General features: G+C 50.1%; 5 protein-coding genes across 8 annotated transcripts in view; 2 read left to right on the top strand and 3 right to left on the bottom strand.

The window, feature by feature from the left end:
* The window catches only part of LOC138388173 (tubulin alpha-4A chain), a 4,607-nt gene extending 2,350 nt beyond the window's left edge, over nt 1–2,257 (bottom strand). The window contains exon 1 of one of the 2 annotated variants that reach the window (XM_069475758.1): nt 1,611–2,257. In XM_069475758.1, coding sequence (XP_069331859.1) covers nt 1,611–1,664 — 54 coding nt within the window. In that variant the 5' untranslated portion in view covers nt 1,665–2,257. Of the gene's footprint in view, nt 1–1,384; nt 1,448–1,610 lie in introns of those variants that run through there. The other variant, XM_069475848.1, reaches the window with a different exon arrangement.
* A 6,446-nt stretch (nt 2,258–8,703) lies between these two features.
* On the top strand, nt 8,704–14,389 carry TUBA4A (tubulin alpha 4a). The gene is given in 9 exon segments (XM_069474122.1): nt 8,704–8,716; nt 9,049–9,218; nt 11,389–11,407; nt 11,410–11,482; nt 11,484–11,558; nt 11,560–11,591; nt 12,820–13,048; nt 13,050–13,171; nt 14,280–14,389. Coding segments are annotated over 9 exon segments (843 nt in total).
* A 5,503-nt stretch (nt 14,390–19,892) lies between these two features.
* On the top strand, nt 19,893–26,985 carry DNAJB2 (DnaJ heat shock protein family (Hsp40) member B2). 2 transcript variants are annotated; one of them, XM_069475628.1, is made up of 10 exons: nt 19,893–20,058; nt 20,325–20,423; nt 21,089–21,198; nt 22,190–22,243; nt 22,369–22,491; nt 23,281–23,373; nt 23,591–23,693; nt 23,880–23,950; nt 24,722–24,925; nt 26,072–26,985. In XM_069475628.1, exons 2-10 carry the CDS (start codon nt 20,359–20,361, stop codon nt 26,080–26,082), a joined length of 834 nt encoding a protein of 277 aa, XP_069331729.1. In that variant the 5' UTR covers nt 19,893–20,058; nt 20,325–20,358; the 3' UTR covers nt 26,083–26,985. The 2 variants fall into 2 exon arrangements, with proteins under 2 accessions (XP_069331729.1, XP_069331646.1); XM_069475545.1 differs by having other exon boundaries at nt 24,722–26,983.
* A 2,154-nt stretch (nt 26,986–29,139) lies between these two features.
* PTPRN (protein tyrosine phosphatase receptor type N) lies at nt 29,140–47,480 on the bottom strand. Of its 2 annotated transcripts, XM_069466926.1 has the most exons (23): nt 47,366–47,480; nt 45,882–45,932; nt 45,535–45,648; nt 42,543–42,639; nt 41,419–41,680; nt 40,980–41,334; nt 40,443–40,574; nt 39,828–39,862; nt 38,874–39,148; nt 38,591–38,677; nt 37,868–37,947; nt 37,604–37,668; nt 36,763–36,981; nt 36,119–36,319; nt 35,871–36,018; nt 35,661–35,734; nt 35,367–35,444; nt 35,143–35,262; nt 33,345–33,511; nt 30,426–30,479; nt 29,730–29,794; nt 29,439–29,512; nt 29,140–29,211 (listed from the first exon to the last, which is right to left on the bottom strand). In XM_069466926.1, exons 1-23 carry the CDS (start codon nt 47,478–47,480, stop codon nt 29,140–29,142), a joined length of 2,940 nt encoding a protein of 979 aa, XP_069323027.1. The 2 variants fall into 2 exon arrangements, with proteins under 2 accessions (XP_069323027.1, XP_069323030.1); XM_069466929.1 differs by lacking the exon at nt 38,591–38,677.
* Nucleotides 47,481–50,241: 2,761 nt separating this feature from the next.
* RESP18 (regulated endocrine specific protein 18) lies at nt 50,242–65,024 on the bottom strand. Its single transcript, XM_069474113.1, has 4 exons — nt 65,006–65,024; nt 58,111–58,229; nt 57,622–57,711; nt 50,242–50,307 (listed from the first exon to the last, which is right to left on the bottom strand). The coding sequence occupies exons 1-4, from the start codon at nt 65,022–65,024 to the stop codon at nt 50,242–50,244; spliced, it is 294 nt and encodes a 97-aa protein (XP_069330214.1).
* Between the last annotated feature and the right edge of the window lie 3,713 nt (nt 65,025–68,737).

The following is a 68,737-nucleotide window of genomic DNA, read 5'->3' as shown; positions in this document are numbered from 1 at the left end:
ATCCCTACTGCCCATAAACCCAGCTTCTCAAGAGCCAGGGTAGAGGCAGAAGGTTTTCCAGAGCTGCGAGTTTACAACTAGAGTTTAGAGGGCCCCCCCACTTGATTAATTCTTTGCTTTGAAGATGAACAGCTAGAATTTCACACAACCCCTTCCCCCGTTTTTCCTGCGGGCTGCAGAGGTGTGGCCTTCCAATCTGGCATCAACTGACCACACTGGCCATGAGGATGCCCTCTTCCCTCACCTTTAAATCCCATCTGGCTCTGGGGATCAGTCCCATCTGGCTCCTCTCCCCACCTCCACCCCCGCACCCTGGGTGTCTTCATCACCTTCACCCACCGCACGGAAATAGCAGCGGTAATGCTGGTAAGCGCAGACGGCAGGGGCGGGCAATAAGGGTTGTGGGTACTGTGGCACTCGCTACCTTAGGCTCCGTCCCTGCCAGTCCGAAATTAACCCCTGAAGCACCTGAGTCCGCAGGGCCCGCGCGCCTCCCTCCCCACACCTACAGGGCGGGGTGACGGTTTCCAAATACTCAGCAAAGGAAGCGGAACCTGCGGTGAGGCCCCAGTAGCAACCCGCCTTGCCCTAGGCAGGGTGAGCGCCATCCTGCACCCCAGCCCTCCATCCGCTCTCCCGCTGAAGTCTTTCCAGTTACATCCCAGCCGACAGAGGGGATTGGGTTTCGGCCTCCGCTCCTGGGCTATAAATACCACCCTACACACACCTCTATCCCCTCCCCCCAACCTGGCCTCGGCCCGCGCTGCCGCTGGGCGCCAGCTGTCTCTGCCCGTCCGCGCACTCGCCCTCTGGCTGGAGAGGGGCCAGCTCGCCTCACGAGGCCGAACCCCATTCCTGCCACCCCTGTAGGCTCAGAAGCGGGGTGCTGAGTCACTGGCGGGGGCGGGGGATGAGGGTAGAAGGGATGCATACACAGAGGAAAAGGGGATGCAAGTAACTTGACCCCCTTCCACCTTCTTGTGCCAAGCACGTGCTCGGTCAGTTCCGGGGACTGGGGTGTAGGACTGGGGGGCAGCCAAGCAGGTCTTCCTTCGCCCGCGGAAAGGACTGGGCGCGGGACCGCGTGACTTTCCTCAGGAGGCTCGGGGTGCAAATGCTTGGTGAGGCAGGAGGGGACCGCCAAGAAGCTCCTCTCTGCTGGTGAAAAATCCCACCCCAGCCCACCCAATCCCCAGCCTCCGAGGGGGACAATATCCCCCGGACAAAGTCACCAGGAGGGGATTGGGGAGGGGAGATGCAAAACCCTTGCACCTCCTCTAGACCCGGAACGCCCGGTGGAGGTCCCCGAGCATCTCTGGAGGGAGAGTCCCCCGAAGGAGAGGGGCAATTAGGGGACGGGCGCGACCGGCGGGGTCGCACTCACCATGGTGAGTCCGGGCGGTGGGTCTCACGTAGAGTCAGGGTGACGGGTCTCAGTGAGAACTGCGCTAGCTGCAGTGCCGCACCGCTCTTATAGGCGGGGGCGGGCCTCGCACGCCTGCTTGCCCACTGGGGGCCGGCGGCCCGGAGGCCACGCCCCCCAAGGTAGGCAGCCCAGAGGGGTGGGGCCAGGCCGGGTCCCCTCCTCCTGCCGCGTCCACGTCCCTCACCTGTCCCGCTTGGGTTAGGAGCGGCGACCCGGGCTTTAACCCTTCGTTCCCCATTTTGAGACGATACTCTGGGCTCCTGAGGTCTGCAGCAGAGACGTAGGGTGCGGTGACAGGGCGCGTTCCGCCCGTATCTGCGTCATCGGGGCGCCCGTCGTCCAGGTATCCTGACTTAGGCCGGGTGCGGTCGGGGCCGTCCTTCCGAGGGGGCTGCAGCTGGCCTTCGCCAGTGCTCTCCCCGCCCCGCCTCCCGGGAGGCTTCGGCCGGCTGTGAGGCTCCGGCGGGTCCCGGGGAAACCCGTCCAGCGGCACGCCTCCTGCTGGTCCCCGGGCCGGGGCGGCTGGCCTTCGCCGACGCCCGTGGGCGGCCGAGGACCTGGAGCTGCACAGCCTGAGCCCAGGATGCCGATCCCTTAGACTCTCCTGCAGAGCCGAGCCCCGCGGCTCGTCTGCGAGGGCAGACTCCGAGAATCTGCCGCGGCTCGATGGCCTCCAGCGGTCAGTGGCCCGGTCATCAGCGCGGTCACTATTAGTGAACCCTCGCTGTGGCCACCTTCCCGCTCTCCTGCTGCCAGAACTGTGGGAGCGCTGGACCTGGAGCCCCCAGGACTGGGATTCGCATCCAGACTGCTCTGTGCGACCCTGGGCAAATGACTTAACTTCACTGAGTTTTTGACATTTTCATCGGTGAAAAGGAGACAATGATTCCATCCTGGAAGCATTGTTGCCAGGAGTCAAAATGTTTGTTGACTCTGAAGAGGAAAAAAAAGAAAATCAAGATTCTGGTATCATGGCTGATTTTGACTTTCCCATCTTCTTCTGTCTGTGAGCCACAGCCAGGATCAGCCACCTGCTTCTTAATGGCCTCAGTGCTCAGCCCCAGACCTCAGCAGAAGCCATTCCTTCTTTCTACAGTTCATTCCCATTTCTTGCAAGAACAGGCCTTTTTGAGCTACTTCTGCTTTTCCTTACTTGCCTTACATTTTCTAGTTCCTCCCTTCACTGAGGAAATTGGTTGGGCAGTGCCCCATGTGCTGGTTGGCACATCCTTAGGAAGCCCGTCTTCCAGGCTAGTCATTACTTGGAAAGATTCACCTGCCTCTCCTCCCATTGTGTTTCCCCATTGCCAGGGCTGTCTGACAAAGCAACACGGTGCCATAAAATAACTAATGATGGCAACTTTCTGTCAACAAAATAGCTAATTGGCGCTTGACTTAGGCAAGGCACAGGAAGGCTTAGGGTGAAATATGGCAAGGTCTCTCTTCCCAGTAGACTTGCCATCTGGTTAGAAGAACAAAACTCGTTGATATAAAGGAAAACTGACAAGAGTGTATAGTGAGGCTGCTTTAGGGAATGGGGTTGTGGTCTCTATAAAGGAAAGAGCCTTGGTGATTGCAGGACACATGGCCTCTTGCAGACCATCTCTGACCCTCTTTTTTCCTTGTGCACCCCCACCCTAGCAGAATGGATATGGTAAGAGACCTGAGCTATCTTAGCTAAAACCTTAAACCTCTTTGTCACGTGCAGATTCTTCATCTGTAAAACTGGGTAGCAACTTCAGATCGTGCGTATCAGATGAATTTAGGGATGCGTGTATTCACAGCAAATCCCTGTGTAAGTAGCTGTCTGGGTTCTTAGAGCACTTTGTTTACATTTATTTTAGTGCATATAGCACATCATGCTGTAGTTATTTGTGTGCATGTCCATCTTACTAGACGGCAAACTGTTGAAGGTAAGGACTGTGTCTTTGTGTCTCTAGTTCCTGACATGGTACTCAGGACACATGGTATGCATTTGCTAGGTGCATGTCAGATGAATTGTTTCACTTCAGAGATGGGACTAAAATTAGGGTAGAACTCTAAGAAGTCAGAAGTTGCAAATTGGCAACTAGGCCAAATAGCCTCTCAGAAATGGTTTTTTGGTCTAAACAGTGTGTTAGCCCCCATAGCATTTAGAATATGAAAAAAGTCAGCACTTGTCATGGTGTTGGGCATCCCCAATCCACCCCTTTGTTTTTTTATTTATTTATTTTATTTTTATTTATTTATTTTGAGACAGAGTCTCACTCTGTTGCCCGGGCTAGAGTGCCGTGGCATCAGCCTAGCTCACAGCAACCTCAGACTCTTGGGCTCAAGCAATCCTCCTGCCTCAGCCTCCAGAGTAGCTGGGACTACAGGCATGCGCCACCATGCCTGGATAATTTTATATATATATTTTTTAGCTGTCCATATAATTTCTTTCTATTTTTAGTAGAGATGGGATCTCACTCTTGCTCAGGCTCGTCTGGAACTCCTGAGCTCAAACAATCCACCCGCCTTGGCCTCCCAGAGTGCTAGGATTACAGGCGTGAGCCACCACGCCCAGCCCACCCCTTTGCTAAGAGATTCTCTAGAAGGACTCACAGGACCCAGCATACAGCTGCACTTACAGCTAAGGTTTATTACAAGGTCGCAAGATTATACAGCTGGATCACAAGGGGGAACGATGCAGGAGTGGTCTTGGAGGATCTGTGCCCTCTCCCTCCCACAAGGGCTCACACAGAGTATACTCTTCCTCTAAAATAAAAATGCAACAACATTTCCCTGCATTATTTCTGCCCAAGGAAGCTCAATGAAGACTTAACACCCAAAATTTTATTGGGGGCTTGTCATCTTTTCCTGGCACATACCAAAATTCCAGGCTTCCAGAAGAAAAGCAGTTGTTTGGCATAAACCATATTGTTTACACAAGCAATCTAAGCACAGTGAACCATGCTTATCCACTAGCTGTTGACTGGGAACACTCTGAGAACTAAGTTCCCAGATGCCAGCCAAAGGCCAACCTTGCAAGCTGGCCTTTCTAAGGACAGCAACCTCAGACCTGCCATAGTAACTCTTCTTTACAGTCATATGAAAATTCAGGTTTCTAGTTTATCTTGAAAAGAACTGGAATATCTGGCCATACTGGGTCTGCATTCCCATTTAGCAAGCATAGTAGGCAGAATGCCACCATCCCCCCAAGATGTCCACATCCTAATCCCTGGAACCTGTGATTATATTACCTTATATGGCAAAAGACTTTGCAGATGTGATTAAGGTAAGGATCTTGAGATCAGGAGATTATCCTGGATTATCCAGATGGACCCAATGTAATCACCAGGGTCCTTATAAGTGGAAGAAGGAGGCAGGAATATCAGAGTCAAACAAGAGGTCCGAAGAAAAGATCAATGTGATGTGATTGTTCGCTTTTTTTTTTTTTTTTGGACAGAGTCTTGCTCTGTTGCCCGGGCTAGAGTGCCATGGCATCAGCCCAGCTCACAGCAACCTCAGACTTCTGGGCTCAAGCAATCCTTCTGCCTCAGCCTCCAGAGTAGCTGGGACTACAGGCATGCACCATCATGCCCAACTAATTTTTTCTATATAGATTTTTAGTTGTCCTGCTAATTTCTTTCTATTTTAGTAGAGATGGGGTCTCGCTCTTCCTCAGGCTGGTCTTGAACTCCTGACCTTGAGCAATCCTCCCACCTTGGCCTCCCAGAGTGCTAGGACTATAGGCGTGAGCCACTGCACCCAGCCATGATTGTTGGCTAGGAAGATGGGTGGGAGCCGTGACTCCAGGAATGTGGGTAGCCTCTAGAAGATGGACAAGGCAAGGAACAGATTCTCCCCTAGAATTTCCAGAAGGAAGGTAACCCTACCAACACGTTGGTTTTAGCTCTTGGGGCACTTGGGGAGCTCTGCCATGGCCAGCATTAGCATGTCCTCTGCTTTACTGCTGACCCAGATACTTCTCACCACCATCCCCTCATTCCTGGATGCCTGCAGTAGCCTCCTACCCAGCTTCCTCCTTCTACACTTGAACCCCTAGAATGCATTCTCCAAAGCAGCTGCAGTCATCTCTCTAAAACACATACTAGGCATCAATGCTTGCTTGAAAACCTCCATTGCACTTATAATAAAGCCATCTGCCTCTATGATCTCATCTTGTACAGCTCTCTCTCTCTTTCTCTTCACTCTGTTTCTTTGGACACACTGGGCTTGCTTCTACCTGTGAAATTTTGAACTGGAATTTTCTCTGCCGGGAGCACTAATTTCCAGATATTGCCTGGCTGAGTCCTCATCATTCAGGTCTCAGTTCAAATATCACCCCCATAAAGAGCTGCCCCTTCTCTGTTCAGTCTAAAATAGTAGCTCTCCCCTCCCTCCAACTTTCTGTCCTATTATCTAGGGGTTTTTTGTTTGTTTGTTTTGTTTTTGTTTTTTAGAGGTAGAGGTCTCACCCTGTCACGCAGACTGGAGTGCAGTGGCAAGATCATAGCTCACAGCAGCCTCAAACTCCTGGGCTCAAGTGATCTTCCTGCCTCAGCCTCCCAAGTAGCTGGGACTACAGATACTTACCACCATACCCAACTCCAGCTAATATTTAAAATTTTTTGTAGAGATGGGATCTCACTATGTTGCCCAGGCTGGTCTCGTACTCTTGGCCTCAAGCGATCCTCCTGCCTCAGCCTCCCAAAGTGCTGGGATTACAGACAGGAGCCACTGTGCCTGTCCTGGTTTGTTTCCTTCATGTGCTTATTGCTATCTGAAATTTTCCTGTTTGTTTATTCTCTGTCTTCCCCACATAAATGTAAGCTTCTTAAGAGCACAGACTTTTTTGTCCACGACTGTGTCCCTGGCACCCGGAATAGTGCTTGGCATATAGCAGGCACTCAAAAAATAATTGTTGGAGGAATTAAGAGTATTGACTGTCTGTTATTTTATAACTTAGATACGTTAATATGCTCTTAAAATTTCAGCCTCTTTACTCTGCTTTACATAAGATATCTGCCTGCCATTAGGACAGTTTTCTTTTCAGAGTTGGGGATGCCTAGGCTGACTGAGACGTCCAGCTCCAAAGGCCAATTGGGAGACATGTATGTACTACACAAGACAGTTTGGGGCACAGTGGTCCATCTAAGCCTCAAGTTCTCCATTTGGGCAATAATTCCTGAGGTCTATGGCTTCATGGACCCACCCACTGGGAGACTGAACTTCCTTATCTTAGATGTGTTGGTTGGCTGTGTCCTCTCTCTGGGCCTCTTTGTTCCAGGTGGGAGAGAGAAAAGTTCTAACTTTGGAGACTTTAGTCCATAGCCAAAGCCACAGTTAGCCATCTTGAGATTCTGGGTCATTTCCTGGCACACATATCAGAGGGGCTCTGAAAAACCCCTGTCTCAAGATAACTCCCCCACCATGCACCACATTAGCAACTACCTCCTGGATAGGGTTGCTAGATAAAGTACTTTATTTATTAAATCTGGCACCTTTATTCTCTGGGAGAGCGGCTGATGAAATGTATGGTAGTCCCGCCTTATCCATACATTCCATGACCCCCAGTGGATGCCTGAAACCTTGGATAGTACCAAACCCTACATACACTATTTTCTTCCTATACATACGTACCTATGGTAAAGTTTAATTTATCAATTAGGCACAGTAAGAGGTTAACAACAGTAACTAATAACAAAAGAGAATAATTTTAACAATATGCCAGCATTGCTACTCTTGTATTTTGGGGCCACTATTAAGTAAAATAAGGGTTCCTTATTTTACTGTGATACTGCCACAGTTGATCTGATAACTGACATTGCTACTATTAATAAGTGGCCAGCAGGCGGGGAGCATCTACAGCATGGATATGCTGGACAAAGGCATGTCCCAGGTGGAACGGAGTGGGATGGCATCACACTACTCAGAACAGCATGCAATTTAAAACTTATAAGTTGTGAATTTCTGGGATTTTCCTTTTAATCTTATATTTTTGGACCGTGGTTGACCCAGGGTAACTGAAACCATGGAACAAGAAACTGTGGGTAGGAAGGGACTACTGTAGCATAGTTTCCAGCTGCATTAGGCTCCATTTGAGGTTTAGTGGGCATGCATTTGAAAGATCAGTCAGCATAGTTCTGGGTTTTTCTACAGCCACTGTTTAGCTGGATGAGTGCAGGCACAGAGCTGATGAAGAAATGGATTTAACCAGGATTGTGGTTTGGTCACACAAGGATGCTGAAGCTAGGGAGGCAGGAGAGCTGAGGGGTATGCCAGGCAGTGACCCTGACTGGCCATGGAATTGAAGATCGGGAGAAAGGTCATCAAGACACAGTAGGGGCTACAGGGCAGTGAACACCGTGTGGAAGGATGAGCCCCGGATGAATCTTAATTCCATCACCAATTAACCCCCATGTGACGTTGGGCAGCACACCAGAAACTTCAATTTCCTTTTCTCCATCATGGGAAAGGAAGGCCTTGCCTTGCCTACCTCACAGTCGTGGAGGGACTCACAGCAAATAAGGAGTGGAGGTGCCTCAAAAACCACAAAGCAGGATACAGATGCTACAGATTCACATTTTCATTGCAGAATTTTGCCTAAGGCTGGGGTGGAGCAGCAATGACTTGCAGTGGGCTAGGGGAGACATTTAAGAATGGCCTTGAGACCCTGCTCATCCTCTTGCTTTTCCCATAGAGAGCAACAGCAATTCTGGACTAAGCACTTAAGAAAGTTTACTTTGTTTGATCCTCACAATACTATCTCTCCCCATTGTACAGATGAGATAACTGAGGCAAAAAGAAGTGCAGTGCTAGTAGGTATTAGAGGTGCGGCTAAATCCTATGTTCGATGACGGTCAGAGTTTCCAGCCAGAATACACTTAGGCTTGATCTCTGGCCCCAGACTCATTCTTTCTGGATCACTGCAGACATCTTCTTAGTCCCACCCACACTCCACTTCCAGCCTTCACCAAGCCCAGGGGGTGGCAGCAGTGCTGGCACACAGGAGGCTTGATTTCTAAATCCTCTCCCACCTGTGAAGTCCAGGCTGTGCCACCAGGAGATGGGACGTGTGACTGCCAACAGACCCCATGTGCACAGGGGCTTGGGTACCTGTGTGGGGTTACTAGCCCTGGCCACTCCTCTGCCTGCCCCACCTGGCTTCCACTTCCTGCTGCTCTGTAACTGAGTCACCAGGCCTGCCCTCCCGGGCTGTGAGCTGACCAGAGAGTATAAGGAGGCTGGCCAGGCGGCTGTGGGAGCAGCGGATATACAGACAGAGGACCCCAGCCTGCCACCATCCAGGCAGCATGGTGAGCGGAGGTGGGAGAATGAGCAGGCAAGGAGGGTCCCAGTGGACCCAAGATGTCTGGTGTGGGGGGGGGGGCCTCGGGAGCCCAGGTCCTCATGGGGCTACAGTGTGTGGTGAGGTGAGGTGGGGAGAGGGAAAGGAACTTCCTGATGTGAGCATGGCCCCCAAGTGTGCTGGCACGGGGGGCACAAACCCACCGAGGAGGGGAAGGGAAGGTCAATGGTAACCAGGGTGTGAGGCTGGGCTCTGAGTTTAGGGGTGGGGAGTGTGGGGTAAGCAGGACTTGAGCAGGAAGTGTAGGCACTTTACTGGCTAAATCTCCAAACGCTGGGTTCTGCCGCAGGTTCACGGTTGGGCTCTGGGGACACATCGTCCATGGAGGCTGCTGGCCCTGGTTTCTGCCCCCTGCCCATCTGCCGCACCTTCGTCTCACCCCTTGTTCCAGTTACAGATCGGTGGAGAGATCGAGGGGAGGAGGGGGAGGGAGGCGCTCCCATCCAGGGAGAGCTGGCTGTGTGCGGGCTCATTTGATACCATTTACCTGGCTCCCCACCCAGCCTGACAGAAGGGCTGTTAGGAGCATGGTCGGTGCAAGGCTGTCCCTGCTCTGAATATTCCTGGTTTTGTTCATGACCTTAAGCAAGCTGCTTAACCTCTCTGGGGGTCAGTTTCCTCATCTATGAAATGAGGGAAGTAAAAGCACCTGCCTAAGGGGATTGTAGTAAAGATTAAATCAGATAGTGTAAGTGAAGCGCCCTAGCACAGTGTCTGACACCTAATTGTGCTTAATAAATGGGAACTACACAATGTAACAACCAAGTCTGCCACGTATGAGATTATTCTAGTTCTACCTTCAAGAAAAAGGCACTAGGGAAGCTGAGGTACAGTAACTCGTTCCAGGTCACAGAGGGACAGGGATTTGAGGCCAGGTCTGTGTGACTCCAGAGGCTGAGCTCTTTGCTGCAAACCTGCTGCCCTACAGTGTGTGGCGTTGTTCCCCAAGAGGCCAGAGACCCCTTGCATAGACCAGCAGTTCTGGGGTCCAGGACAATGTCTGGCTCTGGGCAGCTCAGAAGAGCAGGAGCTGGCGCTGGCCTTGCTGGGTAACTGGCAAGTCGAGTCAGCCTTCCCTCCTGGACCTGGGATTTCTCGAGTCCTTGAGTCCTTAAATCTCTCCCAGCTCAACTCGTTACCTTCTCTTACCATCACACCAGGGATTGGGGCTGGGAAGTTGGTAGAGACCCAACACGTGTGGCGCACCCTAGTGTGTGTCAGGCAGTGTGCCAGGCACTTCCATGGGTTCTTTCATAGCCATTCCAGGAGGAGCTCTTACTATATTATTGCCCATGTGTCACAGGGGAGAACATCGACAAAGAGGTTAAGACTCGTGATCAAGACAAGTAGAGAAGTAATGGGACTGGAATGCAGATTATTTAATACATTAATCCTAGTCATCTAAAAGTTGTAAGAAGGCTAGTCTGAGTGTCGTGTCTACAACTAATTGATCACAACCAGTTACAGATTCCTTTGTTCCTTCTCCACTCCCACTGCTTCACTTGAATAGTCTTAAAAATAAATAAAGAAATAAAAATAAAAATCATAAGAAGTCAAGGCACTTGTGTCATATAAAAAAGTCTGTGAAGTGTAACATTTATGGAGAAAGTATCCTCATTAAAGAATTACAAAATATTTCAGACATGCAAAAAGGTATAAAGAACAATGTAACAAATAGTAACTACCAACTTGAGAAATACAATCCCTCTCCAGCTGCCCCCACCTCTCTCTCCTGCCAGAGAGAACCACTATTACAATTCCAATGATAATGTTTTCCCATGCTTTATCTTTTTTGCTTGTTTTTGTTTCTGTTTTAGAGACACGAGTCTTGCTCTGTTGCCCAGGCTGGAGTATAGCAGCAGCATCATAGCTCACCGCAACCTCCATTTCCTGGTCTCAAGCCATCCTCCCACCTCAGCCTTCTGAGTAGCTGGGACTACAGGTATGTGCCACCATGCCCAGCTGATTTTTCTATTTTTCATAGAGAAGAGGGTCTTGCAATGTTGCTCAGGTTGGTCTTGAACGCCTAGCTTCAAGCCATCCTCCCACCTCAGCCTTCTGAGTAGCTGAGACTACAGATATGTGCCACCATGCCCGGCTGATTTTTCTATTTTTTGTAGAGAAGAGGGTCTTGCAATGTTGCTCAGGTTGGTCTTGAATGCCTAGCTTCAAGCGATCCTCCCACCTCAGCTACCCAAAGTGCTAGGATTACAGGTGTGAACCACCACATCCAGCCATATCTTTGTAATATTTTTCTTTGCTTCCCCCACCAATGGCTCCTAATTTCTTTCTGAGCACAGATGGGTTGATTATTGTGCTCTGCTAGATTCATTCGATCCCCTCAATGCTCCTCATTGATACACTTAGTCACTGAGCAAGACTGTATAATCTTAGAACTGCCTACATTTTCTGCTGCCCGGGAGGGTTTCTGCCCAGCCCCTAGAGCCAATGCCTGTTGGTCCTCAATGCCACCAGTAAATGTTTAGACACAGAGGTGGGGCAAGAAGAGCAGAGTCCAGGAACCTTGGCCCTCAGCCAGAGAACCACTAGAGGAAGGCAGGCAGGAACTGTGGCCAGGCATGATATGCTTCTTTCTGTTAAGGCTGTTCTCTGCCCTTTGCCCGCTCAGCATGAATGCCTCTCAGTCCATGTGGGCAGGCTGGAGTGAAGACTGGCAATGCCTACTGGGAACTCTACTGCTTGGAACATGGGACCCAACCAGATGCCCAGAGACAAGACCACTGGGGGAGGGGATGACTCCTTCAACATCTTCTTTAGTGAAACTGGGAGTAGAAAACATGGCCATGTGACGTTTGGAGCCCACCCTGATTGGTGAGTGATGATCAGTCCCTGCCATGGCTGTGTCCCCAGGTACCACAGCAAGTCCCACTCTGGAGAGCACTGGAGCCTGTGGTTATGGCCTCCCAGTTGCTGCAGTCAATTAGAACTCCAGATCTACAGGAGCTCTGTCACTCTGCCCCTGAGTCCCCAGGCCACCCCACATCCCTTTCCTTGTCATTGAAAACACATCCAGGCAGGATAATGGCAATGGCCTGAATGCAGCTCCTCCGGGGTAGATGCTGGGGCCTGGTGACCCACTCCCTCCGGGTACAATGGGCTCCGAGAGAGAGCCAGACTCCAAGGGCAGGTGGGGCCCAAAACTCTGCCCATTGCAGATGAAGTTCAGATGGGCACGTACCGTCAGCTCTTCCACCCGAGCCGCTCATCCCTGGCAAGGAAGATGCTGCTAATAAGTATGCCCGAGGCCACTACAGCCCTGGGAAGGAGCTCGCTGACCTGGTGCTGGACCAGATCCGGAAGCTGGTGAGGGAAGGGCTGATGTGGGGGAATCTGGATTCCTCTCCTGAAGTGGTCTGGAGACGAGACTGGGGAAGGACAGCTTTAGCTCATGGGAGAGGCTCCTGGACGAGTCTTCAACACATAGGACCAGGACTGTGAGGTCGGGCCCTGATCTCTGATCAGAGGAGGCCAACTGACCTTTATCTCACTTTTATCTCCTATAGTGACTGGCCTGGTGCTAGGCAGAGTGACCACTCATTCAAACATGACAGCGGGCTGCCTGGCCAAGTTATGGCCAGGGTCCATAAGCACCCCTAGAATATTACCTTGTATTACAGGATGTGGGCAGCAGGCCCTGTGAAAAACAAGGATCCAAATAATGCTGGCTCAAGGCTCTGTGATTGACTTTGGCTTCCACACGGCATGGGGTCAGGTTCCTGGCTTGTTGGTCTCAGTAGAGGAGTCCTCCAGAAACACATGTGGGCATCGGTGTGCAGCTGGGGGAGTTGGCAAGTTATGAGGACAAGGTCGACTATGTCACAAGACTCAAGAGAGCATGTTAAAGCCCTCAGGAGATTTTAGAGAGAAAGAGTGAGGAGGAGGAGAAAGAGTGGACTCCCTTCCCCCACCCAGGGATGTCAATACTGCCATCACCGCCATCAAGACCAAATGCAGCTGGGCAACAGAGCGAGACTCTGTCTCTAGAAAAATAAAAATTAAAAAAAAAAAAAAAAGACCAAGTACAGCATTCACTTTGTAGCCTGGTGCTCCACAGGCTTCAGGGTTGGTATCAACTACCAGCTGCCCACTGTGGCGCCTGGGGGTGACCTGGCCAAGGTGCAACGTGCCATGTGCATGCTGAGCAACACCACTGCCATCACGGAGGCCTGGGCCCTCCTGGACCACAAGTTTGACCTGATGCATGCCAAGAAGACGTCTGTGCACTGGTATGTGGGTGAGGGCATGGAAGAGGGGGAGTTCTCTGAGGCAAGAGGATACGGCCATCCTGGAGAGGGATTACAGGGAGGTGGGCATGGATAGTGTGGAGGGGAGGGAGAGGAAGAGGAGGGGGGATGAATACTGGGAAATGCTGTGTGTCTCCCCTAAACAAAGTGCTGTGGCTTCATCGTCTCATGCGTGTCTTTTTCTCTTGGGAAAAGCCAGGGAGGGAGGGCTTCTCCTCCGTGAGAGACAGGAAGGCTGCTGTTGAGATTCACCAGAAAGCAGACATGACTTCAGATTTCATTGCAGAGTGCATTCCAGGGAGCAGAATGGGGGCCCAGGGGAGAAAGCAGGCAAGGAGGGAAAGTTCCCCCTAGAGGATGCAGCTGAATACATGCCATCTCAGAGCCATCCCTGGTGAGTGGACAGGCGAGGGAGTGAGGGTGAGGGGCTTATGCTCTGGCTCCCTTCTTCCATTGGCTAAGCCTTCACCCCATTAAGCAGCAACTCTGTCGCTGGGCATGGTGGCTTGTGCTCGTAATCCCAGCTACTCGGGAGACTGATGTGGGAGGATCGCTTGAACCCAGGAGGTGGAGACCATCCTGGGCGATATATCGAGATCCCCATTTCAAAACATCTCAGACAGCAACAGCAACAAGAAGAACAAGAAGCATCAACTCCCCTGCACTTCTGGGTGCTGTAGAGTCACCAGGAAACCCTGCAGGAGTGGGGAGGAGGACGCAGCGCTGTTGAGTTGTGCATGTGTGAAGTCAGGGGAGCCCCCACGGAGCTGCAGCAGGAGCCTGGTGAGGCTGGGAGGATCTAAGTGAAGCATCAGAGTAATCTGGGGCTCACTAGCCCACCCTACAATCTGGAGCCTTGTCTCCTCCAGGCAGGAGGCTGGGGTATAGACAGTCCTGAAGCTGGCGTTGAGGCAGAACAGTGGTACAGTGGCAGCAACAAAGGGGGACTGGCTGGGGGCTGGAGGCTTACATCCCAGTGATCTCCATCAACACTCACCACTTTTTGATAAAGATAATTGACCTTTATTCAATCTTATGGTGTTATGCAAACACAGCTTCACGATGCCACTTCCAAATGTTGGTGGCCCTTAAATCCTTTCCTATGGACTTTCTCTAACCCCTGCTGGGCTGGGGGGATGGTTTAACCATCAGAGGTATTGGAACGAGGGCAATCCCCATCCCACCCCACCCCAGAAGAGATTAAGTTCTCAGTGTCACCCTCAGCTCTGTCCCTCTTGCACTGTCCTTTCCCCAGACTTGGTGTCACTTCTCAAGATTGGATTCATGGAAGGCAACCCAAAATTTAGGAACAGCAGGAAGCTGCTGTCACCCCCAGGGCTGGGGGAGCCAAAGGATGAGATGTGATGCCAGAGCCTTGGAGCTGGGACCATCAAATGGGAGCTGGAACCGCAGCAGGGCTACCCAGAAGGAGCCTGAGGGACCAAGGAAGGAGGGACATTTGGCAGGATCCAGAGCCATGGAGGAGACACAACTGCAGCCTGAGAAGCCACTTGATTTAGAAGGGGGAGAGATACCCTGGCTTTTCTCTCCCTCACACCCTCAATCTCTAGCCAGTGGTTCCAATCTGCTGACCCTAGACAGCAGTGAGATAGCAGGTGACACAGGGCAAAGGGTGAGCAGCCCTGCGGGACACAGAGCAGGGAAGGTGGGGAAAAGATCTCAGAGAACAGGCAGGTCACTGCACATACCTGCACTGGGCCTCATGCTGGGGGCCACTCAGGGCCTGTGGGGGGTAAAGATGGAAATGGAGGGACCCCTTCCCTTCCTTGTCTGGCCCCATTGGCTGTCCCTGCCACTCGTCTCAGCAATTACTTTGTAGTAAGTAGAGGATGGAGTAGAAGTAACAGGGCGCTGGGGAGTTTAGAGAAGACAGGATGGGCGTACCCAGCTCGGCAACTTCCTCCGCTCTCCCGGAATTGTTTTCCTCTACTCCTCTTTGAGGATTTAAGCTTCCAGGGGAGGCTCTGTCCTAGGGAAGGAGAGGCCTGCAGGTGTGTGTGTGTGTGTGTGTGTGTATGTGCACGAGTGCTTACGCGGTGGGGTGGGGGTAATGTAATTCAGAGGGTGTATTTAGAAGCCCATTTTGATTGAATAGCTCAGCTATATCCTCCAATTCTTTTTTTTTTTTTTTTCTCTTAAAGAGCTGACTTTTAAACCTCCATCTGTCTGACTTCTGTCTCTCAACTGGTTTCAAATTTGGGAAGGGAAGAGGGGTTCCTTTGGAAGCCCTTCAAACCCCCAGAAGTAGTTATCATTTACTGAGCACCTGTTATGTGCCTGGCCCTGTATCCAATGGCCTTGTTTAATCCTGAGGGAAGTACAGTTACTATTTTGTACAATTCCGCATTATTCTGGAATGGAAGCTCATAGGAACAAGGCCTTGGTCTGTTTTCACTGTTCGACTCTCAGCGCCCCAGATGTTGCTTGACATACCATATGCTCAATACGTATCTGTTGAATGAACTTGTTAAATGAATGCCTATTTATAGACGTGGAGACTGAGTGTCAAAGAGGTGATGTGACTTGCCAAGGGTTACCCAGCTAGTAAATGGAGGGGTCGGGGTCAAAACGCAGGCCGCCCGGCCGGGGCTCAGGCTGCTGACCGCCCTTTTCCTCAGGGGCCTTCACTTCTTGCCCACAGCGGTTCCAGACACCACCCAGACGCCACCTCTTCTGGGCCTGCCAGGTCTCCAGTGCCCAGACAGTGACTCAGGTGCCTCGAGGGCAGGGAGGGGGTGACGCTTGACAGTGCCCTGCCCAGACTCTGGGTGGAGGGCATCAAGGTGGGGCGTGGGGTCCCAGCTTCTGGGTCTGAATGGGGGCAGAGGTTTCTTTGGGGCCAGGTTTGGGGGCTGTCAGTGTCCCTTGGAAAGCATCCTTCAGCAACTCACAGGAGGTGGGGCGAAGGCCTGTGAGAGGCCAGGAGGGAGGACCGAGAGGGAGGTGGGGCCTTCGCCTGCCAGGATGGCTGGGTATCCAGAGAGGCGGCCCGTGTCCCCTCCTGTCTGCTGTGCCAGCCAGCCCCTCCCACCCCGGGCAGCTGTGTGGCCATCTCCTGTGGGACCTTGTGAGGCCTTCCAGCTAGTAACCCTGCTGGCAGGCCCTGGCAGGCCTGGGTTGGACTGGGTGTGGGTGTGGGGAGGTGGCAAGCCAGATCTCCTGGGGCAGCTGGGAGCACCACCCAGCCTGGCTCCTGGGGACTCCTCGGTGCAGGGGAATACTTTTATCCCTGACGCTCCTGAAGCCAGGGTCCAATTACCTCAGGCAGACACAAGAGATAGGTTCCCAACCTTAAGTTCCACCCAATAAATTTATTCCCTGGTCTCTGATGTGTCAGGAACATGCCTGCCTCCAAAGGTGTTTTCTCACCATTCCCTCCTCCTGGAACACCACCTCCCCTGCTTCTCGGAATGTTGACATTCCTTCCAGCTTAGGTCACAGCCATCCAGAACCTATTCAGGCTGGGGAGCTCTCCCCTCCTCTGGAGTCCTTCAGCACCTCCTGTCTGTCTCTGTTACTCACTTGGCACTCAGCATGGGCTGCCTTGGTACAACAGCACTTGGCTTCTTATTGATGTCCTATTTCCTCAACTAGATTTTTAAAAATTATGTGTGTGAACAGTTATTATGTGCACATATTTCAGAATTCAAAAGGTATCAAAGAGATTTATGAACAAGGAAAACATCTCTTTCATCTTGTTCCCCTCTTGATAGCCACCACTGTTAACTTTTTTGTTAATGTTTCCTTCCAGAGACATCTACATATATACAGGTTGAGTATCCCTTATCTGAAATGCTTTGGACCAGAAGTATTTTGGACTTCAGAATTTTTTGGATTTTGGAATATTTGCATACACATAATGAGATATCTTAGGGACGGGACCCTCCAAGTCTAAACATGACATTCATTTATGTTTCATATATACCTTATACACACAGTCTGAAGGTAATTTTATACAATATTTCAAATAACTTTTTGCTTGAAACAAAGTTTGGGTATATGAGATCAGGTGTGGAATTTTCCACTTGTGGTGTCATGTCAGTGCTCAAAAACTTTCAAACTTTGGAGCATTTCAGATTGTGGATTTCTGGATTAAGGATGCTCTACCTGTACGACTGTGTGTATACCCATTTAGAATATACTTTGTTCTACACCTTGTTTTTTCACTTAACAATAGATCTGGAAGATGGCCCATATCAGTACCTATAGCTATGCCTCATTCTTTTTGATGATAAGATAATACTCCATTATATGGTGTACCATTATTTATTTAACCAGTCTGCTCTTAATGGGTATTTAGACTGTTTCCAATCTTTTGCTATTAAAAAGAATGCTGCAACCCTTGTATATACTTCTTGGCATATATATATGACCATAACTTCTTAGAATTGGAATTGCTGGGTCAAAGGTTACGCACCTTTCATTTTGATGTACCCCATCTTGCTCTGTTTAGAGGTTACAACAAATTAAATAGCTTACCACTACCAATTTATGAGAATGCCTGTGCCCACAGTCTTGCCCATAGAATGTATTAAACTTTTTGATCTTTGTCAATCATCCAATAAGTGACACAAAGTATTTTGTTGCAGCTCTTGTTCATAATTCTCGTTATGAATGAGATTGAGATTTTCATGTGTTTAAAAGCCAGTACTTCCTCTTCTGTGAGCTGTCTGTGCCTTTACCCATTTAAAAATTGCTTTGTCTTTTACTAATTTGTTGGATTTTTTTGTGTGTGAACAAAGGAAATTAACCCTTTGTCTGCTAGATGTGTTCCATATAATTTCCCTCAGTTGTCATTTGTCTGTGTCCCAACTAGATTTTCATCTCCTTGAACACAGGGACTGAAATTTAAACCTCTCTGTATTCTTATTCTTAACATAACACCACATATATGGTAGGTGCTAGACAAATGTCTGTTAAGAGAAGCAAGAAGAAAAAGGCAGTGATTTGGAAGATTTTGGAGTGACCTAATCTAATCTACTCCTTCCTCTTATATCAAGTCTAAGCCCTGTCTTTGCCCTAGTCTTTGTGTCAGTCAGGACTCTTGTAAACAGCAGAAGCTAACTCTGGCAAATTTTAAAACACTGCTCCACCCACCTCCCAGTTAGCGAGATACTGGGTAGCACACAGGATCAACACAAAGGCCAGCAAACAGGACTCAGCAAACAGGCAGGCACCAAGGGAAGTGGGCAGACAGCACCACAGTCAAGGTTAGGGCACAGGACAGCCTGTGCAAGAGACTCCTATCCCCTCCACCCCCTGCACTGAACCCCCAACTCAGGCACTGGGGCAACATTTCCTCCTTCAGACACCAGGGGTCGCTATGTTGGCTCAATCGCCACCAGCAGGGCTGCAGAAATGAATTCTCAACTGCCCCTGCTTCTCTGCGACCTGCTCTAGATTCAAAGTCCCAGTTGGAACACCTGATTGGCAGATACTATGTCTTCTGCCTGCCCCCTTAGAGCTGAGAAGTCTGGGAGAGCAAGCCTGTGGCTTTGTGGAAGGTGGTGGCCTGCCTCCCATTAGGGCCGATGCAACCGGAATTACCCAAAAGTAGGCAGGAGCTTCTGATGGTGGGTGGCCAAGAAAACCGGACAAATGCACATCACCTTCTCTCATGTCCAGCTCAAGCCCTTCTCTTTGGCGAAGTGTGCCAAAATAGTCTAAAATACTTTTCTGGACTCACGTAATCATCATTGCTTGGGCCAATCATAATGCCAGAGAGGATTGTACTAATAACGCCTACTATGTATTACTACTATGTCTCCTCTGACTTTCAAACAACCCTAGGCACTACCTATATTTAGTGAGAAAAAAACGGAGTCCTGGGAGGTCGTCCCAAGTCTCACAGCAGTGCCAGGTTGTAAACTCAGGTCTATCTGTTTCCAAAGCCTTGGGGTTTCCCAGCAGCTGTACTGATGGGCTGGTATCTTATCAAGTTCCAGCTCTGAGAAGGCAGGGAGTGGGCAACATTCTTTAAACATTCTAGAAGCATCTAGTTTGTAGAATATATACATCTTTTATACATTCTGGAAGCATCTGGTTTGTAGAAAGTGCTCAACTAATGCTTGTGGATTGGCCTGGATAGTATCAAGCAGGAGCCAATTCTGGAAGGTTCCCTAACTCTCCCATGAGGCCTGAACCCAGGAATCATTTCGAGGTGGAACAGGCCTACTCAAGATCAGTTTGGGAAGACTGGAATCTGGGGAATTCCTTTTCACTGTTCCCTTTAACTTCACCTTCCCCAAACGTATGGAAACTGTCAACAAAGAGTTTGCATCTGTACCTTATTTTATCATCCAATGGATATTTTTGAACCTGACTGCTGCCCTCATACACCCGTGAGAAAAAAGACACAATCCTGGCCCTGTGAAATTTACATTCTAGGGGGGAGGTGAATGGTAATCAACTAAACCAATAAACCGTAATATGTGGCTCTGCCAAGCGTGATGAAGGAAATGCCATGAGATGCTATAAAAGGCAAGTCTGACCTACTCAGGGAAGTCAGGGCAGCCTCTTTGGAGGACCTGGGGCTGAGGCAGGGAGACGAAGAAGGGGCGGAGTTAGGCCCTGGCGTGTAGTGTGTGAGTCCTTGAGGTCGGTCAGTAACCATGGATCGTCAGCATGATTATAAGAAAGTGACAAAGGGACCTGGGGCTTGTTTGTGGGCTGCCCCTGCCTCTGTGTTTGTGCAAGTGCGTCACGCCTGGATGGAGGGGGCAGCTGTCTCCCAGGTCCCATCTGGGGATGACGTCATCCTGGTGCAAGCCCAAAATAGCCGGCTCCTCCCCCATCTCCCGGCAGCCCCTGCACCCCTCCCCCGCCCCCCGGACCGGCAGAGCCGGCCTTCCCTCCGTGTCTAGTAGCTTCCGCGCCGCTGACGCATGCTTGCGCGCACAGCTGGGCCGGGCGTCCTACGCAGCAGCCGCGAGCCGCGCTGCGGGTGCCAGACGGTTCCCGGCGGGGGGCAGGGGCGGGGCGCCGCAGGAGGCCGAGGACTCCCGGCGGAGGAGGTGCGGCCAGGACCTTTGGCCAGGCTGGGGGCCCTGGGCCCGGCTGCTGGAGTTAGGGAGCCCCGATAGGGCTCCCCGGGCCTGGGCACCGAGATAGCCCTTGGCCCCGGCCTGCGAGGACAGATAAGGCTGCCGGAGGGAGCCTGGTCACTGGCCGCAAGTGGAATCAGCGGGCTCCGCTGCCACCTCGGAGCGCCTCCCGCCACCACGGGGGTCTCCAGGGAGGGGCTCGTGGTTCTTTCTGCCTGACTCCTTCTCTCCTGCAGCCCCAAGGAGGCCGCCTGACGACTGACAGTTGCCATGGCATCCTACTATGAGATCCTAGACGTGCCGCGAAGTGCATCCGCTGATGACATCAAGAAGGCGTAAGTGCCTCCATGTGCATCAGAAAACCTCTCACCCTCCGCCGCCCACCACATGGGCACTTCAGAGTGACACCTATAGGTGTCTAAGGGAACCAGATCGTTAGAAAGCATTGGGGGGCTCCCTCGGGGTGACACCTGTAGGGGGGGAGGGAGACCCCTAGAAGAGCATAAGGAGAAGGGCCGGAGTAAAGACGCTCTGCTGGGAGCTGCTCTGTGAGTCCTTCTCCAGTGGACCATCCCCTCCGGTCCCCTGCCCTCCCTGCTACTCCTCCCCCAACCCTGGCCCGTGGGCTCTCTCAGGGTGCAGTGCAGAGATGCCTAGGCTCTGTGAGGAGGAGGGGCCAGTGTCCCTGTACTGTGAGGGGCCACATGTACCCCCAACTTTTGCAGCCTGGTCCAGTGGCCCCAGGGAGAGGTTAGGGCCAGGCTTTCTCACGCTTGCATTACCATCTGCTCATACGTGAAGTCCCAGCACTGGCAGCAGAGGAGGGACAGAGGAGCTCCGTTAACACATGGCAGCAGAGGCAGACCTGGCAGCTGGGGTGGCTGGGATCCAGTGGTGACAGGATAACGTTGGGCTAGTGGGAAAATGGGTCGCTCAGTTCCCTGGTGGGAAGTGCCTGCATTTGTCCCCTGACCCTCCCCTCTGAACCCACTTCCTGCAGGTACCGGCGGAAGGCTCTCCAGTGGCACCCAGACAAGAACCCAGATAATAAAGAGTTTGCTGAGAGGAAATTTAAGGAAGTGGCGGAGGCATATGAAGTGCTGTCGGACAGTAAGGGCTGGGGGCAAGGCAGGGCCCAGCATACGACCCCCACTTCTCACCCCATCTCACGCCTTCCCAAAGCCATGCCTCTGCCACCCCAGTCTTTTTCCAACCTGACATTTAAGTACCTCCCCCTTCCCCAGGGACAGCTCAGTGTCTACTCCCCAGAGTCCTGTAGGCGTGGCCTGGGTCCTGGCGGGGGAAGGAGGCAGGGCAGTTAACCGATGTGTGCTGAGCTCCTCTATGCCAGGTGTAATCTCCGTGAGTCCTTACAGCCATCCTACCAGGCAGGTTTTATCACTCCCATTTTACAGGTGAGGAAACTGAGGCTGAGAGGTGACATAACTTGCTCAAGGCCACATAGAGCTGGAATATGAATCCATGTCTGTCTTTTATTCATTCATTCTAAAAGAATTCACTGAGTGCTGTCAGTGCCAGGTGCTTGCTGGGTACCAGGGAAACAGTGGAGGACAAGCAGGCACTTTCCCCGTCCCGAGGGTTATGTTCTGGTCGGGAGACCAACGCTAACCAGGCATACACATCAACATGGTTCTAGACGGTGAAGAGTATTCCAAGGAGAGAAGTGAGTGATGTGATAGGGAGTAACGGGCACCTGTTTTGTTATGGTGGTCACAGAAGGCCTCTCTGAGGAGGTGACACTTAGGCTAAGCCCCAATTATTAATAACATAGTAATAATTAGCTAAGATTTATTGAACACTTCCTATGTGTCAGGCACTATCCCTAGCAGTTTACATGGATTATCTCCTTTGGTATTTGCAGTAGCCTATGAGGTAGGTGCTGTGATTACATTCATTTTACAGATGAGAAAGAGCCAGCTGTGTGAGGGCTGAGCTGCTGTTAAAACCTGTGGCCTGTGTCCCTGGGGCACCCTGCTGTCCCCCAAGTGTCAGTCTCTCGGCAATCCTCTGCGGGTCCTAGTTTGGGAGGGGAGGCCATCATCCCAGAGGGAGGGAGAAATGACCTGGTCTCTTTTTGCAGAGCATAAGCGGGAAATCTATGACCGCTATGGCCGGGAAGGGCTGACAGGGGCAGGTAGGTGGAGGGGTGGGGCCCAGGGATGGAAGTGGGGCAGGGAGGGGCACAGGTGCTTGTAGTGGACGCCTCTGTCTGAGGCTCCTGGCTGTGCCCTAAGCCCCATCCTTGTCCTGCTTCTCTAGGAACTGGCCCACCTCGGGCGGAAGCTGGCAGTGGTGGGCCTGGCTTCACCTTCACCTTCCGAAGCCCGGAGGAGGTCTTCCGGGAGTTCTTCGGGAGTGGGGACCCTTTTGCGGAGCTCTTTGGTGAGTGGACTCAGGAGGCTCAACTTCCCCATCTGGGCCTGTCCTTCCTTCGGCTGGGAGCCCCTTAGGTAGGAGGCTGAGAGGGAAGGAGAATGGCACACACAGAAGATTTTGGGGGGCTGTGTCCAGTGAAACTGGGACAGGACCTCACACAGGCCAGAACCCACGTGACCTAGTAGTGACACTTCACAGACTCGCCTTATCAAATGACAGCAACAATAGTACATTGTTAGACCTCCACAATAACAGCCATGAAAGCAAGACTCATAGCATCATGTGACAATAATAACATTACACATAGCAACAGATACCATTTTTGAACGATTAATGTGTGCCAAGTATTTTATATCCCCTAATCCTCTGTCAAACCCAGAGGGATGGGTAATTTTATCCCCATTTGCAGATAAGAAAATTGAGGCACAAATAGCATGCTTAGAGTCACACAGCAAATGGCAGAGCTGGGACTCCCAGCTGTGTCTGCCTGTCATCACATCGTGATTGCCTGCCTATACTGAGAGAACACTCTTCCCTCCCTCCCTCCCTCTCTCTTTCCCTTCCCTCCTCCTTCCTTTATTCTTTATTGTGGACAGAACTAACCAGTGAATGTTTCCACATGCAATGTTAAAAAGGAATTTAATTTGTAAATAAGCCCAACCAAAAATGGAAAAAAAAATCAGAAATGTACCCATTGCTTAGAAGTTTATATTTCTAGACTTAGAAGTGGGATTCACACACCTTTGGGGGGAAGTCTCTTCACCAGATAACTGTTAATCTGCTTACTTGTTGCAGATGAGCTGGGCCCCTTCTCAGAGCTTCAGAACCGGGGTTCCCGACCCTCGGGTTCCTTCTTTACCTTCTCTTCCTCCTTCCCTGGGCACTCTGGTAAGCGCTGTCCCTCCCACTTTTTCGAGCTCTGAGTCCTGGAACCCCTGGTGTCAGCTTGTTACTTTGCCAAGTACCCTCCATAGCTGGAGCCCTGCCTCTCGAAGCTGTGTGGGAGGCTCCGCTGGGGTTCCTGGCCCTTGGTGACTGCAGCAGGCAGTGTTACAGCCTGTGTCTAACCACCTCTCCTCCTCCTCCTCCTTTGTCTCGATGCCAGATTTCTCCTCCTCATCTTTCTCCTTCAGTCCTGGGGCTGGTGCTTTTCGCTCTGTTTCTACATCTACCACCTTTGTCCAAGGACGCCGCATCACGACACGCAGGTGAGAGTTCCTTCGGGGGCCATACAGTGGGGCAGGGTCTGCGGTGGAGCCGTGAGCTGTGTACAAATAGGTCAGCTCTTTGAGGGCAGGGCCCAGTCTGTACTGTCCAATGTGGTGGCCAGAGTGGGACCAGTGCCTACAGGATTCAGTCTTCACTTGTTGCCTGAACTGTGCTGTCTCCCACAGAATCATGGAGAACGGGCAGGAGCGAGTGGAAGTGGAGGAGGATGGGCAGCTGAAGTCAATCACAATCAATGGTGCGGAGTGGCTCTGCCACCCAGGCCCTGGCAGGAAGCCCCAGCCCCCGTCCCTGAAGCCCCCTCCCCAAACTGCTGCTCTCTGAACTCCCTTGGGGCTGGGAGGGAGTGGCAGCCACAGGCCAGACTGGCAGGGTTAGAGATGGTGATCCTAGGGGTGTCTGAGAGGGCTGGCTAATCACCATGACCACGAGGGGGGTGCCTTACATTTGCAAAGCACTTGCACACATGCGCCATCCCCTGTCTTCCTAAAGCAGCCAGGGAAATAAGCACGGCAGATGGTGACCCCCCAGTTTTTATTTGAGGAGACTGCACTGCAGCATGCTTAAATGACCCTAGCTTCCAAGTAGCCCAGGCCCAACACTCTTTCCTATCAAACAAGGGATAAGCCAAGAGTCAAACTCAGGATGCACGATTCTTGGAGTGGAACTTTTTGCACCACACCATGCTGTGCAGGGTTGTCGCCATGGCTAACCTTTCATGTCTGCCGGCCAAGCACTTCTCATGGGTTGTCTTATTTAATCATTGGAACAATTTGAGTAGGTAGGCACTATCCTTATCCCACTTTATAAATGAAGGAAGAGAGGTGCCGGGAGGCTGAGTAACTTGCCCATGGAGGCTAGCTCCCACCTGGTGCAGCTGAGTGCCTCCCCGTGCTCATAGTCACCGCCCCAGGTGCCGGGATGCACGCGCACCAATTCCGAATGAGAGACTGTCAGGTGTCAAACCCTGGCCCGGGTTGGGGCTTCATGGTGGCTGTGACTCTTGCAGGTGTCCCAGATGACCTGGCACTGGGCTTGGAGCTGAGCCGTCGTGAGCAGCAACAGTCAGTCACCTCGAGGTCCGGGGGCGCTCAGGTCCGGCAGACAGCTGTTGCACGGCCCTCTGACAGTGACCTCTCTGAGGATGAGGACCTGCAGCTTGCCATGGCCTACAGCCTGTCAGAGATGGAGGCAGCTGGGAAGAAACCGGCAGGTGGGCGGGAGGCACAGCGACGACGGCAGGGGCGGCCCAAGGCCCAGCACCAAGATCCAGGCGTGGGGGGGACCCATGAGGGTGTAAGGGGTGAGGCGGCCAAACCCAGCCCATCCCCAGAGGAGAAGGCCTCCCGCTGCCTCATCCTCTGAACACCAGGCCCAGCGAGGCCTGATTCGGGTCATGACTGGGGTCTGGCTCACTGCCGGGAGAGTGGAGAGGAGCATGGCTGAGTTGCAGGAGCCCGTCTCCAACTCCGGGCTCCCTCCGCAAGTTTCCCTCACAGGCCCACCTGCACTCCGGTGTGGACTTAAGATTTTCTGTGCTCAGCCCAGGCCTGATAGGTCCCTGGGTGAAGCCCAGGCTGGGGGGTGTCAGGGCAGTCGAAGGGCCTGAGGAGCCAGGATGCACTTACTGGAAGGGGAATTCCTGAGGGGGAATCAGTGGTTTGGGCTGGGCCTTTTGTGCCCAGGTCCTCTGCCACCTGTGTTGCTGATGGTGTCAAGGAAGGAGGACTTGGCCTGGGTTCTCTGAGCCCAAGTTGGCAGCTCCACTGGGGAGCAGTGCGGGCTCTCCTTGTCCAGCTGCAGACACCCCCATCCTGGTTTCTGTGCAGTGTTGAGCTCTGACCGTCTCTGTTGCTTCCCTTCTGGTGCCGCTTCTTCCTCCCACTCTTCTCTCTGCAACTCCCTGCTGGCCGCATCGCTTGCTTTCACGGCCGCTCATCTGGCTAGGACTCCCTTCTCCTTCCTTCCCCGAGAAGGCCTCAGTGTGGCGAGGAAGATGCTGGGGCCCGTAGGGCCATGAGGTCTTCTGGGGAGGCTAGCTGGGTGGGGCGGGAGCCTCTCCGCTGTCCAGATTCAGAGCCGGAGTCCACTCCTCCTCCCTTCCTCTTGCTGCCTCAGCCTGCCCCCAGCCTTGGGACTAGGCAGAGGTGAGGCTGGCTAACCCTGGAGAGGTGGGATAGGGCCAGGGTGACCCAGGAGGGAGGCCTAGGAGGGGACTGTACCCTGTGTTACTTCCCCACCATGCATCAGGGCTCAGGGAGAGGCCACACGGCTAGCCCAGGTCTGCATGCTCGGCTCCATCCTCCAAGGCTTGCTGCTGACCCTCTCTCCTGTCACCCCGCCCCCGCTCTCTTCCCAGATGTGTTCTGAGCTGGATGTCCGGGATCCAGAGTTGCAGCACAGTTACAACAGGACAGCGCCCTCCCTCATGCGCTGGGAGGGGCCTCTCCATTCCTCTCTCTCACCCATGCTGAGTGTAGAACTGGGGCCTGGGTGGTGGGTGGGGGCCGGGTGGGAGGCCTCGTAGTTGTAGCCTGTGCACGCTCTTCCCTGGGTGTTTGGTGCTGGCTCTTGGGGACTACAAATCCCAGAATGCAATGCACCCAGCCTCATTTCTGATAGGTCACGCTTGGGGGGAAGTGGTACGGGTTTACAGAGCTGTGCATCTTGGGACATGTTCCAGCCCAGGTCGGCCTGTCACTTGCTGCCAGGCAGGGAGATCGTGTCTTTTGATTTGTCCCTGGAAGGGTGGTAAGAATGTGGATGACGGGGGAATGAGCAGAGAGCCTCAGTTCCCCTGACACGTCTTGCTAGCCCCAGAGTTAGAGTGGGCAAATCAAAGCCCTGCAGCATCTGGGTGAGGTTCTTTTCCTGTGGGCAGCCTGGGGTCCGAGGAACAAGCCAGAGCAGTAGCATGTGTGACTAAGCAGGGTGGGGCCCCAGAAGGCTGAATGGCGTGGGTGGGCAGAGAGCCTGGAAGGGAAGGCCGCCTCGTTGGGGGTGTGTTTGTGTGTGGCTGGGATTGGCATGTGATGGGAGCTCCAGGCATGCCGCTGCTTGTATGGCTTTCTGTGGCCTCTGACCCTGCTGCCCATTCTTTCCACCATCACAGACGAGCCGCCTCTCCTCCTCCCTGCCTGGGGAGCCCAGTGGCCAGGGAGGGGAATGGTGGAGCCAGCCCTGTAACATTGAGCCTCAGAGACCTATCAAAGCCAGCAGGGCTGAGCTTAGGCCAAGGGAAACACTGGAAGTCAATAAAGCTGAGTTTTGAGAGCTCAGTGGTGCGCTGTATTCTTGTGCTCCTACTTTCCAGGGGTACCCAGGAGGGGCCCTTTGGGACCAGTGGGTGACACTTCAGGCTTCACACTTCCCTTTATGCCCAAAAGGAGGTTCAGGCCTTGCCAGTTGATAGAAGTTCCCTTTGACCAGGTCACTCTCCCCAAGTATGTCATGGAACCCCAAGAACTGCTTATATTCTTTGTTTTCACCTCTTGGGGGCCCACACCAGATTCCCCTGGCACCCGCCACCCAGTACTCCACAGCATAGCTTGGATCAGACTAAGGTAACACTTGATGGAGAGTGCAGGAACCACAGGAAGCCGATATCACATGGCGAAACCTTTAAACCGTACATACCCCCAAGACCCATAGACAGCCCCTCGGCAGGTTTCCTTAGTTCACAGCCAGAGCTGTGGGCCAGGGGCGCATGGAGTGGTGCAGGTCTGCCCCCTGCCCCAGGGTCAGGCCCCAAATTTGTCAGAGGCCAGGGAGGAAAAAGCCAGGCACCCCTCCCCTGCTGTTTCCAGCCCTGGGACAAGCACCTTCCGTTGTCAGGCAGGGCTGAAGGGCTCCCCACGGCCTCCCTTCCACTCTAGGTGGGCTCTCTGCTTCTCCCTCAATAGCCAAAAGGCCCATGATGTATCTTCCTCAAAGCCATGAGGCAGCCTGGCCTGAAAGAGGAATTTCAAGGCTCCATCCTGATAGGGCATCTGCCGAAGCTTGCAGCATGGCCAGACCGGCGGAGGACCTGCGGTCTGCTGTCTGCTCCCTTCGCTCCCTATGCAGGGCAGATGGCATCGGCCCTATTTCTTGTTTGAGGGGACTGTGCCTCAGCATGGCTATGTGGCCCTAACTCCCAAGTAGCTCCAGGCCCAAGGCACTTTTCACTTTGTTTCTGTGTCCACCTTTGTCCAAGGACACCTCCTGACAGGCAGGTAAGAGCACCTTCAGGGCCACACAGGGTCTGGGAGCTGGGGCATGACAGAAAGGGAGAAAGTGTCCTTTACCCCTGGTGAACGCCTGTCTGGAATCGCACAGCCCTGGCTTAGAGTCACTATCAGAGCTTTGCTGCAGCTTTGCCTAAGGTGTGGCAGGCACCTTGCCAGTATCAGCCCGCTCAGTCCTAACCGCAGTCCTGCACGGCGTCTGTTACTCCTGAGGCCGAAGGGCATGAGGCAGCTGCCCAAGAACCAAGAGGGGAGGCTGCAGAGAGGTTAAGCTGCCTGCGTTCGAATTCTGCCTCCACCACTCTACACCGTGTTACCTTGGGCAAGTTCTGTGCCTCAGTCTCTTCATCTGTGAAGTGGGGCTAATCATTGGTAGTGTCGTGGAGAATAAACAAGCTAATGTACATGAAGCGTCTTGGAGACTACCAGCCACACGGGAGACACAGAGCAAAGGAACGGCTACCTCCCTGCTATGAGCTCCTTTTCAGACCCAGGAGAGCCCGGCTGGCGGCTGGTGCTCTCCCGTCCCACTCTGCACCTCCTGAGAGAGGCAGCAGGGCTGGCACTGAGGCTGGGGCTGGAGTCTGGAAGCGGAGCATACAGAACCGCGTGGGAGTCTGGGTTGCAGCTGCACAGACAACACACTAACTTTATTCACATTGATACAAAAGTAGATTTTTCTAGAAATGTTCTCTAGTGCCAGAGGGAGCGAGGTTGAGTGCGGCAGGGGTGGTGGTGGCAGGAGGCCTGAATGTGGGGGCAGGGGTCAAAGAGGCAGGCTGGGGCAGCTGGGGCAAGAAGGCAGGAGGAGCTGGGACTGGCGACCCTCCACCCTGTTCTGTCCACACTGGAGCGTGGAGGGGTCCACACAGACACGGCAGGGGCATCCCGAACCAGGGGAGCGGGGCCAGGGGACTTAGGCAGGAGAAGGCCCTGGGTAGAACTGCCGCCCTGCTGCCCCCATCCTCTCCTCTCCCGCCGGCTGCCCACCGCCCCGTGGGATGCCCCGGACCGTGCATGCGAGAGGCTGGGGGCCCTGCCTCTTCCCACTTCCGCTTCCTCCACACTCCTCTTGGAAGGGCTGGGCATGCCCAGGAGAGCCAGGGTAGCAGGTGGGGGAGCGAGGAGTGGGCACACAGATGCTCATACAGGCAAAGGGGGAACGGAGGCTGGGCTGCCCACCAAGGGGCCCTGGGGGGTCTCACTGGGGCAGGGCCTTGAGGATGGCATTCACCTCCTCCGCCACAGCTGTCAGGGCAAATTCAAACTGGTCCTAGGGAAGGGCAGTGGCAGGAGGGTCATGGAGAGAGGCCTGGCCTCTGCTCCTGCCCCAAGGGGACCTCGGGGGTACTGCGCAGGTCCCTTGGGAGGAGGGGGAGTCCTGCTGGAGGAGGGGGAGGCAAGCGGGAGAGGCAGGTTGCTGCTGGTTTCCCCCGGTGGCTGAGAAGTGGGTGCCAGGGGAGGGTGGGAGCTGGGGTGGGGGCAGGGAGGCATGGTCACCTTAGAGCGGACGAGGCCAGGCCGCTGGTCACGGACATGCTCCAGGGTGGCGGCAATGTCGATCTCCTTCACTCCTGGAGATGGGGGCGGGGCACAGGAGGGTTGCTAAGAGGGTGGCCAGAAGAGGATAGGACCCAAGAAGCCTGGGCACCATGGGGTGGGAGACTTGGAGGATTGGCCAAAGCCAGGAGGTGTGACAACCTGCTCTTCTGTGAGCTCCTGGGTCCCTGAGTGCTGGGGAGACTCTAAAAAGGGCCTGGGGGCTGCAGGCACTGTGGGCACACTCCTTACCTTTTGCCATGCGGTTGAGTACCATGTCGATTAGGATATAGGTGCCGGTTCTCCCTGCCCCATCACTGAAACAATAGTAGGTGACAGGTTCAGCTTGTGACCCAACAGGAAGGGGGGGAGGGACAGAGGAGACATGGAGCCTTGGGGTGGGGAGGACACTGGCTGATCCACTAGGGTTGGGGACGGCGTGAGTGGGCTGAGGATGAGGGACAGGCCATTGCACCTGGGCCCCAGGACTTGGGCCTTGAGTAGGAAGCCTGTGACCCGTGGGGTGTCACTTGGGCAATGGGACAACCAAGAAGGAGAGTGTAGCTCAGCCCTGAGGTGGAGGCAGCAGGAGGGAGTGGGAACGGGCCTCGCCAGCTGGTGACTGGGCTTTGTTCAGACAAGCTTTTGTGTAAGAGGCCAGAGAGTAAATAGTGTTGACACTGTGGGCTACATATGGTTTGTCACATGTTCTTCTTTTTTCTTCGACCACTTAAAAATGTGAACACCATTCTTAGCTCATGAGCCATTAATAAAACAGGCAGTGTGCCAGGTTTGGCCCATGGGCTGTTGTTTGCTGGCATCAAGGGGACAGGAAGGCAATGTGCATGGCAGATGCACATGGGGACCAGAGAGAGGGCAAGGAATCAGGAGGCCCCACCCCAGGGCCCTCTGGCCTGAGTCACACTGTCCCTTTCTGTCCCTACCCACCTGCAGTGCACGATGATGGGGCAGGAGCGGCCCCGGTAGCACTTGTTCACCTTCCTGCAACAAGAAATGGGTGTGAGGGCCGGTGGGCGCCAGCAGGGGGGCAAAGGGGAGCTGAAACACACATCATGGGCCTCTCTTTCTTCTTTTCTCCCCAGCTGCCCAGGCCGGAGGGGGAGGAGGGCCCGAGGAGGGAGTCAGAGCTGCAGGCAAAGAATCAGAGCTGGTGTGGGTGGCACTGGGCTTGCCTTGTCACTTACAAGCTATGTGCCCAAGCTATGCACCTGGAACAACTGATTTAAACTCTTTGAACCTCAGTTTTCTTAACTGTAAAAGGGGGGTAATAATACTAGTAACTTTCTCCTTAGGGTTCTTACAACGGTTACATGAGACAATCTGTGTAAAGAACTAAGTGAAATGTCTGGCACAAAGTAGGTGCTCAATAAACAGCTACTATTGATGACAATATATAAGACTGTTAACAGCTGCCTCTACCGGAAGTCCAAGGGGGCAGGCTTTCTGGTGACTTCCAGGGTGTCAGTCTTGCCACATCCCTACTCGGCCCCTCTGCCATCCTCTACAACTACCCAGGCTATTCTCTTCTCTACTCGGGCTCCTAGTGGCCCTCACCAGCTGTGATGTCAGTTCACCCTGGGCACAGAGTTCCTCTGGCCAGGGGAGGACAGCCCCTCAACTCTGAATACTGTGCTTCTGCCTGTGAAGCAGCTTCACCTCAGCATGGGCATTCTGTGGCTGAGTTATATTCCGACTTGGGGTCCACTTGGGCCTCAGACCCTTGTCTGCTGCCCCTGAGCACAACTCAGCAAGGAGCAGAGGGTTTCTGCCCTCTCTCAGTGGCCCTGTCTAACCTGCCCTTGTCCCTATGACCTTCTTTTTTGACAGTCACCTGTGGACTCCTGCTGTCTGCTCTGGGCCAGGACTGGGGAAGACCTTCTTAGGGGTTATCAGATTGTCCCAGGGGAAGCATGGAACTTAGCGGTCCTCCAGCTAAGGGGCCAGGTGACTTAGAACAGTTTTACAGGCAATTACATGGTTTTCTAGCACATTGTCTTACATGTCAGAGGGCTGGGGTTGAACAGTAGTCACAACAGTGGTTTCCACTCATTTAATAATAATGGTAATAGGTGGTATCTAGAATAGTTAATTCTATTCTAGAGCCCTTGTTATGAGCCAGGCTTAACTAGATTTCACATACTCCACTCTGTTAAACCTCCTAACAACCCCCTTAAGTATGTGTCATCGTCCTTATCTCACAGGTAAGGGAACAGTGGGAGGTCAAAGAACCATCTCAGGGTCCCTTTCTAGGACTTCTTTTGTTAATTTGACTTCCCTCTGGTGGACCATCACCAAACTGCATTTAAGCAACAATTAATTTGTTCTGTATGTCTAATGCCAACTAAGTTTACACTATTCAAGCCTAAAGCAAACAAACCTTTTAGCTTACCTGTCCAGCCTTAAAACAGACCCATGCACTAGTTCCATCAAGATTTTTTAAACAGAAAAAAGGAGATAGCTCCTCTACCCTGGCATTGCTTTCAAGATGCTTCTGCCTCAGGCCCCAGGGACCCCAGTTAGAAAGCATTGTCTTGAGGTTCAGAAACTATACCCAGGTCCCCACCCCCACCTCTGCTCCTCTGCCCAGCACCTACAGACCTCAGGCCAGCTTGGCAAGGGACAGAGAAGCAGGAGAAGGCTGCAGTGTGGGCGGGGCGCCTGCCTGTGGTGGCAGGCTTCCTAGCCACCTGTCTGGGGCAGGGAAAGGCGGGGGACGCCGGAGGCCTGGTGTGGGAGTCAGAACAGGGTAAGCCTCCTGTCCCGGCCCCCATCTGCTCCACTGAGTCCTCTGAGATCTCCAGAGATCCTCTGCACTCCCTTTGACAGTCTTTGCCTCTTCCCTGTGTCCCCAGCCCCCAGCTTGGGGTGGTCCCCAGCCCCATTGTCCTGTCTGTCCATGCAGCAGCCACACCTGCCAATGATCACTTTTGTGACTATGCAACTGGAGTGAGAATACTAGCTGCAGATCACAAAAATGACACTGGCAGCCGTGAGGGAGAGGGAGAGAAAGAGGCAAGAAGGGAGAGGGAAGGTCAGGGACAGGAAGAGACAGAGACAAAGAGAGGCAGAGATAAATAGAGGCCGGGGAGAGAAGTGGAGAAAAACAGGGGAGAGGGGAGAGAGAGAAGAAGAGACAGAACAAGGGAGAGGTGCCAAGAGGGAGAAATGTAGACAGAGGGAAAAGAGTGAGACAGGGATAGCGACAGAGAGAGAGAGAGAGAGAGATGGGGGAGAGAGAAGAGGAAAGGGAAGAAAGAGGAAACGGGGAAGAATGAAAGAGAGAAATACAAATAGCGGTAAAGAGATGGGGAGAGGGATAAAGAAGAGAAGATGGTAGGAGGGAGAGATGGAGGGAGTAGCAAGGACTGAGCATAGTGCTGGGCCTGGGGAGAGCAGGACAGACGGAAACAGACAGAGACGGAAGCAGAGGCCAAGGAGAGGGAGCCAACCAGGGAGGGAGGGGGGCTGGAAGTAAGGCAGGCTCTTCTGGAGGGAAGCAGGTGGGGAAGAGGCCAGACACAGAGAGGCAGGGAGGAGGAGAGGGCGTGAGCGGGAGAGGGCAGAGCAGCAGACTGAGACCAGACACGGAGCTGGCCTACGCGGGTGGGGGGGCGTGGGGCGTGGGCACGGCCAGACGGACCACCCTTCGTGGTTTTGGGGGAGGGAGGGTGGGGTCTGGAAGGCTCACACCTGGGGGCCCACGAGGAGCCGGTGGGCTGGGGAATCGTGGGGCATCCCGGGTCCCGGCCCCCGGCTCGGGTGCCACTCTCTGCCCAGGCCCCTGGGTGCCGGCCCCGGGCGGTCCCACGCCGGCGCCCCGCAGCCGGGCTGCGCGCCCGCGCTCACCTGCGGAAGTCCAGCAGGGGCCGGGTGGAGGCCGGGGTGCCCTCTGCCGGCCAGCTGAGGAAGTGGAACTGCGTGAGCGTGCGCGTCTCCTGGGTCTGCACGTTCTTCAGGTAGAAGCTGCGCACCAGGAAGTCCTCGCACCAGATATGCTCCGACACCAGGTTCACCTGCCGAGGGGGGCCCAGGCCTGAGCGCGGAGGGGCGCCCCCAGCTCCACGTCTGCGTGCACGCTCCTTGCGACCTTCTCAGGCGGGATCAAATCCCAAGTCCTTCAGGAAGCGTATCCACCCACTGCCCCAACGGTCCCAGCTGTCCCCAGGAAAAAACCCTGGCTGGCTGTCACTTATCTATTGCTCAGGACTACTGGTAGCCTTCCCACCTAGACACCATTATTGCTGTGAGCTGCTTGAGGTCAGAGTTTCTCTGTCCTCTTCCTCGCAGGGTCTACCAAAGTGTCGTGCTACACATACCACAAATGTTGATGAAATTCTATAATATTTTTATTTAATTTTTTTCATTAACCATGAGCAGGACCAATAAAAAACTTTTTGGAAAGACTGTTGAGCACTCACTTGGTGATGAAAAACTACTATCCAGGCCCATCTGGTGATAAGAAGCTTCAGTTGTGTTATTAACTTCTGTTATCTTACAGGGAAGTCACCTGCTCCCATGTGTCTAGAATCTCTTCCTCCTTCCCCGACTTTGCTTCTGCCCAGTTCCTCCCTACTTACCTTCTCTCTGAATGAAAAAGTTTGTTTCCGTTTTCTTCTATTTATTTATTTATTTGCAATGGGATCTGTCTCCCAGGCTGGAGTGCAGTGGCCCAATCACAGCTCACTGCAGCCTGGGACTCCTGATGGCTGATGATCCTCCAGCCTCAGTCTCCCAAGCAGCTACAGCTGTGCACCACCACACAGGGCTAATTTATTATTACTATTACTGTTACTTGTAGAGATAGGGTCTCACTCTGTTGCCCAGGCTGGTCTCAAACTCCTAGGCTCAAGCTATTCTCATGCTTTGGCCTCCCAAAGTGCTGGGATTACAGGTGTGAGCCACCATGCCAGGCCTGTTTCTATTTTATATAAGCAACATATGTGACTGGTGGTATTTCTTTCTTTGTTTTGGTCACCAGGCAAATCACAGCTAAGTTAGGCTCAATTAAAATAGGTCCTAAATCTTGGTCTTTAAGTTTGCTTATTTTCCTTGTCTCATATACTCTTTGCTCTTAGCTTCCTACCTCAGTTATGGCGATTTCATAGTTTTTTTTTTTTTTTTTTGAGACAGAGTCTTACTCTGTTGCCCAGGCTAGAGTGAGTGCCGTGGCGTTAGCCTAGCTCACAGCAACCTCAAACTCCTGAGCTCAAGCGATCCTCCTGTCTCAGCCTCCTGAGTAGCTGGGACTACAGGCATGCACCACCATGCCCGGCTAATTTTTTCTATATATATTTTTAGCTGTCCATATAATTTCTTTCTATTTTTAGTAGAGATGGGGTCTCGCTCTTGCTCAGGCTGGTCTCAAACTCCTGAGCTCAAACGATCCACCCACCTCGGCCTCCCAGAGTGCTAGGATTACAGGCGTGAGCCACCGCGCCCGGCCCGATTTCATAGTTTTATTTCTGTACCTTTATGATAAGTCCCTACAAATACTTTTTGACCCTGGACAGGACACACATATATGCATATGCATGTGAATATATATGGCATGCATATATACATTTATATACATATATTCACATATGCATTTATACGCCATTAATTCCCCATGCCCATCATCCCCTTGCTGTGGGGTCCTGCTGACCTCATATACGTGGTAGAGGGAGGAGCCCTCATCTGGCCAGTAGCGGTCACACTGCTTGACACCATCCTCCACCAGCGGGGTCAGCATGACAATGACGGTGCAGCCACTCTCCCACACCATCTGGGGATAGAGACCCAGGTGAGCTCCACTCTAACCTTCCTGGGACCCGGCTGGCCCTGGCTAGCCACAGGGACCCTAGAGAAGTCCTCCCTCCAAGAACCCACCTGCCAGAAGTCTGCGATGGTATGAGACAGTGGGCCCTGAGTGGCTATGTAGGCTGGCATCCGAGGGTCATGCTCAATCTGGGGGCAGGGAAGATACGTCATGAGCCAGAATAGGAAATGTCACTAGGGAGAGGCTTGGTTAAAGGGAGGAGGCCAGGGTCTGGGAAGGCTGAAAATCCCCATTTCCATGCTAGGACATCAGGCCCCTCAATTGCAGTGACCACAGGGGAATGGAATGTACAGGGGCAGGACAAAGATGGGGCAGAGGTCGGGGCTGGAGTCAGGGACACTCACGATGGGGCTGGCGTTGATGTAATCGCTCCGAGAAGGGCTGCTTTCCACTTTCAGTTTGATGCGGGCATGGTCATCTGCACAGACCCCACATCCCACCCCAGAGGGCCCTCCGGTCACTGGAGTCCTGGCACTTCTGCCACTCAGCCTGAGCCAGGAGCCCAGCCCTCCCCCAAGCCCTCCAGAGCTCCCACAGAGGCAGGGCTCACTCACAGGGCAGGAAGTCGGGATTGCGGTTCTTTTTGAAGTTGCCCTCCCCCTGCGCAGTGGCACAGGTGTTTGGCTCTGCTTGGTAGGTGCACAGGGCCTGCCACTCCTTGGCCAGGCGGTCCCGGTTCCTCAGGTGGTCCTCCATGTATGCCTGCAGGGGCAGGACAGCCTGGCTCTGGCCCACACCGCCAGGCCTGCCTCTCCCACCATGCTGTCCCCTCACCCCTTCTGGGCCCAGGCCCTGTCCTGACCAGAATCATGTGTCCTGTGGAGATGTCCATGTTGGCCTGGGCAGGCTCCTCGCACCAGGACGGTGTGCTGCTGTGGGAGCTGGGGCTGGCCTGGGCCGCGTCGCTGAACTGCGAGGACACACTGCTCACCCTCGAAGGCTCCGGTGGGCCCTCTGCCCGGTTGAACAGGGACTTTGTGGCCATGTGCTGGCGGCACAGGTCCTGCAGAGGAAGGATCAAGTGAGGTCCAAGAGTCCCCTGAGGCCTTTCAACAGGGCCCTGGGTTCAAGTATGAGCCCTGGGCTTGCCCCTGATTGGTTTTAAATGAAATCCATCCTCTCTGGGGTAGGATATTCTGCCCTGGCCCTCATCATTTTCAGGGTAGTTCTGCTTGGATGATGCTTATGACAACCTCAGATATGACAGAGTGGAATCCCAGAACCCCAGAATCATAGCACTGGGAAGAAGCTTAAGAACCATCTGATCCCAATTCTCATTCATTCAGAAATGCCCCCACAGTACCCCCACTGGGGCTCTGCAGCCTCCGCCTGGACATTCCCAGGGATGGGGCTCACTCCCCGTTCAGCTCCCACCCTCACTCCACGCAAGACCCAGACTCCCAGGCCCCTTGCATTTCCTCTCAACAAGCCCCTGGGGCTGCACACCTGGTACTCAAAGGTAGTGTCACCATGGGCCCCCTCAGGCCCCAGAGCTGCCAGGCGCTCCTTGTCCCGCTGCCGTGCATGCTGCCGCACACACAGGGCCACAGCCAGAGCCACCAGTAGCCCAGCCACGCCTGCCAGGGCCACCAGAGTGAGCAGCACTGAGCGCATGGGAGAGGTGCCGTGTGCTGTTCGGGGAAGGACCGCAGCTGCCTCCTCTCTCTGTGGGGACAAGGCTAGAATGAAGGCGGGCAGTGGCAAGGGGATTTTAGAAGCTGTCCCTCGCTCCTATCCCATGCCACGCTCCCTGCTAGGACATCTGGGGCAAAGCTGGGAGGGGAGGGGTGGGAAGGCGCAGCCAGAAGGGCGCAGATCCTCCTTCTCAACCCTCATCGGGCCAACTCAACCACACTGCAGGGCCAGAGACGCAGTGGGTGACCCTCACCAGGAGTATGTGTATTCAAACGTGGACATAGAGAAGAGGAGAGAGAACCCAAGGAATCGAATAGTAGAATGTGAGGCATCAGTGTTGGATGCGGAATAGAAACATTATTTTGAGTATAATGTCCTTTCCGTGCAACGTTTTGCCTTGGAATTTAGAAACTTCGCTCCAGAAGCCTCAGCTGGTTCTTGCCAAGCACCGTAAGACTTGGTCTTGAGGGAGGAGCCACCTGAGCCATCTGCTGGTCAGAAGAAGAACTGCAGGGGGAGGGGTTGCTTGGGCAAAGGCACCGCCCACCAGGTACAGGAGATTTCAGCTTCTGTTCTCCCGTCAGGTTTGCCTCCATGTCTTGTGGGCAACGTCAGCCTCTGGGGCTTTGCTGATTCTCCAGTTAGCACATACCTGTCCCACTCCTGTCTGCAAGATCTGGAGCCCTGTCTGTGCTTCCAGTTCAGACTTCACGAGCCCTGCGGGGAGGATGCAGGTCAGGCTCTCTCCAGCCTCGTGTGGTCTCTACCCCGGGTCATGCTATGCCAGGTGGCAGGCAGGGCCCATGTGGGCCGGGAACATTTCAAGGGAGCATCAGCCCCAAGGCTGGATATATTCTAGTAGGGATGGGGCTGAGGCTGGGGCCGAGCCTCGGGTTGAGGCTGGGAAGGTATCTACCTGCTTGCTGGGTCACATCAGCCAAAGACAGGTTCTGCTCGTTGTGCCGGATGCGGAAAGTGAGGGCTGGTCCCACCACACTGCCAAATAGGAGCTGTGTTACTACCTTACCCACCCTAGACCCCAAACTCTAAAAGAAAGGCCAGCTCTGGCCCTCTCCCCATTAGAGCTGTGGTCCCCAACCTCCGGTATGCAGACTGGTAACAGTCTGTGGCCTGTTAGGGACTGGGCTACAGAGCTCCACCACGCCCCCCACCACATCTGTGGAAAAATTGTCTTCCATGAAACTTAGGAAAGTGGGGAGAGGGGTACAGGCACAGAGCAGCAGGTGAGCAGTGGGGCGAGCAAGTGAAGCTTCATCTGTATTTATAGCCGCTCCTGATCGCTCGCATCACTGCCCTCCCATGCCCCCTACCACACTCCCCCACCTGTGGCAAAATGGTCTTCCATGAAACTGGTCCCAGGTGCCAAAAAGGTTGGAAACCGCTGCATTAGAGGATGGGGCTGGAGCAGTTCAGGGATGCCCTACAGGGGCACCGGAGGTCAGGAAGATGCTAGCTGGTGCCAGTGGCAGGGCTAGGTGTGGCTGTACTTTCAATATAGCCAGGAACATCTCCGAACCCAGAGCTTGTCTGTCCTTTCTCCCCTGAGCCCCTCCAGCTACCTCCTTGCTCAAGCTGCCTTCCAGATCTCTGCCACTGCCCCGGCACGACACCAGCCTACCTGATGTTGATAAAGCTGCCTGAGGACACGTGCACATGCTCAGCCAGGATCTCCAGCAACTTCACTCCTGCAGCCAGGCTCAGGGGCCTAGAGATGGGATGCAAGAAGAGGAGGGAAAGTGGGGAACCTTCTGTCACTTTCTTAATATAGGCCACCTCCAGCGGTACAGAGCAGCCTGCATCTCTGTCTCCTTTGCATATGGATTTCTGCTCTCTGCTTCCTGCCAGGAAGGCCAGCCCCACCCCTAGCGGACTGGAAGGCTTCCCCAGGCTGAAGCTCTTACTTCTGGTCAGTGACGATGTAGCCATACTCCTCTGCAGATGGCCGAGCTGAGGGTTGTCCTGCTGCCGTGGGCTGGCTCTGGCCCAGTGGACTCTTCTTCTCCAGGAGGACAGGTGTGGCAGGGGGGGTGACAGCTTTGGGAGGCTCAGAGGAGCCAGGGTCCAGGACCTGCTGGACTTCATTGGAGGTAGGGCTGGCAGTGGGGTGTCCAGGAAGGGAGGGTGTGGGGGGTGGAGGCTCTGCTGTGTCTCTGCCCTGCGCTTGCCCTTCCATTGTCTGTTTAGAAGAGAGGATGGAGGTGTGGGCTCTGGATGGTGGAGGGGCTGGGGGGAAGGGGTCCACGCCTTGGACTCTGTGCTCTTCACAGTAGAGCTCAGGACTTGCTCAGCTTTCTACCCCCAGGACCCAGGGCAGTGCTGGGTGCAGAGAGGACACCCAGAAAATGTAAGCCAAGTGGACGAATGAATGAATAAAGGGTTGAATGAGTGGAAAGTGGTCAGTAATGATCCACAGGCTGGGGCTGGAGTGGGAACAACATCCAGGGTGAGAGAAGCTGGGGTGAGGGTAGAAGATGATCAGGCAAGCAATGGCTTTTAGACTTTTGTTTAGCTACAAAATCTTAAAAGACCAACACATGAAATAAACAGAAGCAGAGATCCTGCAACTGCAGGGGGTCAGGAGCCTGCCTGCTCGCCACTTCCCCCTTCCCCTAGGGATTCTCAGAGCATGGTACTGAAAAGAGCAGTGAATCAAGAATTTTGGCTGCTGGTCCCAGCCCGGCCATCAACTTGATGTGAGACTGTAGGCAATGACTTGCAGTCTCTGGGCCTTGGTTTCCCCAAAATCAGGGGCTGGAGGATACAGATTCTGGGTCTCAATCCTGAGATTTAGGTTTTGGCCAGGGGGTTGTGCTGCCATGGGGCATTTATGTGTCAAGGAGGCGCTAGGAACTCACTTTCTTGATATCAGCTCCAACATTTACAGCCCCTCCTGCAGAGACAGGAAAAATAAGAGTCTAGGAAAATGGCCAAGGCCAAGGTCCACACAGCACAGATGGGAGAAAGGGTCAGAAACCCTGAGGCTCTTAACATCTGCTGTGGTCTCTTTCCTCCCAGCCCGAGACTTTTTTGGGCTCAACCTAAGCACGGCCTCATTCCTCTTTGCTTCCTCCTTATAATTCATTGTTTTATTAGCTCCTCCCTCTGTCACTGGTCACACCTCTCAATGGTATTCTTTGTTCAGTCCTTCCTCCGCCTATCAATTATTGGCTTCTCCTTAGCAGTGACCATGCTCCTCCTTAGGACTTTATTGTCACCAACTCACCCTTCCTGATGCCTCCTTATCCCTGCTCAGACCCTCTGTTGGCTTCTTTTTCCACTACTTCTACCCTCCAGTCTTTTCCTGGCCTAACTCCTCAGCTCCTTCCCTCCTGCTCCCTGCCCTGTGCTGGCAATGACCCTGTGTCTGAGCCTGACTCTTTCCCTCCAGGCTGCTCCATGTGGTCTTGAGAGGTGGGAAAAGAGGTCTCTGTGGAATTGGGAGATGCTGGGCTCTCTGCCCAGACACTCACCCAGATTTCTTCCTGCGCCATTGGGCAGCAGCTGCAGCAGGGTCAGGAGGGTGGAGAGCTGCTCAGGGGTCAACTGGCGCAGCTCCACGCCGTAGCCCGCCAGCACAGCCGCCAGTCTCTGCAGAGTTGCATCTGCCAGGAGCCAGACGCAGAGCTCAGAGCTGATGGTGGGGTCAACTTGTACAATGCAGTCAGGGAGGGAGGGGACTAGCACATTTAAGAGAGATTCTGCTCAAACACCAGGACACTGATACTCTCCCCTTCCCAGCCCCTGTCCACAATTTTGGGGAAAGGTTTTCCTGGAGCCAAGACCAAACTTTAGGCCTGCCATGGACATCTCGACTGTCCACGTGGAGAAGAGCCATGTCAGCTCCACTCCCCACTGTATGCCCATGGCCTGCCTAGTGCCTCGCATAGATCAGCTTGTCCATAGACATTAGTTACATGTATGAATGCCTTTAACGACAAGTCAACAAACGTATGCATAGGCAGGAAGGAGCCGCCATAGTTACCCAAAAGCAGCCCGCACACTGTTACCTGGCTGCACTGCTGGGGAAGCGGATTTCTCCCTGCGACCCCCTGGCCGTTCCTCCTCATAGCCCTCTGAGTGGTCCTCTGCCTGGCTGCTGCCCCCTTGCTCTGGCAGCCTTGGTATCCGGGCCCTGCTGGGCACCGGCAACTCCTGGGCCAGGTAGAGCAGCCCTGAGTCCTGGAAAAGCTGAGCAGGAGAGGGCCCTGGAAGGTCCCTATAGGAGTGGCCAGGGTGGTCCCCAAACACGCCCTTGGAGGCAGTTCTGCTGAAGAGAGCAGGGGCTTCAGCCTTGGGCAGTGGGTCAACGCTGACCATCCCTGGGGAGTTCTCTGAGCCCCGGGAGCCGTCACGGGAGCCAAACTGTGGGAAACCAGAGACCTGGGTAAGAGCAGAAGTCAGAGCAGGGGGACTGGGGTCGGGGTGGGGCCAGAGTGGAGGGCTCACCTGGTGGAACAGGTAGGGCTGCAGCAAGGCAGGTTCATAACTCAGGGCAGGGTGGGGAGGTGGCGGGGGCAGCAGCAGATGCTCCAAGAGAGGGGGCAGCAGCTCAGCCTGCAGAGGGGACAGGGAGGAGCCCGCCCCAGCTCCGTCCCCGCCCACTGGTGGTCGTGGAAGCCGGTGCTGGGCAGCAGGGGCAGAGCCAGTGGGGATGCCTTGGAAAAGCAGCTGTCCAGTGGGACCAGGTCTCCTGGGTGCCAAGCCAGATCTGGGGAGGAAAGCAAAATGTGTGCGTGTCTGTCTGTCTGTGTGTTCATTGTGTGAGGCAAGGGCATAGCGAGCCTACAAGGCAGAGATGGTGGCGGCCACACAGGCTCAGCAGTTTAGAGTAGGCCTGGCATTTTAAAAAATGAGGTGGCCTCAGGCGAGAAGTGGGCCGCGTGGGCATGGGGATGGGCCAGCGGTATCTGCCCCCCCTGGTAAGCACATCTGGCTCTCTGAAACACAGTTGCAGAGGCTGGGGCTGGAGGAGGGGAGAACATGAGCAGGAAGGCAGCTGAGACTTCTCTGGATGGATTGTGGCTGCAGCTGGCCCCACTGCCCTGTGTGCCATGTCCCCACACCTGCCTCTCCAAGCGTATGCTCAAACACCCGGGACTGCTCCTCCACCCCCCACCACTATGCCTTCTTCATCCTGGTATTATCATCTGGGCTCCATGGACCTCATTTACTTCTTTCTGCTTTGCCTTTAATTTAGAGGCCCTGACCACAAAAAGATGATGATACCTTTTGCCATATAGGAGTCCACATAGTAATGAAACTGAACATTAAAACACTTTAGTCCAACAAACTTCTAATTTGTCTCTGATGACTACTTTGATATTTCTTTTAAGATATCCGATGTCAAGGTTTTTAAAAAACATTTTTTAAAATGCTCTTGTTTTTCTGGATCACTAGGGATGAGCTCAGCCTCTGTTGGGTATGTGAGCATATCAGAGAGTGGCCTTCCCTGAAACTCTTTTACCTGTGCCCCAGCATGCTGGCCTTGGTGCCACTTCCTTCCCCCTTCCCTCCAAGACCGCAGACCCACCAGCCTCACCATGTTAGCGTTGTCAAGAAAAGCTGCCTACCTGTCCCTTGGATGGGGCTCTGGGGGGCGGAGCCTAGGGATGCGCTCCATCTCCTGGGAGATCACATACTGGGTGAGGTCATCATGCCAGGACAGTCCTGTCACGGGAAAGGATAGGGTGAGGTTGGCTCAGGAGTCTGAGGGGCCACTGGGATCAGAACTGCACTCCCTACCCTACAGTGCATTGGATTTGTCAGAGCAGAGGGGCAGTGGAGGGGGTCTAGAGGCCCAGGGGGTGATCTGAGCTATCCTCTTCCCACCCTCGAGCACAGCTATTGGAGTCAGACTGCCGGGGTTTGAATCCTGCCTCTGCCACTGATGAATTGTGTGACCTTGGGCAAGGTACTGAACCTCTTCAAGCCTCAATTCCCCCATTTGTAAAATGGGGATTTATACCTCTTAAGATTGTTATGACAACTAAAATAAGACATGTACATACCAAATAGTTAGAATAGTGCCTGTCATGTAGTAAACTTTCAACAAAGGCTATCATTATCATTATTATTACTATTGTTATTGTTTTCTTTGTTGATCCTGACCTCAGTTTTCTTTATTCATAAAGTGGATATAATACATATTTCAGGGAGCTGTTATGATGATCAAATGTGATCAGGGGAATTAAAGTGCTTAGAAAACTCTAAAGCACTAAACATGTTTTAAACCCTCATATCATTGTCATTGTTGTCATCATCATCATCATGCCCATCATCTTATGTGAGGCATATCTCCTATTTGACTATTTCCCCACAAAACTCTGCTCTCAGGAAAGGTCAGTCACCTATTCTAAAGGAATATTCTTTCACTTTTCACCCTCAGTCTTTCTTCTCTGCTTCTGGACTTATAATCTGTGCTGCTTTTCACTCATTCTGGGATCTGCCAACACCCACACCTGCCTTCTTGCCTATTAACATTAGGCGAAGTCACTGTGTTCCTATTTAAAGCCAGTTCCTCCATTTGAGCACTAGCTTTCATCCCCTGTCACCTACTCAGGAACATCCTCCCTGCAATTCTCTGCTCTTTCCTAGATTATCATTTTCTTTGTTCTCTATGAATTATCCCCATTAGCATATAAGCGTGAAGCAATTTCTTCAGCCTTAAAAAATACTGCTTGATCCCACATTCCCCTCCAGCTATCACTCCATTTCTTTGCTTTTTCTTTGCAGCAAGACTCTTTGTAAGAGTTACCCATATTGCTGTGTCCAACTCTTTTCTTTCTCTTCCCTCTTAATCCACTATATTCAGGATTTTATTCCCAACTATTGTACCAAAGCTGCTCTCATTCACGTCACCAGTGACTTCCGCATGTCTAAACCTGGTGGTTGATTCGTATATCTCATTTTACTTAACCTATCATCATCATTTGGCACTCTTGACCACTCTCTCCTCCTTGATATCCTTTCACTCAGCTTCCAGGACATGTAACACTCTTGTTTTTCCTCCTACTTCAAGGGCTTCTGCTTCTCAGTCTACCTTGATGGTTCCTCTCTGGTTCCTCTCCTTCTCCTGGTCCTCTTAATATTAGAGTTCCCTAGGGCTTGATCCTTGGTCCTCTTCTTCATAGACGCTCAATCCTTTGGTTACCTCATCTGCCTCGTTGGTTTGGTTACCTTCTATATGCCAAAGAATTCCAAATTTGTATCTCCACTTCGGACTTCTCTCTCAAAATTTAATCTCATATACTCAACTCCCCACTCTACTTGAATAGACATCTTAAACTCAATGTATTTGAAACAGAACACCCCCCCCAAGTTGATCCTTCTGCAATTTTCCCCACAATAATTAATGAGATCTCCACTGATCCAGTTGTTCAGGCAAAAAACCTTTGACTCCTCTCTTTACAGCCATATCCAATATTTCATGAAATCATACTGATTACCTTAAAAACATATGCAGAATTCTGTCATTCTTCACTACTTCCCTGCAGCCACTCTGGTCCAATCCACACCTCTTATCTGAGTTATTGTGGTAGCTTCTATTGGTCTCCCTGCATTCCTCCCTTGACTCCATACATTCTATTTTCAATACAGCAGCAAGTGTGATGATCTATAAATTAGATCATGCAGCCCTATGCTCAATACCTTGTAATGATTTCTTCTCTTACTTAGAGTAAAGCCAATGTCCATATGTTCTCCTATGAGACTCCACAGTGCTCTGCATCCCTTCCGCCATCACCTACCTTACTACACCCTCTACTCTTCCTCTCCATCACTCCTCTGCAGTCCCCTGGCCTACATGGTGTTCCTCAAACTTGTGCTCTTGCCTTAGGGCTCTTGTCCTAGCTGTTTGGTCTTCCTGAAACACTCCTCTCTCCATAATCCCCTGGCAAACTCCATTACCTCCTTAGAATCTATTCAGATTTCATAGTTTCAATAAGGTCTATTTTGACCACCCAATTTAATATGACAGCTTCCTAACTCACCATTTATAATTCCTTTATCCTACTGTAATATTCCATGACTTATCTTCTAACATACTATATATTTTCTAACTTATATAGTGTGTTCCTTCCACTTATTCCCTAAACATAAACATAAACCCTAAAAAGCAAACTTGTTTTACTCCCTGATACATACCAAACACCTAAAACTATGCCTGCCACAGAGTAAGTGCTCAATAAATACTTGTTGAATGAGTGAATTGAATGAGTGGGGTGTTCTCCTGACTGAGGACCCCAAGATTCATGGATCTGGAGCACTCAGACTATACAAGGAGCTGGTCCTAAAATGATGGATCCTGGCCTCTTCCAGTGACTTCTTCTAGAAGCCTCCTCTAGGCTCCTCCAGGGAGTCCAAATGTGAACAGCTCATCTCTAGGGTTCTACCTCCCATTCCTATCTTGCCTCCTTTTCCAGAAAGATCTGGGAAGATGATGCTCCAGAATTGGGTGTGATAGGAATATTCCATGAAGAGAAATCCTCAGGTCAGGTGGCCCCTCACTTCCCCACTCAGATAACCAACTTCTAATCTCTCCCCTCCAGTACACTTTCACCTTACCTTGGGACATGAGTTGTCGGAGCACACCTTGTAAGCGCTGGAGAACTGGGGAGGTGACTTGCAAAATGGGCCGGGCCTGCCCCACGCCCACCTGGCACTGTCCAAACAAGCCATCTAAGAGCACAAAAATGATGTCAGCAGGTGGCTCAAACAAGAGTCCTTCCAAAGTTCAGGTTGTGAATGGACAGCACTCTCTCCACCTCCTCTCCTAGCCTCAGGGCTCTGCTCCTCCAGGCCAATCCCCCTTCTCCCCAAGCCCAGTAGCCCTCCTCCTTTCCAGGCCTCCCCATCCCCATTTTTTATTGTATCACCCCATCCTGTGAGTTCTATGCCCGGGCTTCACTCACCCTGAATACAGACTTCAAGGTGAGAGCAGAGTCTGCGATCAAACAAACAGCCTGTAGAGGGACAGGTGAGCAGAGGCTCAGACACCCACAATCATAGAATGGTCAGAAGAACGGACAGGCTGGGAAAGGGGGAAGCAGATGCGGTCTGTTCTTTTATTCTAAAGAAGGCTTTAAGCTGGGAGTAGAGTGGGGAAGAGGCCTAGAATTCTTAAAAGAAGGAAGCAGGGGATCTGACTTTGGGTACTAAGGAACTGCGAGTCTGGATCCTTAAAAGCCTCAGCTTGCTTAACTGAGTGATGAGGAGAAGAAGCTTGACAGGTGCATGGAGGGAGTAGTGATGGTGGAGCATCATATAGTGTGAGAACAAAGGTTCTCACAGACTTGCTATGCAGGAGGTTTTGGCCAAATTCTGGGGAAAAGGGGACTTTCTTCCCCAAATCTCCAAAAACATTCTAACTATGATGGCCTGGAACTCAGAAGAGGTGGAAGTCCTAGCAACCCCCCCCTCCGCCCCCGGGGTGAAGGAGTAAGGGTGAGTCGTCTCTAAGGCAGCACTTCCCACACTGTCCCAGGCCACGGCCGCTGGCTCTGTCCGCGGTGCTGAAGCTTTGAGTCTGGCTCGGCCAAGGGCTCGCCTGGAGGCAATTACCAGAGAGGAAGGGGTGACAGGGCGAGGAGTCTCCACAAGACTTGACCCCTCCCCGTTCTATCCTGTCAACGCACAGCGTCACAGGAAGTACCCTGCAGTGGCCTCCAAGCCGGGGTGGGGAAACAGGGCACCAGGTGGCGAGGCTGCGCCTTTTCCCCCACGCGCCACCCTCCCACCCCCACCCCCCGGCCCGTGAGTCAGCGCTGACTGTCTCTGTCCTCACAGATGTGAGTCAGCACCAGGCCTGGCTGTGGGGAGGGGGACAGGAGAGGACCCTCTCCTTTTCATCCTCTTCTGCCCCCTCCGCCAGCTGTCTCCCTCTTAAAGGAGATCAGAGAGCAGCGATCGGTCTCTCTAGGCCTAAAGAGAAACCCTGGCCCCTCTCTATGCGGAGCCGGGACCCCTTGCCGCGGTCCCTGCTCTCACTGCCCAGAGATCGGTCACTTTCCCTCCCGCTACTTCCCTGCCCCCTCCGCTCTCCCATTTCTCAGCGCTGATCACCACCTCCCTGGCGCCTCGGCGCGACTAGCTTCTCCTGTGGTCTTGCAGCTGATTTCTAAGTCCCTCTGCCCACATGCACCTCAGTCTTGCTCCTGAACCCGCAATCTTCCCCTGAGCCCAATTCTCTTAGGTTCCGCCCCGCATTCCCAGCCCCACCTCCGGGCCTACGCCCCTTTCCTCCCAGACGCCCTCTCACCTTCCTCCTCTCCCAGTGCCTTCTCCCCGCGCCCGACATTTTCTGCCTGAGCTTCCTACCTTCATGACACTTCACCCCACGACCCACCGAGTTTTGCTCCCGGCCCCATACTGCCCCCCGCCCAAGTTTCCTCCTGACCGTGGGCGCTAATGGCGCTGCAGCCTCCCGGGCGGCTGCTGAGCAGCAGGAGGCAGAGGAGCAGCCGGAGACCTCCGGATCCCCCGAGACCTCCCGGCCGCCGCGGGCGCCGCATCCTTCCCGGCTCTGCGCGCTCGCTCCCCGCCGGAGCCGCAGCGACGCTGGCGGGCGCCTGCCGGAGGGGCCAAGGCGGGGCCTGCCGCTCCCCACCCACCTACGAGGCGGGGTCTACGTGCCCCTCTCGCGGCAACTCGGCAAACCGCAGGCGGCTGGTGACGACATCTCCACCCCCGGCTCTTACGCTTATTGGCGTCACGCGTGGCGTAAATGCCTCGTCTTAGTGGGGGACCTACCCAATCCATCCCTCCTCCACCAAAGAGTAGGTGCTTCACTGGAACTCCCATTTGCTTCCCCCCCTTTTTGACCTATACTCCTCTTCAAGGACCGTTCAAGGACTTTTATCTCCGAGTCCCAGGGTTGGTGAAGGAAAGGGTTACAGTAGGGTGGGGGCCAGGAAAGATGGGTGGGTCTGGGAGTATAAACCCTAAGATGTGGAGCGGAAAACTCAATCGAATAGGCATCTTTATTAATGGTCCTGGTGTCTTCCTTAAGAGCAGGAATGGTTAGGTGTGTGTGTCTGGATTCCAGTTCTAACAGTGCCACCTACTAGGGGTATGACCTTGGGCTTAATCTGTCTGTGCTTGTTTCCTGATCTGTAAAGCAGAGGTGCTAAAGGTACCTACCTCACAATGTGGTTGTGAGGATTAGGTGAGTTAAACTCATGTGGATCACTCAGAACAATGGAAATACTGGCACACACTAAACCCTCGGTACACCTGAGCTTTGACTGTCCTTTCTCTCGCCTTCTCCCACCACGAGCCTATCAACGATCTTATGGTTTCTACCTGCAAAATATATCTCACATCAGTTCACTTCTCTCCACGCTTACTACCTGATCAAAACTACTGTGCTCTTGCATCACTGGCTATTGCAGTAATCACCTAGCTGGTCTTTTGCTTCCACTCTTGTCACCTCACCCAATAAGTAGGGAGTGAGGCTTCTAAAGTTTAAATTTGATCACTTTACTCTCTTGCTTTACAGTAAAATACAAAAAAAAAAAAAAAAAAGGACAGAAGTGCACAGTGAATACTCATCATCTAGATTTAACAGTTGATATTTAACCATATTTGCTTCTTTTTAGTATTCAAACATAAATGATAGACATCATGATATTTTCCTTAGAAACATTTCAATATGCATCTCCAAGAAACAAGGACATTTCCCCACATAACCAAAATGCCATATGACACCTCACAAAATTTACAATTCCCTAATGTCATTTAATGCTCAGTTCATATTTAAATTTCTCAAATTGTTTCCCAAAATGTCCTTTTCCAGCTATTTTGTTCAAAATAGGCATCAAAGACCACCATTGCATTTATTTATGTTTCTTAATTCTCTTCAAATTAGCATAGACACCATCTCCTGTCCTCCATTTTTGACATTGTCTTTTTGAGAGACCAGACCAATTTTTCTTTAGAACTCCATGCCTTCTGGATTTGTCTGGTTGTTTCCTCATGGTATATTTCCAGGCATTTCTCCAGTGTACAATCTGTTTATCTTTTGTATTTCCTATAAACTAGAAGTTGTATATGAAGTAGTGATTGGATCACATTAAAGAATTTTAAAAGCAAAATGCCTCTGATTATATTACTTCAGAAAATGCATGATGCCTGGCTGTTCCACTGTTAGTGATGCCAAAATTTATCCCTGGTTTAAGCCAGATCTTTGTATGTAAAATTATGATTTCCTAATGTGACCAGCATGTAATCTGTAGGATGGTATTTTGGCACCATGAGAATATCTAGTTCCCGATCAACTTTTCACCAAATGGTTGTATTGTTCATTGATGATCCTTGACTAAATTTTTTCATTAGAGTTTTTAAAATGGCGATTTCTCTAATTCTGTCATTCTTTTTACATTTATTCAATGATTTTATTTCATAGAAAAGGGCTTTCTCTCGTCAACTGGGTGAGTTACCCTGAAATACAACTCCAACTAGAAAGGAAGCATACATTCTTAGTTTTTACTCTTTACACATTTGTACAGTAATGAGTTGATATAGTGTAATAGTTATCTCCAACAATGACAAATACATTAAAAACATTTTTATGATTGTTCTTTTTTGAGTATTATAATAGAAGTATGGATTTTTATATATGCAATGTGTGCCAATAAATCACAGTGATTATTCTTTTTGATATTCAAATGGTCCCAGATTAAACCCATGAAGGCTTTTTTAAGCTGTCTCTGGTGTCCTTTTGAAACATCCCATTAATCATTAAAAACTCCCTTGATTTCTGTCACTACAAGATGTACCAGGTTCATCTTTTTTATTCCCTGCTGCAAACATGGAAGCAGCCATTTCTCTAAAGAGACTTGGTAGCTTTTAGTAAAAACCAATTTTAGATCACAATCTGGGTTTTAGGAGTAATAATGGCTATTCAAGTAAATATATGTTAGACTTTCTTGTGTTATCCTCTCTCTAGCTTATCTTTTGTATTCTCCATTTTATCTTCCCATACCTCATTCTATATATTTTCTTTTGAACTATATTCCAGTTTACTAATTTTCTCTTCAGCTATGTACAGTCTTCTGTTAAACCCAAGTATCAGTCCTGAACTTGGCCAGCAACAGATGGTATACTCAATCAGAGTAAATAAGAAGCATTTAATGGAGGAACTATCTATAAAGGTATGGACAGGCAAAGGAATATAAACCTTTGTCAACTCAAAGCTGGTCATGGAGGGAGCCAGGGGAATATATACCTTGGCTTCTCTCTCTTTTTGGCCTCTGAATCCGCCAATACCTACTATCAGCCAAATCCAACCAGAAGCCAGTGAGCAAGAACTTCTGGTTGATGCAATCCATAGACTTCAACCTGGGGGCATAGAGCAGGGTAAAGAAAGATGGAGCATGACTATGGGTGGGAAAATGGGGACTATCTAGCCTAGCTTCTACTCTTGTTCTTTATTTGGATGAAAACTTCTACCTTTATCACAAATGACACACAAATCTCTTAATTCAGACATACTTTCATAGGAAACCTAAAACATTGTCAAACACCAGTTCTCCCAATATAAAGTAGCTGGGAGGGGAAATGGGATTTAAAAAAAAAGAAACTTTTGTGCCAACCTTTTTTTGGCACCAGTATTCACTACAGGTGCACACTGCCATGCCCAGCTAATTCTTTCTATTTTTGGTAGAGACAGGGTCTCACTTTTGCTCAAGCTGGTATCAAATTCCTGACCTCAAGCGATCCTCCTGCTTTGGCTTCACAAAGTGCTAGGAATACAGGCATGAGCCACCGTGCCCAGCCCATGCCAACTTACTTCAAACACAGCTTCTACAATCTCTGTGGCTGGTCCAGAGGCCTAAATTGATAATCACAATTTCCTTATTCCTCCACCCATTTTATGATCTTCTGATCTTGGTCATCACTTTGACTGGATGAGACTTTTGAACTGGCAGTCTGAGTCAAATCCTTATTTCTGCAAGATCTGAGTCTTTGACATCGCTGGCTTTATTTGGTACCTACAGTTTTCTATTGACCCAGGACTCTTGGGAAAGATAATAGAAAGGGCCCATGTGAATCCCTTGGGTTCCAATAATCTTCTTTGCCTTCATTTTATAGCAGCAACTCAACTTCCCCTTGGTAATTGGAGTTAATCACTGTGGTTAATATAGTGACACCCACATCTGTCTATTGGTTCAGTGGCATAAGGAACCCAAAGTGACCTCATGTAGTCATGAGGTCTCAGTCTCAGTCCCCAATTCAACATTACTATCTCTGTGGTGAAAGCACTCCTCTCTTAGGTAGTAGGACCTGAAAACTCTTCAGTCAAGAGAAGGGAAGAAAATATTTCTTCAGAGATTTTGAAGCGTAATAGTGAGAGGGGCCATTCTGACCTTTACTCCTTGGTTTCAGAACCCGGGGGATGGATAGAGCATTCCTTACATGCACTAATGGTGAGTGAATGCTGACAGAGGCATTATGGACAGGAAAGGCAAATCCAAATCCATATCCAGAATATAAATCACTTCTTCATTTCATGGTGAAAGGAATTCAGAATAAAAATCTGTCATCGGGTTGCTGGTGGTCCATATCGGGAGCTCAACATTGCCCTCTACTGTTGGCAAATTAGTATCCAGGTGTGGCTGTAACCAGATTATTCTTGGTGGGGAGGTCTGTTGTTAAGCCCATGCACAGCCTCAATCCCTGCCACAACACCCATTAGTACGTGGACTCATCAAGAAAGCACTGGGGTGGCTGGGGACAGAGGATGACTGATATCCATAGAACAGGTCATTTCGTTTGATTATTGACAGGCTTCTGCACAATCTATGTCTTCTGATGGTCATTCACTCAGGAACCATGACTATCTGCACACTCCATGTTCATTCCAAGTGATCCATTTCAAACCTCCTTGTCACAGATCTTCAACTCTTGTTTTATTCAAGTCCCTGATCATCCAGCCAACCTGTTAGCTATAAACACTGTATCAGTATAGGCAGATACCTCAGATCTTTTTTTCTTCAATTCCAAGTGGACAGAGGGGATTTCACTTCACTGATGGAATCTGCAGATGATTCCAAGTTGGGCTGCAACATAGTTGCCTTCCACTTATGGCTAATACCTGCATTTTGTGCAGACATCTGTAAACAGGCCTGTGCTTTCTCTTCCTCTGTTAACTGGTCAAAGTGAATTCCCCATGAGGCCATAGGTAAGGGTGTGGGGGAGGTGGTGAAGCAGTAGGAGTCCGATGCAATTTATTTGTTTTGTTCAGTTCTTCTTGGGCTCAGTCTTATATGCATCATTTCCATTTAACAATGGAATGCTGTGATAAACAAAAGGCTATCATCTTTTCTTTATTGTAAATTTATCTCACTATAAGTAATTTATCTCGCTATAAAGAGGGCATCTCAACATGCCACAGACAACTAGGCCCTTAGACACTTCATTAATGTGGTAGGACTCTGAACCTATTCCTTCTTTCTCTCGCTCTCAGAGATGGGGTCTCTCTATGTTGCCCAGGCTGGTCTGGAACTCCTGGCCTTAAGCAATCCTCCTGCCTCAGCCTCTCAAAAGTGTGGAGATTATGGCATGACCCCCCCCCAGGCCTGGCCAGAGCTTTCTGGAGATTCTTCTTCCATGTGTGTGCTTTATGCCCTCAAGGGTAATTGCAACTCCCGGCTTACCATACCTAATTAGCCAAATAGTATCATAGTAATGGACCTGAGTGATTTTTCTGTGGGATATTGTCTTAGTTTAGGCTGCTATAAAAAATTAACATAGACTGGATGGCTTATAAACAACAGAAACTTATTTCTTAGAGTTTTGGAGGCTGGATGTATGAGATCAGGGTGCCAGAATGGTTGGGTTCTGGTGAGGGCTCTTTCTCAGGTTTTAGACTGCTGACTTCTCATGGTATTCTAACATGGAGTAGAGAGGGCAAGAGAGCTCTCTGGGGTCCCTTTTACAAAGGCACTAATCTCATTCATGAGGGCTCTAGCCATGACCTACTTACCTCTCAAAGGCCCTACCTCCTAATATATTGGAGGTTGGATTTCAACATATCAATTTTGAGGAAACACAAACATTCAGCCCATTGTAGATATTAAAGTAAAAAAAAAAAAAGGTCTTTTGAGATATTTTTACAGAGAACAGGAGAGCTGACATAGCCCTGGAGTGAGAGAGTCCAGGGGTATACTATTGTCTCTGCCATGTGAATGCAAAACTCCTTCTGTCTTTCCTGATAAGAATGGAAAAGAAAGAATTTTCTAAATCAATGTTGTCCAGTAGAAATATAATTTGTAATTATATATGTAATTAGAAATTTTCTAGTAGCCACATTTAAAAAGTAAAAAAACAGGGGAAATTAATTTTAATGTTTTATTTAACCCAATATATCAAAAAAATTAGTTTGATATATAATCAATATAAAAGGTTATTGAGATGTTTTGCAATTCTTTTTTCATACTAAGTCTTCAAAGTCAGAATCAGGGCATGTTTTACTTACAGCATATCTCAGTTTGGGCTAGCCATGTTTCAGGTACTCAATAGGCACATATTGCTAGTGGCTACCATATTGCACACAGCGCAGTTCTAGATCAATGGCTAAATATTAGGGAACAGAGCTGCAATTATCGTCATCAACCTGCCAAGGTTATTACAATATACAGTTTTTCTTCATACTCCATCTTTCTATTTCACAGGACAAATGGGCAAATTAAGTAAGAATATGACAGGAGGCCGGGCGTGGTGGCTCATGCCTGTAATCCTAGCACTCTGAGAGGCCAAGGCGGGAGGATTACTGGAGGTCAGGAGTTTGAGACCAGCCTGAGCAAGAGCGAGACCCCATCTCTACAAAAAAAAAAAAAACAAACCCGAAAGAAATTAGCTGGACAACTAAAAATATACATAGAAAAAATTAGCCAGGCGTGGTGGCGCATGCCTGTAGTCCCAGCTACTCGGGAGGCTGAGGCAGGAGGATTGATTAAGCCCAGGAGTTTGAGGTTGCTGTGAGCTAGGCTGGCGCCACGGCACTCTAGCCTGGGCAACAGAGTGAGACTCTGTCTCAAAAAAAAAAAAAAAAAAAAAGTGTTATATTAAAGCCATTGGGAGATTTTTCCAGCTATCTTTCTGCTATTCTCTTTTAATTTAATTCCATTGTGATCTGAGAATATACTTTGTATGATTTCTATTCTTTTAAATTTGTAAAGGTGTGTTTTATGGTGATCTATTTTGGCAAAAGGTCTGTGTGAGTCTGAGAAGAATGTGTATTTTGCTGTTGTTGGATGGTACATTTTATTTATCTATTATTTAGACACAGGGTCTTCCTCTGTCACCCAGGCTAAAATTGCGGTGGCCATACTTCACTGTAATCTCAAACTCCTGGACTCAGGTGATCCTCCTGCCTCAGCCTCTGGAGTAGCTACGACTACACGCATGTGCCACCTGTAGTTCTATTGTTTTATAGAGATGGGGATCTTGCTGTGTTGCCTAGGTTGGTCTTGAACTCTTGGCTTCAAGCAATCCTCCTGCCTCTGCCTCCCAAAGTGCTGGGATTACAGGCATGAGCTGTACACCATGCCCAGCTGGATGGTGTATTTAAATGTCAATTAGATCAAGTTGATTGATAGTCCTGTTCAGGTCATCTATAGACTTACTGGTCTTCTGCCTGCTTAATCTATTAATTACTGAAAGAGAGGTGTTAAAATATCCAACCATAAAAGTGAATTTTTCTATATTTCCTTTAAGTTGCCTCATGTATTTTCACATATTTGGTTCTCTAAAAAATCTTCTATACTACTTTCTGTGGTTTCTAGTTTCCTGTCAAAAATCATAGTTTGCATTTTATATGCTTCAATGTAATAAGCACAGTTGTTTTGTACTGGAACCATAGGAATCACTGTGGGTCTGATTCTGGTACCTATTGTGCAGAGCATAGTATTTGAAAAATTATTTGTAGAGATAATTTAAGGTCTTAGAGAAGTCTCATTTACATCTGCAGGTGCCTAAAAGCACTAGCAATCAGATGTAACCTTAATCCAATTTCAAGGCCATGCTGCAGTCTGAGCAAGGGTTGATTTACTTCCATTTTATCCTTATTCCTGGAGTTTGCTTCTTGGCCCCAGGCGAAAACAGGGAGAAGTTTACTAGAACTCTTCCTTTCACAGGTCCTGGACTGCGACATCTACTGTCTAGCTCCACAGGCTGTCAAAATCAGTCTTTTTTTCTGCTTGTTAAGAATGGAAAATTTCCCCAGTCCAGTGTAACTTCAAACTTTGGGTTTATCATCTCTGGATTCTGTTCCTCTCCTAGACCTTGATGCCAATTACTATGCCAATTACTCCTCACTCTCTTGCTTGCTCCTTGTTGCTTTTCAAAAGATTTGAAAGTAATTTTTCATCCACATTTTTAAGGTATATCAGACATCACTTGTGGCTCCATCTTGAATTTTCCTGGGCTACCATTCAACTCTAGCCATCGCTGCAGCCACCAGCTGCATGCAGGCATAATCCGACATCACCTGCCTCACATGCACTGCATGTCTCTTGTTTTTGGTTTGGGTCTCTCTTCTGTGTGACCACAGCATTAGACACCCATGGGAATCTGCTCAGTCATTCCTGTGCATGAAAACCCTGAATGTATGAGGAAATTAACATCCCATAGTGTAACTCTTGATCCAATGGGGAGGGGAACTAGCAGATAAATACTTTTCTTTAGAAGGACAATTCTGAGGTGCATCTTATACATGATCCTTAAGAGAGTCCCTAGAAGCACTGATCCCCTGCTGTCTGCAGCACCCTTGAATCAGCTTTCCAAGCCCTCTCACTCCACTCTTCCCATTCTCCCACTCTTCCTCTTGTGATGTCCTCCCAAACTGAACAACTCCTATGCAAGCCCTTATTTCAGTCTTTGATTTTGGGAGGAATCTGTCTAAGACAAATTGTCTTCAGCAGGGGCTTGAGGAGTATGGATGACCTAGTGTATCATTACCAGAAGCAGAAATTGAGAAAATTCAGATATTGTGACATACTTACATGTTGAAAATAATCAAGCATCCCCGGGAAAATAATGAAGTAGGAGAGAGAGAGGAGAAAATTGCTGTTGTGATGTCTTTGGACAAGCTTCCAGCTTTAACCCTTAAGAGTAAATCCATTTTCTTTCCCCCAACCAGTCCTCCAGATGTCCCTATTCTGTGAGTGGCACCATTATTTCCGCAGCCAGAACACTTCTAAATTTAGGTATGGTTCCTCTCTCTGGCAAAACCCAGTCATCTGTACTGGTGTGCTAAGGCTGCTGTACCAGAGTACCCCAGACTGGGTGACTTAAACAACAGAATTTTATGGTCTCACAGTTCTGGAGTTTGGCAACCTGAAGTCAAGGTGTTGGCAGGGTTGATTCCTTCTGAGGGCTACGGGGGAGAGTCTGTTCCAGGCCTCTCTCCTTGCCTTGTCTGTGGCCTTTGTCTCCCTCTATTTCTTCACATCACCTTCCCTCTGTGCGTGTTTGTCTTTAGATTTCCCCTTTTTATAAGGACACTAGTCACATGGGATTAGAGTCCACCCTAATAACCTCATCTTAACTAATTACATGTGTAACAATTCTATTTCCAAATAAGGTCACATTCTGAGGTACAGGGGATTAGATCTTCAACATATGAATTTGAGGGGGACAGAATTCAATACCTAACAGTTGCCAGGGCTTATTAAGTCATCCTTCAAACTATCTCTCATATCTGCCCTCTTTCCCTCAGATTCAGGCCCTGTGTGGTGCACTCCCACCATTGCTACAGTCTTTGTAAAGTGTTTCCACTTTCTCCCACTCCCTAACCCCATCCTTATGCAGAAAAGTGAGGCTACTCTTCTCAAGCATTGCTTTCAATGTATCATTCTCTTGCTCAGAAACATTTAGTGTGTCCTCATTGTTTATCAAATAAGATCCAAATCCTATAACCTGGTCCTCTTCAGTAAGAACTACACCTACTTTTCCTTTCTCAAAACTCCCATCTTTCCTACTCCCTCACTCTTTCCCAGAATTATCAGATTATTTAATGTCCCTTATAGGTTTCATCTTTACAATCCATGCACCTGTGCTCTGCAGGTGGAGAGATGTTAGGAGGTCAGGGGAGGAGAATTTAGATTTTTAGGACAAGATTGACAAGGTGCGTTGGGAGTGGGGCACTTACATGGAAAGGGAATTGCCTAGACAAAGGCGCAGGAGCATAAGGCAGCTGGGCACGTTTGGGGAAATACAAACAGGGACAACTGCTGCAGCAAATAGGGTGGCGGAGTGGGGGAAGCACCAGAGCTCTGAAGAGGTGGATGAGACAAGACCTTGAATGCTCTGTGGGCCAGACAAATTGCTTGGACTTTTCCCCATAAACAGGTGACTAGTAGATGGACGTGGGTGGACGTGAGTGGACATAAGTGGATGTGGGTGGACATTAGTGGACACAGGTGAACACTGGTGGACATGGGTGGACGTGGGTGGACACAGGTGGACGTGAGTGGACATGAGAGTCTATCAGAGACACAGGAAAGTGGGGTTCTCTTTGATTGGAAAAGGAAAGATCTTTTCTTCAGCTTCTCCGTTATCACCCCAATACCCATTCCCATCTTCCCTGCCTCCTTCATTTAAACAGATACCTGGTGATTCCAATCTCCCTAGGAAAAGTGAGCCCCTCACCTTGACAGGGTTGTCCACCTCTCGCTTCAGGGCCTTTGAAACCACTCTGGAAGTAGAGCACTGATCCCTGCTCACCTTGACCACTGGGCTGTGTGAAGAGGGAAGCCAGACGTCAAGAAGGAGGCAGAAAAGGGTGGGAGGACCCCAGAGGGAAGTGACGGGGCACAAAGTGAGGGATCCACAATTCTTGAGAGGACACGAAGTCTCACCTTGGAGAACAGGAACCAGAGTTTCTCCTCTTGCTTGCCCCTAGAAGAGACAAGGATGACAAACAGGGCCTCGGTTTGCTAAAACTCACCTCCCTTCCCTTTGCAGAATCACTAATGGATCTCAGAATCGTTCCTTGCTGACACCAGACAGGACCTCTGAGTTATTCTCCTCAGTGCTGCTGGCAGCTCCTACCTGCAGTTTTAATACCCATATCCTTCTCTCCTCTGTCTGTCTGTCTGCCAGACAGCGTGGACCAACCACAGGCCTCGCATACCTCATCCCAGGGGTTTCAGTGGGAAAAACTGCCTTCTCATCCCTCAGACATGGATCTTGGGGGTTGATGTGCTCCATTTTTGTTGTCCTCACATCCTGAGTGATGTCATCCTTCCAGAACAGACCTGCAGGATAAAAAGGATGGCGTGAGTTGACACCTGTGACAGTCTGACTCACTCTAGGGACCAGAGAGAGCTCTCCTTCAAGTACATATAGAATCACACTTATCAGAGAGAAGTAAATGAAATGTATAAAAATTGCCTAGCACAGTGCCTGGCACGTAATATTCAATTAGGGTTATGATTATAGTCTCTTTGCCAATTCCTTTGATGCTGTTGTGAGGGTTAAATGAGTTTAGGGATGTAAGCAGTGCTTAGAAAGCTGTAAAGCAGTGATTATCAGACTTTATGTGCATTAGAATCTCCTGAAAGGCTTGTTAAAATACACGTTCTGTTTCCCACCCCTAGGGTTTCTGATGCAGTAGGTCTGGGGTGAAGCTCAAGAAATAGTATATCTAATGAATTCCCTGGTGATGTTGATGCTATCAGTCCAGGGAAGCCTTTGAGAACTACTGCTCTAAGGCCCTGTGCACATATTCAGCATTAGTGGTTGTGAGACAAACTCAGGGCAGATTTCCTCTCATTCCCCGCCCCCACACCCATTCATGAAACTCTGCTCTAAAAACAGGGTCAGCCATCTGTCACTGGTGTACTCTCCACTACCTTTCATTCCTCTCCTCTGTCATACAATTTTCTCTGATTCTTTCTCAGAGGCTAAGGGGTGTGTGTGTGTGTTTTTCATGTTCTTAAAAGTGTTTGCCCACCCAAACTTACAAAGATCTTTTTCCATTTTCTTCCCAAAGTTGGCTATGCTGGCCTCAAAAAGTTAGTCAGAAAGCATTCCCTCTTGTTTCATGCTCTGAAAGTTTGTGTAAAATTGATGTTATTTCTTTTTTTTTTTTTTTTTTTTGAGACAGAGTCTCACTCTGTTGCCCAGGCTAGAGTGCCGTGGCATTAGCCTAGCTCACAGCAACCTCAAACTCCTGGGCTCCAGCAATCCTCCTGGCTCAGCCTCCCAGGTAGCTGGGACTATAGACATGCGCCACCATACCCAGCTAATTTTTCTGTATGTATTTTTAGTTGTCCATATAATTTCTTTCTATTTTTAGTAGAGACAGGGGCTTGCTCTTGCTCAGGCTGGTCTCGAACTCCTGAGCTCAAACGGTCCACCCACCTCAGCCTCCCAGAGTGCTAGGATTACAGGTGTGAACCACCACGCCTGGCCTATGTTATTTCTTTTTTAAGCATTTGGGCCTGGAGTTTCTTTGAGAGTTTTATTTCAATTTCAGTTCCTATAGCTACTCAGATATTCTCTTTCTTTTCATGTATGTTTTGGAAACTTGAAGTTTTCAAGAAATTTGTTCATAATGTTTAAGTAATCACATTTGTTATCGCAACCATGTTCATAATATTTCTTTATTGCCCTTTTCATAGCAGTAGAATTTGGAGCGATTTCACTTTTTTCTCTCTTGATAGTAATAATTTGTGTTTTTCCTCTTTTTTGTTTATCAGTATAGCTTGATTTTTAAAAATAACTGACTTTGGGTTTCATTGCTTTTTCTTTATTGTTTGCCTAACTTATTTATTTATTTGAGGAGAAGGAAAGAGAGATTTATTAATTTGCCAGCAAATGAAGAGGATGGAGAATCCTGTTTGAAATGCCATCATCCTCATAATAACAGAAATACAGAGCTTTTAAAGGGAGGCCATTCAGCTTCAGGCAATTTCTGTTCAACTACAGTCGATGATTCTGATGGTCCAATCTCCAGCCTCTCTCCACCACGTCCGGGACCTCTGTCCAGGTCCCTGCAGGCCCGACAGTTGCACTAAGCCATCTCCAGTAGCACAAAGAACAACAGACAAGCCCCTGCTCCTCCGACTGTCGGCCTGAGGCAGGGATGCAGGTCCTAGTTCTCCAAAAAGAGTGCGGAATGTTTTAAAGAGACATAAAACATTTTTGCCATTTTTTTCCCAGGCCATTTTCTCTGTAACATATTCCCCCCTGTCAATGTTACCCCTCCACATCTATGGGAGGAGGGACAACATAGTCATCAAACTACTTCCTGCTGAATTGGGGTGACGTCTTTTTTATTTATTTATTTGTTTGTTTATTTTTGAGAAGGTGTCTTGCTCTGTCACCCTGGGTAGAGGGCAATGGTGTCATTGTAGCTTACTGCAACCTCAAACTCCTGGGCTCAAACGATCCTTTTGCCTCAGCCTCCCAAGGAGCTGGGAGTATAGGCACCCACCACCATGCCCAGCTAATTTTTCTATTTTTAGTAGAGATGGGGTCTCGCTCTTGCTCAGGCTGGTCTGGAACTCCTGAGCTCAAGCGATCCTCCTGCCTCAGCCTCTCTGAATGCTAGGTTTATAGGGGTGAGCCACCACAATGTTTTAGATGAAAGGTTTATACTTTGTATGGCATTGCAAAGCTTTAGTAGTATATTTACAACAACAAATTACCAGACCAAAAAAGTCATAAGCAACGACTGTAACAGTGAGGACTGACAAGGCGAAATGGACTGTCACCTTGCACACAATGTCTGATACAGGGCTGGGTTAGAAAAGAAACATGGAACCTCTCAGTGCAGAGCTATTAGTTGCCCCCTGTAGGTGATCCGAGGGACCGGCTTCTGCAAATTCAGAAATCATATACAGAAATGCTTGCACTGAACAAGGTTTAGGATAACAAACCCAGCAGCAAGACAGATCAACAGAAGAGGCGATAGCACAGAGAGATCCTCACTAAGGAGTTGTCTCTCCATCCTATAGACAGAACAAATAACCAATGAAAGCTTAGCAAAAATACCAAAATTTTCATTTTTCCCTTTTCCTTAAACAGATATTTTAGATTGCCTAAAGGCTGGCTCTTCTACTGGAGGCTTGAGTCCTCTCTTCTTCCCTGGCACACCTCTTTACTTTGGTATGATGGACCCAAAGTTTTTACTTCTGACAATTTCAACAAGATACACATTGTTAGAGGCACTTCATAGGGTCCCTTCCACTTCTTTGCTTCCAACTGGAGTGGGAAACTGGAGGTTTATCTGATTATCACTGATTGTGTGCTGCACATATTATATTTAAATGATTTACAGAAATAATTTGAAGCCCAAGAGCAAATGAGTGTGAGCCTCCTTTGAGATGTGTAACATTCCAGGAGAAGGGGAAATATTGGTCTTTTGATGGGCTGAACAAAGGTGGTGTTCCTCTCTCCATTTTAAGATTTCAAACTACCCGGAGAATAGCTAACAAAACGGTAAGCATAAGCATTGAAATTGCACCCTTTTTGCTATTCATTGGAGGGGACTCTAGTGCTGAGATAATATCCCCAGAACACCGAGCAGGTTATCAGGCCTAGTGAACCTGGGGCTCACAGTCAGAAACTTCCTTCCCCAAGGAAAGAAAAAGACTACTGGCCGGGCATGATGGCTCACACCTGTGATTCCAATCCTCAAATTGGGAGGCCAAAGTGGGAGTATCGCTAGAGGCCAGGAGTTGGAGACCAGCCTGGGCAACATACCAAGACCCTGTCTCTACAAAAAATTTTTAAAAATTAGCCAGGATTGGTGGCACTCACCTGTAGTGCCAGCTAGTAGGGAGGCTGAGGTGGGAGGATTGCTTGAGCCCAGGAGTTTGAGGTTGCAGTGAGCTGTAATGGTACCACTGCACTCCAGCCTGGGCAATAGGGCAAGACCCTGTCTCTTAAAAAAATAAAAATAAAAATAAGACGACCATGAAGTATGGCAAGGTAGGCAGGTAGCGGGTAAAGAAAGATTGCAATTCAGCTATGGTCCAACCCTGCATTGTATTCATATTATAAATGATATCTGGAAGGAGAAAGGGTACCAAGTTGCTGTGCTGTTCCATGTCTCTACCCCAAATGTCCCTTCTGTTCTCGCCTTACATATTTTACTTCAGAGGCTGTGGCTGGGGCCCACTGTCTTGCCTCCAGACAAAAGAGTTTCCTTGAAAATCCACTTTAAAAATCTAGTAGCTTGTTGCCCTAGAACTGCCTCCCTGGAGGGTAATGGGGAGTAGGGGGACAGGGAAGCCTCAATTTGCTACAAAGTTTTGCTCAGAGAAGGAAACAGCTCAAAGAAACTCTAAAATGGGAGGAAAATGGGATTTGAAATTTGTGTGTATATCTGCTGAGGGCTTCTTCTCCACAGTGTAAGTTCTCCCCACAACCCAACCCAGTACATAACAGCCTCTAATAGCAGTCTTGATTTGGGCAAATCGTGAGGCATAGTGACTCAGCAATCACTTCCAACAAGCCTCCCCTTGGCTTCCATCTTGTGATCCTCTCTCCCTCCCTGGTTTCCTCGTAGGTACAGAGCTAGTCAAGGACCCTCAGCCTGGAGAAGAATGGCAGATTCTTGTTTGCATACTTAGCAGCACCATGGCAACCAGTTCTCACTGTGGTGATCAGTCACTCAGTGCTGATGATGTCACCTCAGCAACCAATCCAGGTATAAGAAGCACAGCTGCCATGGTGACAGGAGTCAGAGCAGTTTCCTTGGAAGCATGAGGATCTAGAGTCCCCTGAGGTTCAGGCTGCCCCTCGGGGGAGGGCATGGCCAGCTGCAGCACCACTGCAATTGCCCAGCCCAAGCTACCAAATAACCCAAATAACATTTCCTAACAGGTCTATTGGTGCTAGTCTTGCCCCCATAAACACATTCTCTAATAGTGTTAGAGTAGTCTTTTGTTGTTGTTGTTTAAGAGGGTTTTGCTCTGTCACTCAGGCTGGAGTGCAGTGGCTTGATCATAGCTCACTGCAGCCTTGATCTCCTGGGTTCAAGTGATCCTCCCACCTCAGCCTCCAGAGTAGCTAGGACTACAGGTGTGCACCACCATGCCCAGCTAATTTTTTAATTTTTTGTAGAGACTATGTTGTCCAGGGTGGTCTTAAACTCCTGGACTCAAGTGATACTCCTGCCTCAGTCTCAGCTGGTATTATAGGCATTAGCCACTGCACTCGGCCCAGAATGGTTTTAAAAAACAACCTAACAACATGTTGTCTACAAGAAACTCACTTTAAATATGACTATATAGGTAGGTTAAAAGTAAACAAATGGAAAAAGCTATAATGTGCTAACATGAGTCAAAAGAAAACTGGAGTGGCTATTACTAGACTAATTGACTTCAGCACAAAGAAAATTTGTAGACGCAGTGGCTCACGCCTGTAATCCTAGCACTCTGGGAGGCGAGGCAGGCAGATTGTTTGAGCTCAGGAGTTCGAGACCAGCCTGAGCAAGAGCGAGATCCTGTCTCTACTAAAAATAGAAAGAAATTATATGGACAGCTAAAAATATATATAGAAAAATTAGCTGGGCATGGTGGCGCATGCCTGTAGTCCCAGCTACTCGGGAGGCTGAGGCAGGAGGATCGCTTGAGCCCAGGAGTTTGAGTTTGCTGTGAGCTAGGCTGATGCCATGGCATTCTAGCCCAGGCAACCCAGTGAGACTCTGTCTCAAAAAAAAAAAAGAAAAGAAAAGAAAAAAGAAAATTAGCAGAGATAAAGAGGAACATCATTTATGATAAAAGGGTCAATTTACCAAGAAGACATATAACTCTTAATGTGCATGTACCTAACAACAGAGCCTCAAAATACATGATGAAAAAATGAACAGTTCTGAAAGAAGAAATAGACAAATCTACAATTACATTTGGAGACTTCAACATCCCTCTCCCAGAAATCAAGAGAACTAATAGACATAAAGGCATCAGGATATACAAGAACTGAATCACACCATCAACCAACTGATTCTAATTGATATTTACAGAACATTCCACCCAACAACAGTAGAGTACACATTCTTTTGAAGTGCACAATGGAATATTACTCATAGCCTGGGTCATATCCTGAATCATAAGACAGACCTTAGTAAATTTAATAGCATTGAAATTATATGAAGTATGTCCTATGACCATTATGCAATCAAACTAAAAATAAATAACAAAAATAACAGTGATACATCCAAATACTTGGACACTAAAAAATCCATGGATCAGAAAGGAAGTCTTAAGGGAAATTAGAAAATATTTTGAACTGAACAAAAATGAAAACATATCAAATTTTGTGGGATGAAGCTAAAGGAGTACTTAGAGCAAAATTTATGGCATTAAACGCTTGTATAAGAAGTCATCAGAAGAAAGAAACTAAAGATACAAGCATAAATTAATAAAATTGGAAACAAAAATAGGGAAGAACCAATGAAAGAGAAAGCTGCTTCGTTGAACAGACTAATAAATATTTATCAGTAAGGTACATCTCTAGCAAGACTGACTGACAAAGAAATAAAGGCACACACAAATTACCATTATCAGGAATGAAAGAGGGAATATCACTACCAGCCCCAGAGACCTAAAAAGATAACAAGGGAATACTACAAACAACTCTATGTGCATGTATCTCACAACTTAGTTGAAATGGACCAACTCCTCAAAAACCACAAACTACCAAAACTCACCCAAGATGAAGTAGATAACCTAAATGATCTTATAACTATTAAAGAAATTGAATTCATGTTTTAAAAAACCTTCTCCCCCCACCCCCACCAATTAGTCTCCAGGCTGAGGTGGTTTCTGCTATGGTTTGAATGTGTCTCCCAAAATTTCATGTGTTGGAAACTCAATTCCCAAATTCATATATTGATTGGAGGTGGGGCCTTTGGGAAATAATTATTAATAGGATTAGATAAGTTTATCAGGGTTGGGTCCCCCTGATCTGACTGGTGGCTTTATAAGAAGAGAAAGAGAGACCTGAGCTGACACACACTCTTGCCCTCCTGCCAATGTGATGCCATCCGTCATGTTATGATGAGCAAGAAGGCCCTCACCAGATGCCTGGTCCTGCATCTTGGACTCCCAGCCTCCAGAATTGCAAAAAATAAATTTCTTTTCCGTATAAATTACCCAATCTGTGGCATTCTGTAATAGCAATGTAAAACAGACTAAGACAGTTTCACTGGCAAATTCTACTGATTATTTAAAGAAGAAATAACAACTCCACACAGTCCTCTCCGTGGAAGAGGAGAGAATACTTCCCAACTCATTATATGAACTTTGTATTCCCTTGATACCAAAACCAGGAAGAGATGGCACAAAAAAGAAAACTGTAAGACAACATCCCTTATGCACATGGACATGAAAACACTAAAAAGATTAGCAAATTGAATCCAGCAATATGTAAAAAAATCCTAAACACAGAAAGCTGGTTCAATATTTGAAAATCAGTTAATACAATCTACCATATCAACAGTTTAAGAGGAAAAACCACATGATCATACCAATAGATGTATGAAAAGTGTTCCATAAAATTCAATATCCAGCCAGGCGCGGTGGCTCACGCCTGTAATCCTAGAACTCTGGGAGGCCGAGGCGGGTGGATCACTCATGGTCAGGAGTTCGAGACCAGCCTGAGCAAGAGCGAGACCCCGTCTCTACTAAAAATAGAAAGAAATTATCTGGCCAAATAAAATATATACATAGAAAAAATTAGCTGGGCATGGTGGTGCATGCCTGTAGTCCCAGGTACTCGGGAGGCTGAGACGGTAGGATCGTTTGAGCCCAGGAGTTTGAGTTTGCTGTGAGCTAGGCTGATGCCATGGCACTCACTCTAGCCTGGGCAACAGAGTGAGACTCTGTCTCAAAAAAAAAAAAAAAAAAAAAAATTCAATATCCATTTATATTTTAAAACAAACAAACAAATGAAACAAAACAAATCTCTCAGCCAAGCAGGAAATAGAAAGGAACTTCAACCTGATGAAGGGCATCTATAAAAAAGCTACAGCTAACGTCATACTTTGACGATGAAAATCTTTCCCCAAAGAGCAGAAACAAAGCAAGTACCGTTGTCCCTCAATATCCGTGGGAGGATAGATTCCAGGTCCTCCTATGGATGGCAAAATCCTTGGATGCTCAAGTCCCGGATATAAAATGACATAGTCTTTGCATATAACCTATGTACATCTTTCCATATACTTTAAATCATCTCTAGATTACTTATAATACCTAATTTAATGTACATGCTATGTAAATACTTGTTATACCATATTGTTCAGGGAATAATGACAGGAGAAAAAGGTCTGTACATGTTCAGTACAGACGCAATTTTTTCAAGAATTTTCCAAGATTTTCCCCTGGCTGCCTCCTTGTCATTGAGGTCTAAGTTCAGCTGTCGCCTCCTTGGGCCTTCCTTGGTGTGGAGGGGTCTGATGTGTGAAACAGCCCAGCCCCTCGCGGGGTCCCTGAGAGGAGGGGTGGGAGCTGTGCAGGGGTAAGGCCGGGAGGCAGGAGGCGGAGCCCAGTCCCAGCTCCACGCTTGCCCAGCCTGTAAAGATGGCTGGAGGTTCTCGATGGCCAGTTTTCTATCCGGGCTCCAAAGGGCTCAAGGAGCTCTGGGCACTCCTCCCCCTTCAAGGAGGGAGGCGCTCTCTCTCTCTCAATAGATTTATATAGACACATACACAAGTACGCATATATTATAGATGGGTGTATACGGTATATATATATGTAAGGACGGGTGAGGTAGAGATTGGGGTCATGTCATACTCAAGATTCTTTTAGAAAAAGAGAGCCTATGTTTTTTAAAACTTGGAAACCCTCTGAGGCAGACTTCTGCAGGCCCTTCAAGCTCTGTGCCTGTGCCTGACCTTTCAGCAGCCGTCCCCAACCTTCTTGGCACCAGGGACCGGTTCCATGGAAGACAATTTTTCCACGGACGGCGGGGGCGGGGAGGGGCAGGGAGGGGCGGGCATGGCGGAAGCGGAGCTCAGGCGGTGATGCTTGGCCCGGTTCCTAACGGGCCGCAGACCGGTACCGGGCCGCGGAGCAGGGTTTGGGGACCGGAGCCTTACAGGACAAGAAGCCCTTGGCGCCTGCATCCTGCAGTTGCTGAAATCTGAAAGGGTGATTGAGAGAGTGGGGGCGCCCTCCAGTGGGGAAATGAAGAATTGCCTTCAATTAGGAACCCCTGACGCGCATTTTTCACACATTGTCTATAATCCTCACAGCAGCTGGGAGTGTCAACATTATTGCTGTTTCACTGATGTGGAAGGAGGGCTTGAAGAGCTTAATTAATGTGTCCAAGGTCACAGCTGGAAAGCAGCAGGGCCAGGATTGGGCTGTCTGTGTGGAAAGCCCTGTTCCTTCCCACCTACCAGGCCCACACTTCCAGAAGGTTCTCCCTAAGGCTTTGCCCTCAGCAAAGCCCTGTCAGTCCTCCCTCAATCAGTCTATCCCCCCCTTCACTCTGCCTCCCTCTTTTATAGGCCCTGGGCTCAGCCTTCCTGAACAAGGCCAGGTCCTCACCTGCAGTGGGGCTTTGAGTCCTTGGTCACCTCTTGGTTCCGGACCTCTGAAACCACTTTTGAGTTAAAGTATTGCTCCCTGCTCACCCTCCTCACAGGGCTCTGAGGGGAGGGAAGGCAAGAGTCAAGGGTGAGGAGGTAATGGTGCACGGGCCCAAGGGAAAGAGATGGGGCCCCGAGGATTTCAAAATCCCTGAGGGAACCTCACCTTAAGGAACAAGAGTCAAAGTTTCTCCTTGAGCTTGCCCCCAGATGACAGATTAAGCCAGCTATAACAAACCAGAGCTGTACTTCTCAGCCTACATCCTTTGCAGACATCACTAATGGATCACGGATTCCCTTTGGCTGAAATCAAACAAGAGCTCTTGTCCTTCCTTTCACTGGACTCCTGACAGCTCCTACCTGCAGCCCTAATGCTGTAGCTTTCCCTGCCCCTCTGTCCACTGGGCATGTGCAGCACGGAGCAACCACAGGCCCCACACACCTCACTCAGTGGTGGCTTTGGTGGGAAAGGCTGCCTGCCCACCCCTCAGGCAGGCCTCTGGGGCATGGATCTTGGTGTGCGCTCCAGCTTCTGGAACCACCGCACCCGGCCTAAAAACCATTTTAAATGGGTGAGTTATACATGTGAATTATATCTCAATAAAGTTGTTATTTAAAAATCACTGATAGGCTGGACGTGGTGGCTCATGCCTGTAATCCTAGCACTCTGGGAGGCCGTGGTGGGAAGATCACTTGAGGTCAGGAGTTTGAGACCAGCTTGAGCAAGAGCGAGGCCATCTCTACTAAAAATAGAAACACCTGTAGTCCCAGCTACTCAGAGGCCGCAGCAGAAGAATCACTTGAGCCTCCCAGAATGCTAGGAATGGAGGCGCCACCCCGGCCCATGCTTTTTATTTAAGTTAATTGATTTTAGAAGGCAACTTTCCCAATGTAATTGGAAAACCAGTGTCTCTCAGCATAAATAGAAGCTAATTATATCATAAAAATAAAGACAAAAACCAGAGAAAGAGGGAGAAGGACTGAGATCCCAGCACCCTTCCGTGGGGGAGGGGCTGCAGGAGGGGAGCTGGGGCTCTGAGGCAGCGGTCCCAGGACTGATAGGTAAGGGGGAGACCCAGGGCACCGCCCCTGCTGTCCCCAGTACTGAAACCCAGGCCGGCTCAACGGCTGCTTGGTCTAGAGGTGGCTCCCAAAGGCGAGGATGAGGCGGGCGGGGGAAGGTGAGAGGACTCAGGCAGCAGCTCACGCGTGAACCTC

The sequence above is a fragment of the Eulemur rufifrons genome, chromosome 1, assembly GCF_041146395.1.
Source record: "Eulemur rufifrons isolate Redbay chromosome 1, OSU_ERuf_1, whole genome shotgun sequence".
Classification (NCBI taxonomy): Eukaryota; Metazoa; Chordata; class Mammalia; order Primates; family Lemuridae; genus Eulemur; species Eulemur rufifrons.
Note: the sequence above shows the minus strand (reverse complement) of the source record. Positions and strands in the feature narration are given on the sequence as shown.

Excerpts from the sequence above, each read along its gene's own strand:
- DNAJB2 (XM_069475545.1), top strand. The coding sequence starts at position 20,359 with ATGGCATCCTACTATGAGATCCTAGACGTGCCGCGAAGTGCATCCGCT. Across the intron at positions 20,424-21,088 it reads GCTGATGACATCAAGAAGGC|GTACCGGCGGAAGGCTCTCC; the intron begins GTAAGTGCCTCC and ends CACTTCCTGCAG. Across the intron at positions 23,694-23,879 it reads CGCCGCATCACGACACGCAG|AATCATGGAGAACGGGCAGG; the intron begins GTGAGAGTTCCT and ends TGTCTCCCACAG.
- RESP18 (XM_069474113.1), bottom strand. Across the intron at positions 57,712-58,110 it reads TTCCCACTGAAACCCCTGGG|AGCCCAGTGGTCAAGGTGAG; the intron begins ATGAGGTATGCG and ends CCCTCTTCACAC. Across the intron at positions 50,308-57,621 it reads AGGTGGACAACCCTGTCAAG|GTTGAAGTCTATGGATTGCA; the intron begins GTGAGGGGCTCA and ends CTATGCCCCCAG.
- PTPRN (XM_069466926.1), bottom strand. The coding sequence starts at position 47,480 with ATGCGGCGCCCGCGGCGGCCGGGAGGTCTCGGGGGATCCGGAGGTCTC. Across the intron at positions 40,575-40,979 it reads TTCCCCAGCAGTGCAGCCAG|ATGCAACTCTGCAGAGACTG; the intron begins GTAACAGTGTGC and ends GGCTCCTGGCAG. Across the intron at positions 29,513-29,729 it reads ACTCAACCGCATGGCAAAAG|GAGTGAAGGAGATCGACATT; the intron begins GTAAGGAGTGTG and ends CCCCATCTCCAG.